The following is a 68,857-nucleotide window of genomic DNA, read 5'->3' on the forward strand; positions in this document are numbered from 1 at the left end:
TGGCTTGTATCGACAGTATTTATAAAAGTGTAAATCTGAATGTGTTTAGGTGAGGCAAGTACAGTAACCTGTATTCCCATTGCCTTCCCCCAGGCCAACACTGCACATTTAGATTACTTCCTTGACCCTGAAAGCATTTGAATTTCTGACTCCTGGATTACTGGGTCAAAGGCGTAAGTATCTTTATGACTTTCAATAACAATGATCATTTAACTCTTCTAAACCAGTTATACATGTATTTCAATGTCACCAACTTTCATTTATTTGAGTACTTTCCAAACGTTAGGTGCTGTATAGGCATTGGGGACACAATAAGCAAGTAAGACAATGAACAGGGAGTTACAATGCAGTGTGAATTAATAGAACTTAGAATCAGGTATTAAGGGAACCCACAAGAGGGGCAGAAACAAGTCTTCTCCAAATCGGGTCATTACATGGGGAAGTGGTGGCAAGTAGAAGAACGGAGGAAGGAGAGAACTCCAGGCAAAGAGAGCACCACATGCAATGGCCTGGAAAACAAAAGCAAGCATATTTTAAGTATTATGAGAATGGAGAGGCTGAGGTTAGTGTTGAAAGACATGAATATATATGAAAAGGCATATATATATATATGATTTTATAATGTAGTCATCATCATTTAATAATTTTTTGTCAAATTTATTAACTATATAAGCATGTTATACATGTAGATTTAATAAGCATCGCATCTAAGAAAATCCAATTCCTGACATAATCAGCAGAATGATAAGTGACACAGAGATTAGAAAACTCCCCAGCACTTGAGAGAGGTTTGTGCAGTTTGATGGCAGCACAGGCCCATGTGTAGGAGAAGGGGAGGTGATGGAGCAGCAGGGATAGGTTAGAACAGTTGGAGTGCCTGGAGGGCCAGGCCAAGGAGTTCACTTTGTATTAACTCAATGGTCAATGAAATTACGTAGCAATTTTAGAGGAAACAAAATTATAATTAAAACTGTAGAGGAAACACTAATTCCTTTCACTAAAGCAAATTCAGAACATCCTGGTGTCAGCACTGGAAAACAATCTCCAGGTAATTGAAGCAGGAAAACCACATCCATTTAGGGGTTCTCTCATTTTCATTATGACTGCTACCACCATAGCAGCCTCTAGGCTTCCATTCTAACACTTTTGTCCAGGTATGGAGCAATCAAAAACATCTTGCTTTGTTTCACTTTAGTACAAATGATATAGAAAAGACATCAAAAGAATTTATTAAGTGATAAGAGAGAATAACTGGGAAACAGAGTGTGTATGAAATATATAAACAGTCTAGTTTACAAAGAACTACTTTATTCTTTATAGAACATTGTTAGCCCATAGTCCATGTTACTCTACATTGGACACAAAGTATCTGTTAACCCTATGAAATAATATGTAAGACATTATGTGCATTTATATAGTCTTTGTATAAAGGATGTGATGGAAGAGGACCTCTACCAATAGATAGAAAAGAAATTCTTGCAATTGTCTGTTATGCAAGCCAAAAGCGGATGGGGTAATTTGCCAGAAATAATACTATAAGGGATATAAGTAATTTGGTCCAAGTACACCACTCTCTGGGTTGCATTATTCAAGAGTAAATTTTAGAATGTCTGGAAGCAGAGGTCTTACCCAGTGTTCGAGACATATGAGGTCTCTGAGAATTTCTCTGAAGTCACACTGAACATCTTGTGTACATGTATGTGTGTGTGTATATCTCCTGGGAAGTCTTTAAAAGGCTCATAAGCTCTTTTATGGCACTTCTTCATTTCACTTCTGTGCTGGGCCTCCCCATTTATGAAAGCAGAAGTTTCAGCCTCTGAGACTTTGGGCACAAGTCAGCAGGTGGTGACAGCTTTCTCTTCCAACACTGCATCTTTTAAGCATTCTTAAGAAAGCAAGCAGCCATCAGTTATGAACATCATTCAGGTGACATTCTGTATGTATGAACTGCATTTGAGATTAAAAGACGGGGAAGAGATGGGAAGTGAGTAGACATGAGACTATTATAGGGCTCAGGAGAAAAGTGGCAGAATCTAATTACGATGGAATGAGTGGGAATACAGAAATGAGGATGGGCAGAGGATGCACATCTTGGTATTTGGTATATACCACAGGGTTTTTTTCACCAAGTTGTCATTCTGTGTTTGGAAAACAAAATGGGGGGAAAAATGAAATCAAAGAGTAAGTCAGTGCTTGGCATATAATAGGAATGTAATAAATTTTGGAAAGACTCACACTACCATGGTGAAACTTTTAGTATTAAACATATATTTAGTATTAAACATATATTCATTTGTAGAACAGACAGTAGTTGGACTTTTATATTACTAATGCTTACAATACTTCAACTTCTGGTCATCTTATACAAGTTCATTAGACCACTGATCGTTGTTGCAATAGAGTTCTGAAAGTTTAATTTTGACATGTGAATGAGAAATGAGGTCATGGCATAGATGAAGACAGGCAATGAAACTATAAAATTGGTAATCTTGGTCTATGAGAACCTATATGAGCAAAGAATGTGAAAAAGAATAGATATATGTATATGTATAACTGAATCACTTTGCTGTACACCTAAAACTAACACACTGTAAATCAACTATACTTCAATAAAATTAATTTTTTTAATTAATTAATTAAAATTAAAAAATGGGAAGCTTGGTGAAGTGTAGTTGACCTTGTTCAGGAAAGTAGAAGTGGGCACTGGTTCTGGAGGATACAGGAGTGGTTTGAATAGAGAGAGGGCCAACTTTACTTCCTGACAGTAAGTTAAAATTAGGGGAATACAGAGATTATAGAATAATAATCAGAAAGTGGCATAAATGTAAGAAGCAGGCTGGCTCTTCTTATACTAGAGAAAGAGAAAGCTAAATTTGTGGTGTAGATGGTAGGGGAATCATTTGAAACAATCCAGATTTCAATTGAAGTGAAGAGGTCAGAAAATATTAAGGATAAATAAAGCTTAGTTTATTCATTACGAATATGGAAATTAGGAACATGGAAGTTAGAGTTAGTAAAAACCAGTCTCAAAACAATAATTCTCTAATTTGATAATTCTGAACTAATCAGAAAAAAATATGAACTATAGTGCACATTAAGTCAATGTTGAGGAAAATGATGTATTTATTTGAGTACAATTCAGTTGTTATTTTACAATGCTTTAACAAAAGTACACATTAAATACATAGAGGGGCTTCCCTGGTGGCGCAGTGGTTGAGAGTCCGCCTGCCGATGCAGGGGACACCGGTTCGTGCCCCGGTCCGGGAAGATCCCACATGCCGCGGAGCGGCTGGGCCTGTGAGCCATGGCCGCTGAGCCTGCGCGTCCGGAGCCTGTGCTCCGCAACGGGAGAGGCCACAACAGTGGAAGGCCCGTGTACTGCAAAAGGGAAAAAAAAATTAAATAAATAAATACATAGAATTTTATATATACTATACGATAAGTATACTTTTTAGCATAGAAAATTACAAAATTATCTAATCACTTAAAAGAAAATAGCATTTATCCTTCTCACAAAGTTCTGAAATTAAAGAAAAAAATTATGAAGATATAAACTATTCACTGAAGTTTCTGAAATAATCAGAAAGCTTGAATCAAAGAGAGATTACATTTAAGGAGGATGTGTTATTGTTTAATTCAATGGTTAAAGAAATAGAAAAATTAAATGGGAACACTTTTCTGTTAAACCTTCCCCTCTGGCGGCTGGTATAAATAAGGGAGCTAGTATGGACCCTCCATTTCCCTTGATCAGGTGTTAACTTCTTCCTGTTTAGAGGGTTTAACTTCATGGTTAAGAGCATGGCCTCTGGGCTCAAATCTTTTGTGCCTGAACCCTAGACATGTCACTTGTTAAGTGTGCAACTTTTGGCAAGTTTCTTAATTTCTCTAAGCCTCAATATTTAACTGTGTAATGTGCATAATATTTGTGAGGGTTAAATGCCACTGACAAACGGTAATTGGTATACATTTGAGCACTCAATAAATTTGTCTATCAGGAGGAGTTTGGACATAGAGGGAGACGGTAGATAGATTCAGAAGGGAAATGTGAGAATTCGTTTAGAATGAACAGTTTCGAGGAAGATAACAACTGAAAGGGGGGTCCTCCTTCCCATTCAGCTGCTAGAAAAAGAGGTGTGTTTAACAGGACAGAGAAAACAGGTTGAAAACTGGTGGCCCTGTGGGCATTGGAGTAGGGGAAGCATGTTAGAAGTGTTTCACACACAGACCGAAGAAGCTAAATACTACACATCCAACAGAGCTGCGGGTATCTATTTAAGTATGTCTGTGGGTCTATCTGTACAATGTTTCTCTTGAAAAGTCAGCAAGCGCTGTGAAGACAGAGCTCCAATCCTCTCTGACACTTGTTTAGGGGAGGGGCAGCAGCAGAGAAATCTCAGAGTGGAAGACAATCTACAAATACCTGCAGGGACATACATGACTACTTTCCACTTTCCTCCTGGTATCAGAGCTCTCAAAGTAGTTTATCCCCTTTCATTGCCTTATTCATTCCCTTCATGCATCTTCCACAATCAGGCTTCTGTTTCACATTTTTTACTTCATTTTCCTCTGTAATGTTGTCATTGCAAAAATGAAGTGAACTTGCCTCAATCCTCTTCCTTCTTGTCCTCAATAAACTATGAACTGGTAAATACGTATCTTCTCTTTCTCTTATCTAGAAATCCACGCTTTAGGGTGTGAAATCCTACAAAGTGTAAGACAAATAAACCTTCGCATTCATTATATACATTTATTATATTCAGTTGTTATTCATAATATATTTATTATATTCATATATATATATAATGAATGTGAATATCAACTTTATCCCCTTAAATTTAAGCCCTCCAGGTAATAAATATTTTTGTCTTTATGAGCTACATAGGTCTGTAACACATATTCTTTTTTTCCTTTTTTCTTTTTCTTTTCTTACAACCTTTTCAAAATGTAATAACCATTCTTAGCTCAAGAATAGATTTCACCTGTAGGCCATAGTTTGCTTACTGATGCTTTAAAATAAGTAACTCTGAATTTGAGAAAAATACAATATAACTCAATAATCAGTTATTGATGTTGGCTATGGTCCACTTTAATGCAAGTGAGCGACAACAAGTACTATGGTGAGAATATGCTTATCAGTTCCCAACACATCTGAGGAGTGAAGGTAAGTTGTGTGAAAGGAAAACAGAAATGGAGTCATTACTGGTGGGGAGAGCTCTCTCACATGGAGCCTCTGAGGAAGCCACTGAGGAAGTGTGACTTAGGCACATCTCAGCCGAGATGGAATCTGAACTTTGACTACCTATTGTTTTGACACAGGCATCCAGAGCATCTGCCCACGTTCCAGAAACTCAAGATACTTATCGGACACTTAACCTAAAATAACTTGTGATGGAGAATCCCTTAAGGACAAATATTTCCTTTCCTGCGTCAGAGTCAATCATAATTCCTGACAGACAGCTTTAACAACCTTGTACCTTTTATCTTTATAAGTCCCTGGCTCTTTCTCTTCCACAGAGTATCTTTGGGTTTTACCTGAATCTGTGTCTCCAGGACTGCAATTATTAAGACCTCAAATAAAACTCTGTTCTCTGCAGCCTCGATACTGATTATTGTTTGACAGTTGGGCCCCATAGTCTATGAATAAGTGAGACAAGGTCTTATCTCTTGGTTCATGCCTCTGATCTCCTTTTTCTTGTTCAATTTAAATGTTATTTCCTAAGAATGACTGCCTCCTTATGTTGAGATAAAGTTCTAATTTTCACCTTAGATCTAGTCATGTGACAAAGGAATTATTTTATTCCTTTGTCACATGACAAAGGAATGAGAAAATATACTCATTTTCTCAATCTCTTATGGATTGCTTTCACTTTGATACAGCAAAAATGTTACTGTTGAGAAAATTGTTTCTTTTGCCTGTTAATTTGATCCCCTCAACCTTTTCTTGTACATTTTCTATGCTACATTTAATCAATTTAAATTACTGACAGTTGATTTCCAGGCCTACCAATATACCACTTCTGCCTTTCAATACTCACTCATCTTGTTTCTTTGCACTTCTCTTTTCTGTCATTTTTGCTCCAAATTGCTCATATTTAAAAAGTCCTCTTGCAATATCATGCATAATTCACAGATGTGAGGAGGAACAGCCTTCTGCCAAGGCATACACTCATTCACAATGCCCAGTTGTTTCTCAGTTGTGTGTAGGATTTTTCTGCTGGGATGGGTCTTTTATCATCTTCAAACATGCATGACTCAGCCACACATACTAGCTTCACAGAGTCTTCCCAGCTATAAAGTTTAGAACAAGCTTCGACTCCCAAGTATCTGCTATGGTCTGAATGTTTTATACATTGAATTCCTATGTTGTAATTCCTATGTTGAAACCCTAATGCCCAATGTGATAGTATTAGTAGGTGGACCTTTGGGAAGTGCTTGAGTCGTAACAGTGGAACCATCATGAATGAAATTAATGCCTTATAAGAGGCTTCAGAGAGATCCCCTGCCCTTTCTACCATGTGAGGACACAGGGAGTTGGTGTCAGCTTATGAACCAGGAAGAAGGTCCTCACCAGAAGGCAAACATGCTAGCAACTCAGTCTTGGACTTCCCAGCCTCCAAAACTGTGAGCAATAATTGCTGTTGTTATAATCTTCCCAGTTGGTGGTGTTTTGTTATAGCAACACGATTGGAGTAAGATAGCATCTTTCTACCCTAGAGGAATAATTCCTAGACTAATTACCTAGTAAAATTTGTGCATTATCTCAACATACACCAAGTGATGCTGGATGAGGTAAAATCCAGAAACAAGGTTGCTGAAGAGTTTTGTCATGATCTACTCTCACATACTATCACATACCTCAGAGATACTACATATTTACTCGTGTTAGGAGCTTCACATGGCAGTGGTTTTCTTCATGGCAATGTGAACACCAGCATCACTGCTACTTGCTACTCCTAAAGGAACTTGAATGCCTCACTCCTCTTCCTTGTTTGAGAGCTATTCCAGTTTTCACTTGGCTGATCTTCAAGCTACTTATCATAAGTGTCCATTCTCTTGATTTTCAGGAACACTCATTACTATTATATCCCTCAGGGCAATTTTAGAAGTTTAAAGCAATGAAGAGTAGCTTCTTATGATAAGAAGAAAGAATAAGGTGGACTGTTGTTGATTTATTGATCATTTATGAGTAGCTGTCATATGCCAGGCATTGGGGCTTGTGCTTTTGATGTCAGAAGCAGTCCCTGCTTTCAAGTGGTCTCTGGTAAAGCTGGGAGGAGTTTCAACTGGACAGAATAGTATAACATAATGAGTAGATAAGTGCCAGGACAGGGTGCCAGCGTGGGAAGGAAGACACAGAGAAAGAACAAGTTTATCATGAAATATTTTTGAAGAACAGGATACCTGATTTGTGTTTTGAAGGAAATGTAGAAGTGTGAAAGACAACAAAAAAGTTTCAGAAATGAACATCCTAGGCAGAGGCTACAGCAAGATTTAAAACGCAAGAGGGCACAAACCACAGAGCTGATCTCCCTGTGCTATGTGGCTGCTTCCCACTAGCTATCTATTTCACATTTGGTAGTGAGTGTATATATGTCCTGTGACCACCTAGAGGGGTGGGATAGGGAGGGTGGGAGGGAGACGCAAGAGGGACGAGATATGGGGATATATGTATAGCTGATTCACTTTGTTATAAAGCAGAAACTAACGCACCACTGTAAAGCAATTATACTCCAATAAAAATGTTAAAAAAAATAAAATTAAATTTTAAAAAAGACACGAGGGCATAAAGAGCAATGGTGGCTCTAAAGAACTGCCAATAGGTACGTATGACTGGAGTGTAAGATCATTTGAGCAAGTAATGTAAAGGATACCAAAATGTGCAGTGGATAATCTAAGGTAAGGATATATCACCTTTCTTTTTTTCACTCTAGAAATATTTACTGAGTGACTCTTATGTGCCAATGATTGTTGTAGGTTCTGCAGTGAAAAAACCATGACTCTACCTGCACGGAATTTGCATTCTACCTAGGGAAGAGACAGAAAATAAACCAATACCAAAATATTGATATATTGTTTGGCAGATGGGAACAAACATACGGAGAAAAATATATCAGAGATGGAATAGAACATGTGTAGGTTAATGTGTGCACCTGCATGGGGATGCACAACAGCTGTTTTTTATAGGATGATCAAGGTGTCCCTGATGTGGTGACATTTGACCAGAGACTTGAAGGTAGTCATATCCTATCTATTATCATAACCTCTATTATCATATTCTATTTATATGTGTATGGATTACTTTTGTAGAACATTTCCAGAAGATGAAATCGTAAGCCCAAGGGCCTTTGGATGGGAGAACGTTGAGTGTTGAAAGTATAAGCTAAGAGGCTGGTGTTCCTGGTGTGGAAAGAGTGAGAAGAGCAGTGGATAAACTGGAGAGCTGGTGGTGGCGAAGGGGGTGCAGAAAAGATAGGGCTTTTTAGAGTCTCTTTAAGTACTTGTTCCCTTGTGGCTCCCCACCTCTTAGACAGAATCAAGGAAATGTCTAGCCCCAGGCAGTGGAGAATAGGCATTTGGTAGTTTTTGCTAAAGAGTTAAGCTTAAAAGCCTAAAATCTTTATCGACAGAGAGAAATTTTTCTAAATTTCTTCTTTACTACATCAGAGTAATAGATGGATAAATCCAAATAACTTTCCACAAAGGGGAAGCACCATCAGGATTTGTGTATTTTTTGTTTTGTCTTGTTTTTTAACAAGAGGGAAGGGAAATTACCGTTACTATTTTGAATCTGAGAAAGACTGGGGTAAAGAGAGGTTAAATGGCTCATTCACTGCATATCTGGGCTTAAGAGTAGGACAGTCAAGACTGTTCTACATGATGCCCTCAGCCAATCACTTACTCAGAGGAGGGCCAATTACATTTTTTTAAAAATTAAATTAAATTAATTAATTAATTTATACAGCAAGTTCTTATTAGTTATCTATTTTATACATATTAGTATATACATGTCAATGCCAATCTCCCAATTCATCCCACCACCACCACCCTTGCCCCGCTTTCCCCCCATGGTGTCCATACATTTCTTTACATCTATGTCTCTACTTCTGCCTTGCAAACCGGTTCATCTGTACCATTTTTCTAGGTTCTACATATATGTGTTAATATACAATATTTGTTTTTCTCTTTCTGACTTATTCACTCTGTATGACAGTCTCTAGGTCCATCCACGTCTCTACAAATGACCCAAGTTCATTCCATTTTATGTATGTACTACGTCTTTTTTATCCATCCGTCAATGGGCATTTAGGTTGCTTCCATGACCTGGCTATTGTAAATAGTGCTGCAATGAACATTGGAGTGCATGTGTCTTTTTGAATTATGGTTTTCTCTGGGTATGTGCCAGTAGTGGGATTGCTGGGTCATCTGGTAATTCTATTTTTAGTTTTCTAAGGAACATCCATACTGTTCTCCATAGTGGTTCTATCAATTTACATTCCCACCAACAGTGAAAGAGGGTTCTCTTTTCTCCACACCCTCTCCAGCATTTGTTGCTTGTAGATTTTCTGATGATGCCCATTCTAATTGGTGTGACTTTCAATACGCTTCCCTGGGGCAGTAGTGATTATCTTCCCAATAGCTTGGGCAGCTTGGTGAAGAAGATCAGAAGCTGACTTCAGCTTTTCATAGCTCTAGATCTTTCTACTTCCTAAATTCCCATTCCTTTTACTTGAGCAGTGGTTCATCAAATATGTAACAGCGGCAGAAGTTTCTCCTAGAAACTTGTTAGAAATGCAAATTCCCAGCTGAGGCTCCGGAAATCATTGTTTTGACAAGCCTTCTGATTCTCGCTAAAGCTTGAGACCCATTGCTCTCCTTCTGATCTGAGAGAGAGGGAGAGGGGAAAGAGAGAGAAAGCCCAGGAAAGAATGCTGGAAAGTAAATTCAGATAGCTTTTTATATGGGGTTTTTACTGTGGTAACTTACAAATGGTTGGAAAAAACCCACAAATTGAAACATGTAGCTACTTTAAGCACTCTTTAGCAGAAATCAATCTTATTCCCGATCTGTTACTTAATAGGTCATTTCTTCATAGGGATGACTAACAGCAATTCAACAGACCATGCTTTTTATATTTAAATAACACTTTCTGTTCCAAGATGTCAAAATGTTTGACAAGTGGTCAAAATGTAGCTCACTAATATTCTCAACCCCATGGTAGTAAATAACCCACATCTACCATCACTGCTGTTTACTGGTGATTTCTTGTCCAGGCAAGTTGAAGCGCCTTCCCTATCTCTGTAGAAAGTCAATGACTAAAGGAGAAAACGTGCTTCATCTTGGTTTCCATAGGAAACCAAATTGATAAATTACTCACTGACTTCTATTATTGCATCTCAAGGATAGTTAACAATGCTCATCAAGGAAAAATCCCAAAGAACACTCTTGCCCTATCTCTGATTAAACCTGATTTTGGAAAATCATCTGGCTCAATCTACATTTAATTACAATATGAATGCTACTTAATTCCCTATTACTTCTGATTACACAGGATCAATGCCACTTGAAGAGTAAGAAGCAAAGGTTCACTACATTGGGGTCTCCTTGACAGCCAAGCCTGTGCCTTAGTCATTTTGACTCCCTACTGACCAGCCTGGTATCTGGAACAGTATATGCGATCAGTAATTATTTCTTGAATGTATGATGTATGAATGAGTCAAGATATTTTTAGAGTTGGAGTCATGGGTCAAGAGGAGAAAACGTGGTTTAAAAAAAACTACTACAGGGTTTCCCTGGTGGTGCAGTGGTTGAGAGTCCGCCTGTCGATACAGGGGACGCAGGTTCGTGCCCCAGTATGGGAGGATCCCACGTGCCCCGGAGCGGCTGGGCCCGTGAGCCATGGCCGCTGGGCCCGAGCATCCGGAGCCTGTGCTCCGCAACGGGAGGGGCCACAACAGTGAGAGGCTCGCGTACAGCAAAAAAAAAAAAAAATACCTAATACATTCTCAGAAGCCGGTGCTGCAATGAATGCTAATAACAACTTGACAATGTCCTCTGCCATTGCAAATAATGTGATACCAACATCTACTAATCAATCAAAATAAGACTTTCAGAATTCAAGTTTGGATAGGATTTTGAGCTGGGGATTCCTCTCATCCACCTTTTCTTATGATAAAACTTGGAACTGTAGTGTCAACATATAATATGACAGTTTTTCACTTAAAATTGGAAAATTTAATGTAATTTCGGAGGCATGAAATAAAAGTGATGGGCAAATATTAGAATTTCCATCAATGAAAAAGCTTAATTTCTAAAATGCTGAAGGTTAGTTTATCAAAAGACTGAAATTGCCTCATATCATAAGTCAAAGCACCCTCTCTTTACTAAATAAGGAGCTATAAAGTTGCACAATTACTGTCAATAATTTTTTTACTTGGTTTGAAAAAAAGTTGCTTGTTTTAAATAAAACAAAGTTCAACTGAAGTGCCTATAATATCATCAGTCTTGTAAAACTCCTTGTGTTAGATTTCTTCTATCCCCAAGATGCCAACTATGCATATTAAACTGACTCTTGTTTTTTGCGTATGATTTCTGTACATCTTTCCTATTTCAATTTTCATGTTAAGTACCCTTTCTTAGAGTGTGGATTGTAACCACTTTGTTTAACACTATCACCAGTACCTAGAACAGTGCCTGCCACATAAGAAACACTTAATAAAATTTCTAAATTATCTTGATTAAAATCCATACTCATCCTAGCTTTAAGCACATGAAGACAGAAATAGGTTCCAACTGCATAAGAACACGTGAATAATCCAGAGTAAATGTTAACTATAAGTACAAATTATCTGTTGATTAAAATACAGAACATGTCTGAGATTTGGAATTACTTCCTAATAACCCTGAGTCAGAGCTGTGGTAAAGGCTTACTGGGGGCATGTTACCATTTTCTGAGTACATACTCAGAAAAGGAAGAAGTTGATGAGACAGCATGCAAGATTTTCCAGGCTCAAAATGGAACTTGACTCATCTGCATGGAAACATCCAGCCAGACACAGAAGAGCTCACTCTTCTGCTGGATTAAGCTCACCCTGGTGAATGGAATGGAACAGAAACAAGAGACTGAGGTCTAGGTTTTGAGGATCTTCACTCCACTTACCTGCTTTCACAGGACCAGGCAACGGGCAAGAAGAAATGTGGGACTGTTGCTGTGTACCTCTAAACAAATACAGTCACCCTATGTAATAGAATGTGTCATAAATCTGACCAATCAGAATAATTCCTCCTTTCTTGGTGGAGTAGCTCTGATAGAAATGGACAGAGCTGGGCTCGGGGTGGGAAGGGGGTGGTTTCCTTCTGTTACAAGCTCTAAACTTTCTTCAATTTTCCTATGATTTAAGCCTAACTAAAATTTATGGACTTTTGAAAAAGAGTAGGTACTAAAATTAAATAAGCTGAGAGTGTTGAGGGTGAAAAAAATGATAACAAATTTAAGAAAAGGTAGAATTATTACTATGAGAATTATCAGAACTGTGTTTGTTCCAAATATGAGCCTGCTATAGCATTTTAATTATGAATAGAATTAAACAGAAATTCACTTGCTGTCTCCCATCTGATAATATTACCAGAGACTTCCCTTAAAGAAATTTAAAATTATTTATTCTGTGTAAATCTCTACAAGTCCTTAATTTCAACCTTATTATAAGAAATAACACACAGTATCAACAAGCTGGCAGAATTTTGACAATTCTCCTGCCTCCCTCCATTCCGCCTTCTTTTCCTCTTTCCCTCCCTCCCTTTCCCTCCTCTTCCCTCACTCCCTTTCTTTCCACAAAGCAAGTAAATGGGTATATAGCAAATAGTAGGGATCACACGCTTTCATTACAGGGGTTGGGAATGTGGACTCTCACAAAAACAGACTTGATTTTAAGTACTGTATCTGTGCTTTACTAGCTGTGTGACCATGAATAATTTAATCATTCTGTGCCTCAGTTTGTCAGGCTGTAAAATAGGTGCAAAGAGTACCTACCTCTTAGGATTGTTGTGAGGGGGGATTCCAATTGGTTTTAAAACAGTATTTAGCACAGAGGAAGCATAATAATTATTATTTTTCACTTCTCTGAATATATAAAACATTTAGTATTGGGATTCATAGTCTCAAAATCTAACACTCACTGATGTGAATATCTGAATAGCTAAATGGAGAAAAACATTGTTATAGTAATTATTTCTTTAGTTTCTCATTTTGTTTTTTTAACTGAAAACCAGAATCACAATTTCTTGGTATTATCTGTTATCAATGAACAGTATAAGACTATAATATTATTTTTGACAAGGCACTGAATATTTGAACTGAAGAAAACTAAGAAATAGTAGTAAATAAAACTTTTACTAATCCCAAGTGAAAGATGAAATTAATGATGATATATATGTGAAAACTCTGGAGAAGTCATACAGAAAGAACCTCAAGTACTTGAGGCACACTTGAAATTCAAATGACACTAAATAACTAATTCTTAAATCAAGAACCCTTCACTAAAATTAAAAACACAAATGCTTTCTTTTTCTTGATTTCTTGTAGGAAGTGAAAGAGTACTCGGTAGGTGTCAGACTATTTTAAATAGCAGGTTATAGAGATGATATTTCAGGAGCGTAAAAATACTAAGGCGGATCTCATAAATGATTGGTATATTATTTAATTCAGGTTAGCATCAGAATTGTCAATGTTTGTTTATTAAGCAATGCAGTCCTTTAGGTAGGAAGCATGGTTCTTTGGAGAAGTTGATAGACACAACATACACAAACTGGAATATGGTGAAAAAACAGTCAGTATAGGTTTTTAAAAATTTAACCTAGGAATTATTTAACATGGCCATTTCTTTGGGTTGAAGAAAGAAATTCATATAGATTTTCCTGGTTCAGGCTCCAGTGAGGTCTATAGGCAAATTTGTAACTAGAGCAAGATTCAGACCTATTTCCATTTTTGTGCTTACCTCTTAAATATGTCCAGTTCCTAGAGCATAGAGGAAAGCACTAGATTGGCCATGGCATGAAACAGGTTAGAATTCTGGCCCTGCCACTTAATAACTGTGTATGGCTTAAATGGGCAATTTGCTAAACTTCATGAATTTCAGTTCCCACCCTTCAACCCCCACCCTGGGCAAAATGAGTATAATCCTTTTTCTACCAACTCTAGAGAGTTAGGATAGTCTGAGGAGAAAATGTATATAAAAATGCTTTGAAAATTATTTAATGCTTTAAAAATATTATTTATCATCATTATTTCAAGATGAGGGAAAACTCCCCCTCCTCTAATATATTCAGTTTTTTATGGCCAGCTAGATCTTCCAGAAAGCTACATAAAAACTGAACATTTTAACAACACTCGGCAATGTTTAGATGTTAAAAAAAAATTATCCAAACTGGCACATTTCTTCTTAAACAGTTCTAAAAGTAATACATACATAGTGCAATGAATTTGGAAATACAGAATGAGAACGGGAGGAAGTAAAGGTCACCCTGACTCTCTTATTTCTTGAGTTAACCATTGATAAATAATTTTTAAATTTTCTTTGGGTCTTTTTTCTCTATGTGTGTGATATTCAAAACCAAGTTGTGAATATGCTGTATTTATTATTTAACATTCTTCTCTTCTCACTTGACATTTTACAAAAAACAAATTTAATTTGTTAGTTTCTGTATTGTTTCTGATTCTAAGCATCATAAAATACTTAATAGTGAAGGTTACCTATGAGCTATTATGTAAAAAAAGTTCAGCATATATAACCTAAATAAATATATTAGAAATTCATATGCTTTAAAGCAGTGATCCCCAACTGTTTTGGAGCTAGGGACCGGTTTCGTGGAAGGCAATTTTTCCACCAACAGGGTGGGCGGGGGAGGATAGTTGGTTCAGGCTCTAATGTGAGCGATGGCGAGCCATGGGGAGCAGCAGATGAAACTTCGCTTGCCCGCCTGCCGCCCACCTCCTGCTGTGCGGCCCAGTTCCTAACACAGCCAAGGGGTTGGGGACCCCTGCTTTAAAGGATATCCCTATGTTTTTATGTGTTTGACCATTTCAAAAGTTTCATAGACAATTCCAATATTTATATTTAATTAAAGACCATGAAACTTTTTTTAGTATTTTTAAATAAAAGATAGTTAAAGATTACTTCATTTAAAAGCTGATAACAAACCTCTAGAACACTTCCTTCTACTTAAGTGAGGTGTTCGATAAAATAAGCACTATAGAAATATAGATTATACTTGAGTTTAAATAAAAATCTGAATAAATACTATAGAATTGTTGTCTCCCCTTTATTCTATTAATAATTGCTAATAGGAATATTATGGAGAATGATTGAAGCTTAATAGTCATATGTCAATTACCAAGATCACATTTTTGTGGTACAATGAATTTGCAAAGGTAGACTATCAAATATATTTTATCGTCAAAGGTGGTCTGCCAACCGGCAAGTCATTTCATAAGTTATGCTCTAAAATATATCATTTATTGTTATCCAAGAGACACCTCGATATGTCATTAATAGTGCAGAAACTCGAAGCCAGGGATATTTTTGTCTTTATAATTAATGTGAGACAGCAGCTAATAAAAACCAGAATAATAACCTTCAAATTAATTTTGACCCTAAGCTATAGCAATTTCAACAGAAGTTAGTATATTTACATACCAAATTAAAATTCCTAAACTAGTATTACAATAGATGCAGTGTTTTTATGAAATACTACCTGTATAATATTTCATTAAAATAATAAAATGAGAACAATATAGAAATGTCATAAATATTTGTGTCCTAGAAAGGATTTAGAGGGAATTTCTGGTAGTATAAATTAATACATGATTAATCATATTATTTTTATTTATAAAGCATCCAAACATACACATCTGTAATCTTATATGTCTTTACCATCAAGAGAAATATATTCCAGAAGTAATTTTAAAAACACTGCTTTTGGGCTTCCCTGGTGGCGCAGTGGTTGAGAGTCTGCCTGCCGATGCAGGGGACATGGGTTCATGCCCCAGTCCAGGAAGATCCCACATGCCGCGGAGTGGCTGGGCCCGTGAGCCATGGCCGCTGAGCCTGTGCGTCCGGAGCCTGTTCTCCGCAACGGGAGAGGCCACAACAGTGAGAGGCTCACATACCGCAAAAACAAAACAAAACAAAACAAAACAAAAACCACTGCTTTTACTGTGCTCATGTTTTCTAGTTGAGAAGTCTGGACTTTAAGCATTTTTATATTATAGAACTCATCAGAAAGCAGGAGGAAACCAACAATACAACGGATGGCATTTGTTAATATAAACCTTTGTGTAAAAATGTTATGAAACTAACAATGGAAAAAGAATAGAATTATTAAGCAACAAATGGCTATTTTAAAAAATCTAGTTAATAGTATACTACCTGGGTTATTCTCTTACTTGAAAAAATTACAGTATATTAGGTTGTCCTAATTTGGAACTATGTAACTGCCACTCTCATGTTTCTAGTTTTACTAGAAGAGTGCATTTTTTTGGTATAAGCGTAAGAAAAAAAAAAAAACTGGAAAGTTCCATAGTGCGGTTTCCTTCCTCCCTTTCCCCAACAGAAAAAATAAGAAATACTGTACCTAACCAACAGATCTGATGATTCCAAAAGGGACAAGTCTCTATTCTGAAACACTATTCAAGTCAGAACATTCCAAATTAGGATTTTGTGAGACACCAGAAAATTATGGCATGAAAAATAGAAGAATATTTCTAATGCACTATAAAATGTATTCCTCAAAGCAAAAGAGCTAATGGAAGGCCAGAGCACTTAATGGATAAAATATAATCAAATGAAACAGAAGCATGTTCCAAGCTGAAAGGCAACAATATCACTATTCTCACATAATTGGATAGTAGTCATAACCCAGTAAGATCAGGTTTAAAAACATTTAAATATATATAAATACACATATGTATAAATAACATATATAGCACCTGAAGTAAATACATATTCATATTCATATATTAAAGAATCACTGTGAAATTTTAAAAATATTTTTTAACTATTGAAAAATAAACAGCCAGTGAAAAAATAAGTTTTCTTTGCAAAACTTGACTCTGGAAACAAAGATTCTTCAAATGCTTCTCCAAGAATTTGTCTGTTTATTTTAAATATAATCAAATAAAAAAATAAAAATAAATAAATATAATCAAATATTTGAAATAGAAGGCAAATGTTCATGAAAACAGACATATATACATGCATATATATGCATATATATTTTTATACACATAATTGGCTAAATACAATTAACATATATAATACACATAAAATACAGATCTTCCTTAACTTACTATGGCATTGCATCCTGATAAACCCATCATCAATTGAAAATATCATAAATTGTAAATGCTTATACTACACCCAATCTACCAACTGTCATAGTTTAGCCTAGTCTACCTTAAATGTGCTCAGAACACTCACATTAGCCTAAAGTTGGGCAAAATCATCTAACACAAAGCCTATTTTATAATAATCTGTTGAATATCTCATTTGTTTTATTGAATACTGTACTGAAGGTGAAAACCAGAACGGTTGTAAGTGTGTCAGTTGTGATCGAGTCGCTGAGTGGGAGGAGTGGCTTGCTGCTGCTGCCCAGCATCACAAGAGATCATCATGCTGCATATCAGTAGTCTGGGAAAAGTATAGTTTCTACTCTAAATTCAAAGTATACTTTGAAAAAATTCAAACTATAGTTTCTACTAAACGAGTATCAATTTCGCACCATGGTAAAGTTGAAAAATCACTAAGTCGAACCATTGTAATTCGGGGAATGTCTGTATATAAATTTTTGTATAATATATGTGTATATGTGTATGCCCATGTATATTCCAAACAGGAATTTAGACTGCTACATCTCATCTTAGAAGCAGACTATGCCCAAAATCTATGCCTCAAGCCTTTGGTGAATAGCTAATGAATTCAGTATTCAAATAGGGATTAAAAATATTGATTTGGAAATTCAGGACAAACTTACTACTAAAAATGTTTCACACTTTTTACTTAAAAGAACATAGTTAGGTACACATGATTAGACTCTACCAACTGAAATAAATTATTGCCGATTTGGCTAGAGTTGTTGATCACCACAAAATTCTCTCTTGTGGACAACCATGGCTTACATATTAAATGGAAGGCTTTAGGCAGTTTTTGTACTTGTTTCCTTAGACCTAAATGGTCCACATAATGATAAAAAGTCAAATAAGAAAAAAATGTAAAATTATGTGCTTTTTAAGCCCAACAAAATTGTTATCATACTAAAGCTCACCTGTGTACTAACAGTGCAGTTTTTATAGGCAGGTGTTTCTGGTACTAAAGTTTTCACGTTAATTGAGGCTCTATTTTTGATTTCAGTTTAAAGGTGTTGCTAGTGATTGAATCTACTCAGTAGTGCACTTTTATGAATAAGACTCTGAATATTAAAATTCTTCCATGTACTCTCTAAATTCATTGAGATTCAGTCAAATAGAAAGATATCATATACCAAGAAGATTCCTTTGTATATGATGTACAATGGAGTAACAGATTAATTTTCCTTTTTGGACAACTTAATGATATTGATTAACATTAAAAAACTTCAACAGTTACATATTAAAAAAAAAGATTGGGGTACAAGGCAGACAATTAGTAGTATTACCTTTAACGGCTTTTGTTAGAGGAAGTGAATGTTAACAACTCTTTATAAATTAAAGTTGCCCTCTCCCAGGAACTTCAATACTGTATCAGAAAAAAATAAAATAAAATTGTCAACTATTGCTTTTAAGAAAGGGAACAATTGCCATTTTCTATAACATTACTTCTGAAATCAACACCCTTATTCAACAACCTTGATATCATTTCTGATAATGAGTCAGTGAAAAGAGTGATTAGACAAATGGTACAATTCAGAAAGAAAATAAGATGCAGAAAGAAATTCAGAAAGAAAATAAGATGCCAACTGAGTTTTCCCAGGTCATCCAATCAACTCCTTGCAGAGTTAAAAATAGAAGCTAAGACTAATTCCCACAGCTACTGCCAGATCAGAGCCTGACAACTTTGCATTGTGGTAGCTTCAACCTCTCCTGCTACTGGGATTACCTGCATTGAGGCAATTTCCTATGAGGTTCAGTCATTTCAAGGTTTGCTTTAAAATGGAGAGGGGTAGGAAAAGGTTCATAATTTTAGGGAAAATCTCATAAAGTGTAAATGTGGTAATGAGATCTCATTGTAAACTGCTCACGAGAATTTGAAAGCTAAAAACTGGAAATATTTACTAACCCTTACTATGTCTCAAACACTGCAATAAGTTCCCTTTTATGTTATCTTCTTTAATCTTCGCAACAACCCTGTGATTTTCCTGTTTTAAATATCCAGAAACAATTCACAGTGGTTAAGTAACTTACCCTAAGTCATAGAGATAGAAAACAATAGAGGTAGGATTCAAACTAGGTGAGGTTCAAAGTTCAAATTCACTTCCTGAAAAACATGATTAGAACATAAATGGTAGCCAAAACTCCCCAAAATAAAATAAAGATTAAAAGAAAGAGAGAAAGGAGGGGAGGAGGGCCTAGTGATCTGCATACCTTAAAAATAATGTTTAGAACTTTTTGATTCATCTTAAAAATGACCAAAAGCTAGCTGCCTGAGAGCTCTAAGAATAAAATTATTAACAAACTAAACAAAAAACATTGATTTTTATACTCACTTTGAGATCAACCCAATTGCTTTCCTTTCATAACACTGTACTTTCATTTTATTTCATTTTCTATTGTATTTATTAAGGGATATTTTAAAGACAAGTATTTTGCCTAACAGGTTAATGATTTTTTTTTTCTTCTAAACAATAACCAAGATGCCAATCCTCGTCCCCTTATTCAATAGACTAATTTGTGTCAGATCATTTTAGTGTCATATTTAATTTTTGTGGTGAAATAGTGATCTCACAAACCCTGTGAAGATGTTACACATCCACTATAACATGCATGCAGGTGGAAAAAATTTTCAACTGATGTAGATTTTGCTTTCTCTATGATTGTATTCTTCACAATCAATGAGATAGAAAAAGACATAGAGATAAGAGAATTGTTGACTAATATTTTCTTATTAAAATCTGTATCTTGGACTTCCCTGGTGACGCAGTGGTTAAGAATCTACCTGCCAATGCAGGAGACACGGGTTCGAACCCTGGTCTGGGAAGATCCCACATGACGCAAAGCAACTAAGCCCATGCGCCACAACTACTGACCCTGTGCTCTAGAGCCCGCAAGCCACAACTACTGAGCCCGTGCGTCGCAACTACTGAAGCTGGTGTGCCCTAGAGCCCGTGCTCTGCGACAAGAGTAGCCACTGCAATGTGAAGCCCGCGTGCCACAACGAAGAGTAGCACCCACTCCCCGCAACTAGACAAAGCCCATGAAGAGCAACGAAGAACCAACACCACCAGAAATAAATAAATAAATAAATTACTTAAAAAAAAAATAAAATCTGTATGTTGCATTTTCAATTTTCTAAAAGTTCAAATCCATTGTGGTTGAAAAAAGAAGAGTAATGTCATATGTTTTTTTGTCCTGGGAAAATGGACTGTGCTTGGTTGAGTGTGTTTATTTATTTATTTTTTTATTGCCAAAATTTATTTTTTATTATTTTTATATCTACTAGTACTTATTTGAATTCTACTCACTGTTTTTTTTTTTTTTATCTTTGCTGGAATACAATTGCTTTACAATGGTGTGTCAGTTTCTGCTTTATAACAAAATGAATCAGTTATACATATGTTCCCATATCTCTTCCCTCTTGCATCTCCCTCCTTCCCACCCTCGTTTTCCCACCCCTCTAGGTGGTCACAAAGCACTGAGCTGATCTCCCTGTGCTATGCGGCTGCTTCCCACTAGCTATCTACTTTAAGTTTGGTAGTGTATATATGTCCATGCCACTCTCTCACTTTGTCACAGCTTACCCTTCTCCCTCTCCATATCCTCAAGGCCATTCTCTAGTAGGTCTGTGTCTTTTTTCCCGTCTTACCCCTAAGTTCTTCATGACATTTTTTTTTCTTAGATTCCATATATATGTGTTAGCATACGGTATTTGTCTTTCTCTTTCTGACTTACTGGTTGAGTGTCTTGAACTGCTCAAACTTTAAGGTCCATCACCTCTAAATTGCACCTTACCAAAACCTCAGACAAGAAACAGGAGAAAGGGTAGTGCCATCCATAATTCATTCCCACCACACCTACAAAAATAATCACAAGTAACTTGTGTAGAATACCAATTCTTTTGTATTAAGAAGGCAGTTTTCAAAATTAACTGGTATTGGTTCATTTGGTTGTTTAATAAATATCTTGAAAACGCTTATAATAAAGCCAAATACCAAATTGACCATTTAAGTTGCAGAAATTTTTACGTTCTTGATATTTTACTATTTTTCCCCCTTTTTTTTATTAGTTTCTGATTTATAACAAAGTGAATCAGTCATACATATACATCTGTTCCCACATCCCTTCATTCATGCATCTCCCTCCCTCCCACCCTCCCCAATATTTTACTATTTTAAAGTCACAGTTTACATTTGAGTGCTTACCATAATATATAATACCAGTGAGCTCCCTAGAAATCTAAACATTTATAAAATACACCAAATGCTACTGTCTCATGCCTTGCTTTGCAATCCTGGATTGCTTTCTCCTATGGAGATGATGCAAGAAATATAATCTAGATATCTCTTCTACAGGATCACCAGCCATGTCGCAACTAACTTTTATCAGTGGAGACTCTCAGTACATACATATTTATTTATTATAAAACTCTTCGTTACTGATCATTAGGTAATTCTGGTAAATGTGGGCACGTCATAATAGTTAAGAATGTCAGCCCCATTTCATTTCAGCTTGATCCACTGCAGGAAAGCACAAATTAGATGAAAGCAATTTCCCCAAGAACAACTCACTTCCTTGAGATGAGACATAAACTTGGGTGAACAATGATTTGTCACAATTTATTTTTGAGGGTAGTGGTTTAAAAAAAGTGCTAATGTAATCTTTTCAGAATGAATCCTTTTAAAAATGCATTAATTCTCCAGTGAATATAGCTTATAATTAAAAAGCTAAACATATAATTTTACATTTCTAAATTTTTACATATGACCATATATAACAAATATTGAAATCTTAAAATCTTCATTATATTTAAAATTTGATGGCCTTTAAATCTGAATTTGGATTTGGTGAGTCTGACGGATTATTCTTAGTGACTCTATTGGGTACCACCAATTCAGATTCAACATTATTTCTGCAAGTCTCAGAAGCATTAAGTTTTGTGAATGGATAGAGGGTATTAGCATCCTGGTTGTTTTTCACTACATTGAGATTACCAGAGAACCTGAGTGTGAAAGATCATGGAGAGGAGTGTAAGAAATGGCACTAAAGGTATCACTGACTTCTCTATATATACTCAGATTCTGCAGTATACAACAGAAGGAACAAAGCAGGTTGTGTTGCTGCTACTGTTGCAATGACCAAGCATCCTCAGTCTCATAGCAATTGCAGTCCATTGTTTAAGATGTCAGTTTGTTGGTGCTTATTCAGGCAAAAGTCAGAATGCTTATTTGTTTTATGTCTGTTTTTTAATGAGGGTTTGATTAGACAGCAATCAAGACAAAAGTAAATAGGAGAAATGTTTATTAATAGGTCCCTCCATCCCTATCAACCAAAGAAAAGGCATACCTTAAAATATTGTTGTGAAATGTCGAGGGTGTGTCTGTCTGTGTTCTTGCAACCCTTCACCTTTAAGTAGCTTTTCAAAAATATGTTATAAACATGTTGCTTCATCCTTGCCCTTTTAGCCTGTTAATGTCTAATTTAAGTAAAGCAGGATGCAATCCCCAGCAAGTTATCTGTTTCTCCTTTCTTGGACCATGTAAATCAAAACAGTCTTCTTCTAAGGAGGGTAGTGAAAAGTTTTGCCAATTGTGTTCATACTTCAGCTATTCCAACATTCTTTAGTTTAGCTTAAATGAGACATTCTCATCTTTGGGCTTTAATTATTCTGTTTAAAAATAAATTTTAAAAGATACTCTAAAGAGAAACTAAGAAAAAAAAACAACAAGATAAAAGATTTACCATAATGCAGGTACATAAATATGAACTAAAAATAGTTTTAGATTAAAAATTAATCTCTTTTTATTTTAAAGATTAATCTAATTAAAATTTCAGATTAGGCTGGATAGAAATGATCCATTGCTGAAGCTTAAAAAAAAACTAGCTATAAATGTTACTAGTTTTCTACACTGTTGTTACAAGACTTGACTGACATCCGTGATGTACTCTGTAATATTTTTGAAATGATGAAATGTGTGATCCAGAGACTTGAAATATTTCAATACTTGTGTATAGGAATTTTCTTCCATGAACTAGAAATGAAAAAAGTGAGAATGTTTCCTTGCTCAAATCACATTAAGTGCATTCCCTTATATTACTTGCATTCATTTTTAAGATAGTCATAAATGGTTACATAAAATACAGGAATATTATCTGTTGAAGAAGTTGATGGTTTTTATAGTCAATGTATGTATTCAAATGATAAATGTTTCTGCATAATCTCTGACCTAACAATACCATTCCATGCCACTCCAAGAATTCTTCCATCAAAAGTAAAAGCTCCAGCACATAAAGACATGAACCTCTATGTCCATTACCACATTTCTTGAAATCATAAAACTGTTTGGAACTTAATAAATGTTTATCAATGGGTTTTGACTGAATGAAATTATGGCTCACTCATAGTACACATTACTGGGCATCTACTAAAGGTAATATGGTAGTGATATATGCTAGATATCATTAATATAATAGAAACACAATGTACTAAAAGTGTTTTGCAACTAAAAATCACTATACATTGTATGGCTTTAAAAAGGAATGAAATGCTGCTACATGCTGTAACATGGATACACTTTGAAAACACTATGTTAAGTGAAAGAAGCCAGACACAAAAGTACAACTATTGTATGATTCCACTTATATGAGGTAGTTAGAATAGGCAAATTATAAACCCAGAAAACAGAATAGAGTTAACCAGAGGCTAAGGGGAGGGGAGAAATAAGGGGTTATTGTTTAGTGAGTACAGTTTCTGTTGGGGATAATAAGAAAGGTCTTAAAATGGATAATGGTAATGGTTGCTCAACATTGTGAATGTACTTAATACCAATAAATGATACACTTAAAAATGGTTAAAATGGTAAATTTTACATTATGGGACATTTTACCAAAATAAAAAATAAAAATATACTATAAAATAAAGTAAAAATTTACCTCATACTAGGCATACTAGGAAGTTTGCATAAAATTGCACTTATTTTGGGAGCTTATATGGTTATTATCATATTTGGGGACATGTAAAGAAAGCAACAGCTTAAGTAGTCCTCTTGAGTTCTTTCTCTCCATCTTTCCAACCCAGTTTCTTCCAGATTAATGGTTTTGTCACGCCTCTCTTTGAATACTAGCATCAGTAGGAATGCTAGCTAGTACTGGTTTCCTTAAGTATCAGCGAAAATTTTTAATGTATTTTTATGCTGGTAATTGTTTTAGAACCTGGGAGGGATGTCATTGTTTTCTTAACTTGGCAAAAGCAAATATATTACTGTAGACAGCATTACTAGAAAGAAATAGTAACTTTGAAGTAGACATATGTCCATCCTAAGAAAACTGAATATATTTCAAAGCAGACCACACCACTCAACTGCTGGCAATGTTCTTCCACATACTTGGCAGTATACTACTCTAAGTCTGAGAACTGTTTCTTTTTTGTAAAAATGATTTCGATTGGAAAACCCTGAATAAATCCTTTGGAATGTGTAACGTTTGGAGCTCCTTCTGGGATTCCTTTTCCATGAATCAAGGTTCTTTGATTCACTATCCTCCTTGGCACTTGCTTCCTAGTCATCTCAGCAGCCTTTGTGCCAGTGCTAAGGAAGAGCTCCCATTTTAGGTCCTAAAGCAGGGAGAACAATAAAAGGAGAACCTCATTTCAAGTACCAGAAATGTCTGGGCTATAAAGGACACACATATTGTCAAAGTAAGCCCAGAGTGGGGTGACATCACCAAGGTCATTCCTGGCTCCGCGTCCCCGCCCCCCCCCCCCCAGGAGGAACAACTAACAATTATTTGGAAACAGGACACTATTTGAGAGAATCCTAGAACATGGAGGTGAGGCTGAAGCACCCCCGTGCACCACAGAGACCAAGACAGACTGCATTAGAAGGGTGAGAGAAGGAGCTACACGTTGACCACACTGCCCCTCCCCCAGGCCAGTGGAGCACCATGGGTGAGGTCTCCCCTGAACCTCTGGTTCCTCCAGTAGGAGAAGAGAACTGGGGGACAGCAAGTACCACCACTAGCATTGGGGTTGCTTTGTGGGAGCCACTGCTCTAATCTGCTCCACTGGGATCGCAGGGGAATCTGCATGGTTTGACCACTAAAAGTTGGACTGTGATGAAGGGGGAAGGGGCATGCAACAGCCAGCACATGGATTGTGACAGATGGAATTCATACCTGCAGTGCCCAAGTAGTGATCACAACTGGCATCTTTGCTTATCTACAGAGCCAGGTTGGCGGGGCACTACAACCAGGGAACTCAGGGTACAGATCCACCTGATACGCATCTGGCCATTGAACCTGGTTTGCCCATACCCAGGGAAAGAGCAGAGTCACAGCCCACCCACTGTGGACAGTGTCTTCTGGCCATCTGACCAAAAGGGCTGGCAATAAATCCTGGAAGCTATTTGGCCCAGTCGTGCTCCAGCCAAGAGGCAGGCAGCCAGAGCTCATCACTGGCTCTGGTACAAAGCAGAGCCAGTATCAGGTGTGGAGGGATCCGGTACCATGCACAGGCAGGGAGATTAACTCATATCCAAGGCTGAGAGGAGCTCCCAGCTCCTCCTAACTGGGGAGCCTGTTTGAGAAATTAAGAGTAGCCTGGAGTGGCCCCTCCTCATCCCAGCCAGGCAAAGGAACTGGGACTAGCCCCATCCCATCTGCTGTGGAGAGTGTCTTCCTGGCCCATCTGACTAGAAGGATTGGTGACAACTCCTAGAAACTGTGTGGCCCAGCAGTGCTCAAGCCTAGAGAAGGGTAGGCAGAGCTGATAGTCTGCAAAGCCAAGCCAGTGGCCTTGGTCAGCCACAGAACGTGGAGTGTGGATCAGCTTGAGTTAAGACAACAAAGAGCTTTACTGGCTTTAGAGCTGCTTCTCCTGCTGCACCCAGGCAGGAAATCTAATTCATAGCCCTACTCATCACTGAATACAGCCTTCAGCATGTCCAACTGGGGAGCCTAACCAGAGAACATGGGAAGCTGTACAGCCCATTAAACAGCCCTAGATACAGTGGCACTTGAACAGACAGCACAGCCTGTGGCCTCCACCATCTGCAGGGCAAAACCAGTGCCCTCACCTGACCAGGGAATTAAGTGCACACTCTGGCCTGATTTGGGTTCCCAAACAATGAACTATACAGGCTCTGGGTCCTGTCCAGAGCTAGGTCCTATACAAGCTCTGATTCTCTGCCAGGAAACTAATTCATAGCCCCATCTACTACTACTACTGAATATAATACCCAGTAAAGTCTGGAGGAAGAGCCCAATTACTCAGATATGCAGATACCAATGTAAGGAATCAAGGATCACAAAAATTAGGCAAATATGACACCACCAAAGGAAACTAATAAAACTCCAATAACTGACCTTAAAAACATAAAGATCTGGGCTTCCCTGGTGGCGCAGTGGTTGAGAGTCTGCCTGCCGATGCAGGGGATGAGGGTTCGTGCCCCGGTCCGGGAGGATCCCACATGCCACAGAGCGGGCTGGGCCCGTGAGCCATGGCCGCTGAGCCTGCACGTCCGGAGCCTGTGCTCCGCAACAGGAGAGGCCACAACAGTGAGAGGCCCACACACTGCAAAAAAAAAAAAAAAAAAAAAAGAATATCTATGAACTGTCAAAGAATTCAGAATAATCCTCCTAAGGAAGTTTAGTGAACTACAAGAAAGCACAGACAGCTAAGTGAAATTAGGAAAACAATGCATGAACAAGACAAGAAGTTTGACAAGGAAATAGCAACATCAAAAAAACAGGAGCACTAGATTTTAAAAATACAATAACTGAACTGAAGAATTCAATAGAAAGTTTCAAAGGTAGATTCGACCATGCAGAAGAAAGAATCAGCTGGAGGATAGGACTGGAGGATAGGACTTTAGAAATTACCCGGTGGAAGGAACAAAAAGGAAAAGAATAAAAAGAGTGAAGAAGGCCTATGGAAATTATGGGACACAATAAAGTAAACAATGTTCATGTTATGGGAATTCCAGAAGAAGAAAAGAGAGAGAGAAAGGGAAAAAAAGTATATTTAAAGCAATAATGGATGAAATCTCCCCAAACCTAGGATGAGAAATGGACATCCAGATCCATGAAGCCCAAACAAGCCCAAATAGGTTGAACTCAAATAGGGCTACTCTGAGACACACTGCAATTAAATCATCAAAAGTCAAAAACAAAGAAAGAATTTTAAGACCAGCAAGAGAAAAGAGAGAAGTTACATACAAGGGAACCCTGGGATAATTGGATATTCACATGTAAAAGAATGAAATTGGACCAATATCTTATACCACTCACAAAACTAACTTGAATTGGATTAAAGACTCAAATATAAGACCTGAAACTATGCAACTGCCAGAAGAAAACATAGGAATAAAGCTCATTACATGGGTTTGGTAATGACTTTTTGGATATGACACTGAAAACACAAACGACAAAATAAAAAATAAACAAATGGAACTACATCAAACTAAAAAGCTTCTGCACAGCAAACAAAAACAAAAACAAAAACAAATCAACAAAGTGATTGAAAAGACAACATATAGAATGGGAAAAAAATATTTGTAAACCATATATCTGATAAGGGTTAATATCCAAAATAAATTAAAAATTCATACAAATCAATAGCAAAAAAAAATTACCCAATTAAAACATGAGCAAAGGAACTGAACAGACATTCCTCCAAAGAAGACACACGAAAAGCCAACAGGTACATGAAAAGATGCTCAATACCACTAGTCATTAGGGAAATGCACATTAAAACCACACTGAGATATTACCTCACACCTGTTAGAACAGTCATCCTCAAAAAGTCAAGAGATAACAAATGCTCGTGAGGATGTGGAGAAAAGGGAACCCTTGTGCTGTTGGTGGGATTGTACATTGGTAAAGCCAGTATGGAAAACAGTAGGGAGGATCCTCAAAAATTAAGACTAGAACTACATATATCTAGCAACTCCACTTCTGGGAATATATCCAAAGAAAATGAAAACACTAACTCAAAAAGATATCTGCACCCCCATGTTCATAGCAGCATTATTTATAATAGGCAAGACATGGAAACAACATAAGTGCCCACTGATGGACAAATGGGTAAAGAGGTTGTTTCATATATTTATAGATATATACATATTATATGTATATACACACACACACACACACACTGAAATATTATTCATCTATAAGAAAACAAAGAAATGCTACCATTTGAGACAACAGAAATGGACCTTGAAGGCTTTATGCTAAGTTAAATAAGTCAGAGAAAGAAAGGCAAACACTATATGATCTCACTTATAAGTGGAACCTAAAAAAAAAGAAAACAATCATAGAAAAAGAGATCAGACCTGTGGTTACAGGAGACAGAGGGTCAGGGGAGGGGAAATTGGAGGAAGATGGCCAAAGGTACAAGCTTCCAATTGTAAGATAAATACATACTATGGACATAATGTACAACATGATGACTATAGCTAACACTGACGTGTGATATATAGAAAAATCGCTAAGAATAAATTCTAAGCATTCTCTTCACAGAAAAGTATTATTTGATCTCATTTATATAAATGTGTGTGTTTGTGTGAGAGAGAAGGACAGAATACAAAAATGCAAAAAGAAAAGTTGTAAAGTACGAAGCTGCTTAGGTTTATATCTCAATCTATAACAGATAACAATTTGTTTAATTTTAATAGGTACAAAAATAAATATTAAGCATAGAACAAGCAAAAAGAAAAACTGAGCCCAGCGTAGATGTCCTTAAAGCATTTGCAAAGGAGGGCTTTATTAGGTCGCAAACACCTGCAATTACAGGCACATTTCTATGTGTGTGTGTTGTGTATGTACTTGGGGAGTGGATGCATAGCTTTTATTGAATTATTAAAGGAGATGTTAAGACCCAAAAGTTTAAAAAGCACTGGAAAGCCTGATCACAAAACCATTTTAAACTACTCTGATTATGTTTTTATAGTTTTCCTTCACTCGTTAACACTTCAAAGAACAGCACATTAATGTGGAAAGAATCTCTGCCATTTAGGTAAGATCTCTGAGTCTCAGTGTAAAATTAGCATATAGTAGAAGGATGAAATTATACACCATAGATGAAAGTACCTAGCAGAGCGCTTTAAGACTAGTACTTATTTATGCAAGACATCTTCCCCTGCTTACTTGTTTTCAGTAGAATGAAAGCATACTGAAAGCTGGTACAATGTCTTCTTTAAAGTTTTCTTTTGTAATGCTTACTATGCTTTTTGATACGGATGAGCCAATATCCACTTAAGGGCATGTAAGCTCACAATAACTTTTGTTGAATATAACTGTTTGAATGTACTTTCACTATATTATTATATAGGGATTTTAAACTAAAATTTACTTGCACACATTATTTAGAGCCTAACTTGGATATTAGAGTAGGTGGATATACACCCCTGGAAAATAATAGCTAATTTCTTCACTAAAATCAAATTGCTGAACATCTACTTTGCCCTAGCTAGGCACTGTATCACGAGTTGCAGGTAGTAAAAAGTTGTTAGTCAAAGACTTTGCTCTCTAGGGTTATTTTAGAACAGCAAATCATGTTCAAACTAAAGGATAGACCAAAATAGAAAGTGCCATAGGAATTTAGACAAGGGAGAAACACATCTGAAATGAGAAGGAAGGTGGGTACGGGGAAAGGTTCATGGAAGAGGCAGTGTATGCTGTGAGCAAGGTTTCAACGTGTAGCAGGGTGAGTGAAAGGAACAAATGAAGACATATAGTCGTGATATCATGAGGCACAAACTAGAAATAAACAGCACTTGTTCTAGGCTGGTCATGAGGTAATTTAAGGGGATTAGTGAGAAACTAGATAAAGAGATATCTCTTTATATATTACTTATTAATAATACTTTTGAACACAAGTATTTAATTTAGAAAAAAGAACAATATAGGGATAGGAGATTAGGAGGTACAAACTATTATTATAAAATGAGCTATAAGGATATATTGCATAGCACAGAAAATATAGCCAATATTTTATAATAACTATAAATGGAGTATAACCTTTAAAAATTGTGAGTCACTATATTTTACACCTGTAACTTATATAATATTACACATCAACTATACTTCAATTAAAAATGCTATTTTAGTGAACAAAACACTAAGCAGTAAAATTTTAAAAAAAGAACTTAGAAGAGAACTCAAAAATAAAGACGTAAAGAACAGGTTGAAACAGCACAGAAATCTGGCAATTAAGAGGCCATTGATAACTTTCAAAATAGCACTTTTTCTACCCATTCTCAGTGGAGGCAAAGCCTTATTAATCCTACTATTTCTTTTTCTGTTTTTCAAAATCTCAGGATAAGTCTATTTCAATTGTAGCTAATGGCAGTAATGCAGCACCAGAAAATGCCTTTTGTAAGGAGAGGTAACTTTGAATCCTAAATCGGTACTCAAGTCTTAAATTACTGATAACACTGACCACCCACCAGACTAAATTTTTTTTTACGTGATTGGGAAGCAACAGATTGATTTCAATTCTATCTTGTCAAATCTACAAAAAAGTTCCTACAGTTCATTTAGCAACTAATAGGTACATCCTTCTATTTGGTATTACTCCTCCTTAACACCGGGCAATTAATTTTTCCTTTCTCTGGGAAACGTTTTTAACAAAGGAAATAGAGTCATAAATCAGTTTCGGTTAGGAAATCATACAACTATTTCTACCTAGGGCTTTGAATTTAGAAACTTTCCTCAGAAATTGTTTAAATATAACGAAGTCCAAATTCAGAAATACCTTAAATTTAATTATCTTAGTTGCACTAAAATAACAAATTCTATTTTCTATGTTGTTTCCTTTCTTCCCCAGAAGGTTTCTCCAACCCTAATCCATAACTTAGTGCATTCATCTCACCTATAAAATCACTGGCAGGTATGATGCCGGCTTTGGCCGCTCCAGTCCCCTAATCCTGACCCATTTCTTGCCAAAGAATTCAGTTTCTTCAGAAACCAAGTAACAGACATTTCAATTTCTAACCATCATTAGCATATTTTCATGTACTAATAGTCAACATAAAAACACCTTTTAAAATTACAGAAATTTTTACTGTACTTAAGATCAATTGCACTAACCTGTATTTCATAAACCTTGGGCTACTTTCTTAAAAATGAATTATTATTTTAATATGTCTTTCACTTATTATTCAGAATAATTATTCATATAATTAAATATTTTACAATTAGGTAAGAAAGGTGGAAAATAGTTTTGCTATTCTTGTTCTTTGTTCTCTCTTCTACTTGGTGTGCCTGAGTCAAAATTTTAGAATATTGAAAATTTAATTTTTCAAACCCAAACCACATTTAAAGATAATAATAACAACCAGCCAAAACAATTTCGGTCCAGAGTTTTGCATGGTCCAGGGAACAGTTCTTTGAGTGGGCCATTTGGAATGGGATTTGCCCACCCCCTTCCACTCCTTCTGCCTCATATACTGAAGATAGAAAGACAAAGAAACCAACTCAAATCTTTCCAAAGTGTATTTATAAATAGAGAATTTGTAATCAGAAAAACAATAACGATATATAATAGAAGTAACATGATTTTTCAGAACCAGTATCTTGTTCTAAAGCAATATTTAAAAAAGAAGGTAAGAAGGTTAGCTATAAACCCTGGCCCTCTTTTTCATTGATCTCCTATTTTAATTTGTTAAAATAAAATCCATGGCCTTTTGAGTCAAACTGTCTCTTTAATTTCAGATTTAAAGATAACAAATCTCTTTTTAAATGGAATATTGGCACACAGACACCACACAGTCTGGCTTATTGCAACTGTTCTCTGTTAGTGAAGTGGCACATTTGCAATCCCCACCATAGCAATCTTCACCATTTCACAGAATATCGTTCAGTTGTACATCCCCAGGTGGGCAACAAGAATGGGCACTTGAGCTCAGCAGCAAAGCGTTTGTGGGGAAATCCTAGGTCAGAACCCCTAAAAGGGGAGACTAACTTGAGGATGCCCAAATAACCTGAGGTTTACCTTGGCCACCTCCCCTGGCTTTCTGACTGCCTGTGGGAAAAGCCTCTCTGGAAACTCTTTTGAGGTTATTGGGGGAATCCTAGGACAAACACACTGCTTGCTTTTGCAGGAGGACTTGCCCCATACCCTACCCAGCTAGGTGTCTCACAACCTAGCTGGACTAAAAAACCTTCAAGAAAAACGGGATAGACTGACATTTGCATTTCTACTTCCACCTATTCTTATGCACATGGAGCAAAATATGTAGGTACTGCCCTCTTTCTCACACCCCAACAGATTCTGCTGTCCTCGAAACCCATCTGGTAGCTGCAGTGACTACAATGAAGGGAGTTATCGGAAACCATGTTGGTACTGGGCTTAAAGGATTTTTCATGCCATGCATTTTGAGGAAGGACACAGATAATAGTCCAAACGTGGTATAAGGCAATGCCCTTTCTGGGTCCTTGAAAAATCAGTCACGGAACAGAGGTGGTGGACAGGAGCTGACAAGAGCTGGCTTGTTAATGGGCACAGCATACCCGGGGTGTGGGGGGGAAATCAATGAAATGAATGACAAGAGAAGATGGTAAATGAAGGGAGAAGTGGGGACAAGTGCTGCTCAACCCAAGCTGAACTCCAGGAGGTAAGTTTCTCCTCTAATTTGAGATTCTTTCTAAAGGTTCAGTATTGAAGTGCGTGTTTGACGTTGAAATGTGCAGACCCATTATGATAACTGGAAAGGGAGAAGACTGAGGAAGGCAAAAGGAAAGGGAAGATTTCCGATTACTTCTCTAGGCTGCTGACAAGAACCTGCTGCTCGCAAACCAGAAATTAACCAAGCGAAGGTTGAAGGTAGCAACGTAAAAGTGCAACTCAAATTATTTTACATTCTGAATCCTCTTCAATATCTAAGCGAGTGTGGCACAGCAATGGTTCATTATCTTAAGATTACAGAGGCTGGCCGCCTTCTTTGTTTGCCCAGTAACACCGCTCCTCCAATAACCTCAAGCACTTGGCTGATTAACATTTCAATTTCAGTTGTTGCTCCTTTTCCCATTGCAGAAGGCGGCAGGGATATTCCCCTTCTTCCCTCTGTATTACAAACCCCATTACTAACCAAGCAGAAAGCACCGCGCAGTGTGGCCGAGGCTAATAATAGCCGGGCTGCTTACCTTCTCCGGAGGGATCGAATCAGCGCATGTCCCCGGGGCCGGCTGCCCCGGGGCCGCAGTGCCGCCGCGTCGGGTCTGTGCTCGTTCAGCTCGGCCGGCCCCCACCCGACCTGCCAGCTGCAGCAGCTGCTCCCGCCGCCGAGCTCCGGCCGCAGGAAGTCATCCCCCGCGCCGGGCCGGATCGCCACATTCCGCGCCAGCCGCGGGGGGAGAGGGGCCTCTCCGGGCTGCGGGGACCGGCTCCTGGAAACTGCGCTCAACGATCGCTACCCTTCCCGGTTGTAGGGTTATTTTCTAGGAATGCTTTTATAGAAGAAGCGTCGCCGGCTGGTGGACCGAGAGAGAAGAGCCAGAGTGACTTTCCCTGCAGAGCGCCTTTCCTCTGAGCGCTCCCCTGTCACTCCCGCGGCATGGACAGCTCCATTCCGCTGTGTGGGTTTTCCACCCTCTTCATCTTCCTTATCTGTATTGTTCATTTCGCTGAATTTGAGAGTGGGATTAGCACTTAAGATATCCTTCAAACACTCCGAAAATATTTTAAATTGGCGACTAGTTTTTCTAAGCCCCTTGTAGCAAGCTCCACTCCCCCCCCCCCACACACACACAGTTACTCGCACGTACACACCCAGCCAATCCACTCACAATTATGAAAGCTGGGACCTCTCGCCCTCTTGCCTACGTAATGGAACAGGAAACTCCCAAAGGAGTGGGGAAGTAGGACCGGCTAGCGAAAGCACTCGAGGAAAGAGAGAGGGGTTGCCCCAAGATTTTGTTGCTGTTTAGTGGTGTCCTTAGTGGACAGATGTTCCCCCTCTACCCCCTGGCCTCGCCCCAAGCGGAATGGCTGGTCTGGTGACAGCTGTAACATTTGGAAACAAAGAAGCTGAAGCCACATTAACAGGTGGCTGCATCTCTTTCTTTCCCGAAGGATTTATCAGAATTGGCTTTAAGAATAATATTAGCATATACGTATATAATAAGCCCTTTCCTTCTCTCTTTAAATTGGCACCGGCTATTAACAGGTTTCTCTCTGTCTCTCATCTTCCTCCCTCCCTCCCTCTCCTAAGCTGACCAGATCATCAGTTTCCGGACTTAAGGGGGAAAAAAGGCCAAGGATGTGCTCTCTTTACAACTGAACCAGGGTTTATTTTCCCAGTTGAGCCATTCCCAAGTAGAGAGGCTCTTTGACACTAGGGTTCTCTGTGAGTGAACTTCTCACATTCAGCTTGCTTTTGGAATTGCCCATCACTAGATCCAGGCCAGTTTTATCCTTGGATTTGTCCAACAAACTAAACAGTATAATTGCACAAGGCCAAGGCAGTACTTTTAATCTAGGAAGAGTTCCCAAGTCTCTGTTTAGCAGTTCCAAAATTAGCAGGTAGTGTAGCAAACAGTTTCAACAAGGCTCAGTAAGAATTCTTGACCCTAGAATGCGGGCTTTTTAAAAGCTGGAACAACCTAATTCATCTCTCTGAGTTTCACTTTCATAAAATTAGACCTCACCAAAGAGCAGGGGATTCTTAATATGTATCAAAGTGTATGTGGAATCTGGATGGGAATATTACATCTTTAATTTCACTAACCTCTAACTGCAATTTACTATTTAGCATGTCCTTTAAATCGAAATGCAGACAACAAACCACAATAACATTAGGAGTACCTGTGACTATATCCCCAGCAGATATCACAGACAATTTCCTAAGGCAGTTTTTATAGATATCTCAAAGTATCACTACTCTGATGTTACAATCAAATCATCATTACCTTTTTTGTTTTATCTAATAGACTATATCTATTTTAGAATGGTTTTAGATATACAGAAAAATTAAGGGGATAATACAGAGTTCTTATATATCTCATTCCCAATTTCCTCTATTATTGACACCGTACACTAGTGTGGTACCTTTTTTACAATTAATGAGCCAATATTAATAAAATAATATTAACCAGAGTCTGTACTTTATTCAGATTTCCTTGGCTTTTGCCTAGTGTCCTTAATTCCATTTCAGGCTTCCATCCAGGACACCACATTACATTTAGTTATCAAACCCCCTTAGGCTCTTCTGGGCTGTGGTAGTTTCTCAGGCTTTTCTTGTTTTTGATAACCTTGACAGGTTTTTTTTAAATTTATTTATTTAATTTATTTATTTTTGGCTGTGTTGGGTGTTCGTTGCTGCGCGCGGGCTTTCTCTAGTTGCGGAGAGCGGGGGTTACTCTTCGTTGCAGTGCGCCAGCCTCTCATTGCAGTGGCCTCTCTCGTTTTGGAGCACAGGCTGTAGGCGCGTGGGCCTCCGTAGTTGCAGCACATGGGCTCAGTAGTTGTGGCTCACGGGCTTAGTTGCTCCCTGGCATGTGGGATCTTCCCAGGCCAGGGCTCGAACCCGTGTCCCCTGCATTGGCAGGCGGACTCTCAACCACTGCGCCACCAGGGAAGCCCCAATGTTGACAGTTTTGAGGAGCAGTGATCAAGTGTTTTGTAGCATACCTCACTAATGTAAACTGTCCAATGCTTTTCTCATGGTAAGACTGGGATTATGGTTTATTGGGAGGACAACCAGATAAAGTGCCTTTTTAATAACATCTTATCAAGGGTACATTCTATCAACGTGATTTGACTGTTGATGTTGACCTTGATAACCTGGCTGAGGTCGTGTCTCAGATTTCTCCACTGTAAAGTTACTCCTCCACCCCTTCCACACTACACTTTTTGGAAGGAAGTCACTGTGTGAAGTACAAACCCAAAGAGTGGAGAGTTATGATCCACCTCCTTGAGGACAGAGTATGTACATAAAGTATTTGGAATTCTTCCACACAGAGTTGTCTATTTTCCCCTAAATATTAATTTATTCAATTATTGATATTTATTTATATCAGTATAGACTCATGGATATCTATTTTATCCTTTGGGTTATAATCCAATACTACTTTATTTTGTTGTTTGAATTGTTCCAGCTTTGGCCATTGGGAGCTTTTGCTTTTGGCACCTGTGCTCCTTTGACATACTCCCTTTGGGGTGTGTGAGTTTGTGTGTGTCTGTGTATCTGTGTCTATATGTGTTTAGCATGCATGTTTGTGTGTGTGTTTAACACTTCCTGACTTTCTGGTACCACAAGGTGCTCCGGGCTCATTTTGTGTATTTCCTGCCCCAGTCCTAGAATCAGTCATTTCTCTGAGGAGCCCTGATTCCTTGTATTGGAGAGTAGTAATAGAAACCAAGATCTGGGCTCTAGATGTGCTGTTGCTAATGGGGTATTATTTGATTAGGCTCTCTTAACTGAGAGAACAAAGAAATATATATGTATACTAACCCATGTATATACACATATCAGTAAATATTTCTATATATAACTATCTATATCTATATTGAGCTGAGTGTATACTGATGTCTGCAACTATAATCCATTAATGCTGAGATCAGTTTAGCTTTCTCCTCTTGTGTATCTGTAAATTCATACTTCAATATTGAGAAATGTGGCTACCACCATCCACCATCTATTTATTTAATTGTTCAATTTCAGTACACATGTATCAGAATTGTTAACCCATCACCCCAACATTACTATTTTTTTTTTTTTTTGCATTACGTGGGCTTCTCACTGCTGTGGCCTCTCCTGTTGCGGAGCACAGGCTCTGGACGCACAGGCCCAGCAGCCATGGCTCACGGGCCTAGCCGCTCCGCGGCATGTGGGATCTTCCCAGACCGGGGCACGAACCCGTATCCCCTGCATCGGCAGGCGGTCTCTCAACCACTGCGCCACCAGGGAAGCCCGACATTACTATTTTTAAGTATAGTAGTTAATAGAGTCTCTGTTATACCTTGTTATTTAATGAGTTTAAATACTCATTCGTTTCTATATCACAAATTTGGTTTTTAAAATATTCTAATGACTGCATTTAAAACATAGTAACTAGTTTCTTTTGAGATTCTATGTATTATATTTTATGAATTTAAAAGTGTTATTTTAAGACTATTTAAATGGGCTACTCCATATTGTCAAAGGATCCACAGTAAAAAGAAGGTTAGGATCTCAACCTCACAAAGATTATTGTCAGTTTATAATGAGATGATGTGAAATTGTCTGGTGCAAATGTTGGGAGCTCATGCTTGATAAGTGTTAGCTTTGTCCACTTGGGCAGGCTTCTTTCTCCTCTAAAGTTCTAAATACCTTGGAAGAAAGAACATGCTAAACCTTATGGTTAATAATTTATAATGTAGTGGAAGGATTTGCTAGGTATCAGTGTTGGAGGTAAAGGTCCATATAAGGTTGACGGAGGATGAGAAGAAGACAAGGATGATCCTGAAGGTCAGGGGATTTGTAGTTGAACAGACTGGGGATTGGATCCTGCCATTCACAGCCTGACTTTGTCTCATTTTTGAAATAAGGAGAACAATGGCTATTACATAGGCTTGTCCTTAAGAGTGAAAGTAGATGTTTAATCTTTTCTTTCAATTTGTTTGAGACAGTGGGGATTAAGTGTGGCAATTTGGGACAGTTACATAACATATTGGATTGTTCTTCCTTGTATAGTTTTCACTCTGTGAAGCCAGACTCACTGGAGGTATAGATAGTTTCTCATGATAATTCAGGCTCCTTCATCCATGAAAGTACTCTTGCCAGGTGCTTTTTACTCAAAGAAGACAATCAGTGTTGATGGTGCTTGGGAAAAAACAAAAATTAAAGATATTAAATGGCAGGAATTAACTGCTTCAGATGCTATACCATGGCGAGAGACATAGGGGAAAGAGAAAGAAAAAAAATGAAATGAGAAATGTCTTATGTCAACATGTACGGTTTGAATCTATCTGCTTGGAACTTGAATACACCAGTATGCCAGATAATTTAATTTAATGAATAGTGGCTAGGGTGAGGTGAAATAGATCAGTTTTTTAATCTATGACTTTTCATTGAACAACCCTCTTTTAAAAAACAATCTTCGGATCATGACTTTGAGATCTGCAGTAATTCCTTTCTGATATTCTGGAATTAGAGATCAAATGGCCTCATGATATCATGGGTCTCCGCAAAGGACAATATGAAAACCTGAGCCGGAGGCCCTGGGTGCCTGAAGCTGTCAGCATTAGAACCACTCCTTTAGGTTAAGGAGTCCTTCCAGAAAGGGCTCATTTAAATGCAAATATACTATCAAGAGGGGTAACCATGCATCCAGTATCTGATTAGCAGCCATTAACAATTTAGCAGAGATTAGCTTCTCAGATTTATTATGGAGAGGAGTTGTCAGGGTGATTTGGCCCAGGCATCTGTCATCCACTGACTGCCAGGTCTCCTGCCCTCTTCTCTACATAGGGGTCTGCCTAAAGCTGGGAACTTAGTTTACTAGGAAAGAATTGGGCACTCACTGCATGACAATCAATATTGTTTTACATAATTTTGACTTATGAGAAAGGGTAGGATGAGAATTTCTATAATAATAATACCTTTGTGTGTGTGTGTGTGTGTGTGTGTGTGTGGTAGCTGCTCAGCTTAGGTTGATTAATCATACTCTACAGAAATCTTAAAATTTTATGATAAACATCTACCCTTTCAATGAGGCCAGAAATTATATCATGTAAAATATGCACAAATGTAGTCTAGGGATGGCAAAGCTATAGTAATAGAAATAGAATTGCGTTCAAGTAATTATAGCTGGACTAAAAATTTCCTGCATTAATATGAAAGCACGGATACAAGAGTACAAGAAAATGATCATTCATATGAAGATTGATATTTCACATTGAATATCTGTAACAGAAATAGGAAAATGGAAGAAGGGAAATGACTACAAACAGAACAGTAACTGTTTCTTTAGATATCGCTAAGAATTCACCTTGTTTTTACTGGCAAGGAGTTCACATATAATACCAGATCTATATAATACAGGTAGTATTCTATAATTGGAAGCCTAGATTTAATTGCAAAATGTATGTGTACTTAAGTGAGATGCTTGGTAAATGGCATATGATACATTCAATAGTGTGGTGTAAGTAATTCTCAAATAAACCCTTTTTAAAATAAATCATCATGTAGAAGTCATGAAATAAAACAATGTACTTAGGCATTGCTCTTTAAATTTTTTAACCTTAAGTTTTTAAAGAATCTAAGAAAACCAAAAAATCCCTTCTGGAGAAAGGTATACTTTGAATAAAACTTCTGCATTGTAATGAATACATTATTAAATAGTATTTATAAAGAATTATGTCTCTATAATTATTCATTTTTTTATAAAAATGAATATTCAACTTTTGAAATCAAATTTAAGCTAATAAGAAGAGGAAATTGAAATTTGATTAAAAAGTAAGTTTCAATGAACTGTGTTTGGTCATCAGGCAAGTTGATGTTCATCCATTCAGCAGATATTGATGGAGTGTCTAATATGTGCTGCTGTTCTAGGCACTAGAGCACTAGGCTCTAGGAGTGAACAAATAAATCTCTTCTTTATGGATCTTATGTTCCAGTGGAAGGAGACCACCATAAATACATAAATATAGCATGTTAGTTAGTGGAAGGACCATGAAGGAGCAGCGTAATGATGCAAGGTTTAGGGCAAGTATATAGGGTGGTCAGGGAACATCTGAGCAGAGATTTGAAAGAAGTATGGGAGCAAACCGTATGAATACACTGAGAAAGAGGCTTGGTGTATGCAGGTGGGTGGACTTATACTTTATGTGTTCCAGAGACTAGGAGGTTTGTCGGTTTGTAGTGAAATGATCAAAGGGGAAGTTGTTAGAAGATAAGGTTAGAAAGCTAGGTTAGCGAAAAATCACTTAGGGTCTTTTAGGCGATGGTCAAGAGAGAACTTTAGAGGATTAAGAATTTGTTTTTGGGGCTTCCCTGCTGGCGTAGTGGTTGAGAGTCCGCCTGCCGATGCAGGGGACACGGGTTCATGCCCCGGTCCGGGAAGATCCCACATGCTGCGGAGCAGCTGAGCCCGTGAGCCATGGCCGCTGAGCCTGCACGTCCGGAGCCTGTGCTCCACAACGGGAGAGGCCACAACAATGAGAGGCCCGCATACCGCCAAAAAAAAAAAAAAAGAATTTGTTTTTGGACATACTAAATTTGTGATGGCATGTGTGGACATGTGAAGTAGACAACTGGATATACTAGTCTGAATTTCAGCAGCAAGAGATTATCATGGCTGTAGATGAAAATCGGTAAATCATCATGGTATTTAAAGTCTTTAGATTTAAAGATGAAATCACTTTATAAGTAGGTGTAGGCAGAGAATACATGACGTTGAAGGACTGAGCCAGGAGACACTCCATCATCTAGAGGATTCGGCAAAGGATATAAGAAGTGAGCAGGGAGATAAGAGGAATTGTCTCATGAGCCAAGTGGTAGGTGTTAGAAGGAAGAGGGAGTTATTATTAATCCTACTGGTAGATTAAGATGAGAACTGATCATTTAATATAGGACTTGGCAACATATAATAGATATCACTAATTACCTTAAGAAGAATAGTTTCTATGTAGTGGAGAGGACAAAAATAGGTAAGTGGGAGATAAGGAAATGAAACATTAAGTAGAGCTATATGTTTCGAGTAGTTTTGTTCTAAAGAGGAGCAGAGCAATGGGGCAATGATTCGAATTGGATATGGGAAGAAAGAAAGAATTTTTCCCTTTAAGATGGGAGGTATTAGATCTTTGCATGCTAATGAAAGCATCTGGTAGAGAGCAAATAATGGAAGATACAGGGAAGAGGAGACACAGTAGAAGAGAAATCTCTGATTCGGCCAGAAGGGAGGTATCCAGTGCAGAGTAGAGGGTTCGGCCTTAGAACAGAGGACAAACCTTCCTTCTGCCAAAGGAAGAAGGAAGGCAGAACATGTGGTTTCAGATAGATCCAGGTAGGATGGTAGACTTGGTGTTTGGAGTCCACGGATATTCGATTTTGATCCCTCCTGTATTCTCAGTGAATTAGGAAGCAGCTCAGAATTTAGAGGAAGACATGTTATAGACGTAAAGAAAGGGGAGTTGTGAAATTGTTCTCTAGGACAGAAGAAAAGAGAATTGATTAAGCAATCAGTTTTCTAGTAAGTACTAAGAGTTCACATGGGGTAAAATGATTATGAATTTAAATGAGCAAATTAGAAAGGTTGCTCGTTTTTTTCTCCAGCCATGTTTAGTTGTTTGGCCCAGATGCTGAATTGGCATAAGTTCTATTTCACTAGGGCTGGCATTTTGCACTGCCAATATGACTGAGAGTGAGGGCCAAGGGACCTCACAGTGTCTCTGCAAAAGAGTGATTCTAATGACAGACCATGGGCTCTAATCAGGGTAAGCAGAGAACTGAGGAATTACGCCTTGAGCGCTACACTTGATTTTAACTGCATGTTGGAACACAAAACTGAAAATCTTGACTGATAATGGTATGGTAAGAGCAAACACAGCTAGAACCTCCACATTTCACTCTGTTACACAGGAATTCTCCATGTTTCTTTCAGCTGAATTCCTGTCCCTAATTTCTTGATCCTTAATTCAGTGACATTATCTGAGGTGAGGTATGCATTTTTGATAAAGTCTTTCAGAAATGCATTTTACAAGACTACTTTTAATTTTAAAGTTGTTAGACTAGAAATAAGTTTAACAGAGCTTGCAATGTTTTCAAGTGCTTTTCTTTTCTCTAAAGAGACATTTGTTTGACTATTACAGCGAGCTACATCCTTCAGGTGTTCTTCTTCTGGCATTGAAAATAGGAGTAAAATGTAAAAATTAAACAAACATATTATCTTCAAACAGATATGTATCACTGTTTTCTTTCTAATATGGGCCAAATCTTGCTATTGACACCATGTCCATTTTTTCCCAGTGTAACTAGTTTATTACTAGTTTTCCCTTCATTGTGTGTATGAGACATGTTTGCCCCCTCATGGATGGATCTGGAACTGTCACCATGAATTTTTTCTTGTTTTTATTAGGGAAAAATAGACTGAAAGTATAGATATTGTGGTCAATGGGAATTGTTTTTGAAGGAAATGTTGAGGCTGACCAAAAGAGGTTGAAATCACTAGATGTTTAACCTTCTTCAATTAGTTTCAGAACTTGGGATTATGTTAAGAACCACACTTTAAGTGAATCTGGAAGAAGATGATAGACAAAAAGTTTAAATTTTGACATCCTTTTAAACTATGAGAACACAGAATTGTGAAGAAAGCTAGTCTCACTCTTATTTAAATATTAAAATGCTTAATGTTTGAAACTTAACTCAAAAGGATGAGATGGCTTTTCTTAAATTAGTTTAAGATTATATAAATATAAATGAAGGAAAACCTGCCATTGATTAATCTTCACTTGCTACATATAGAATTATACAAGTTATGAGAAAGTCCATTCTTAGGACTGTGTGAACAACAATGAATCTGACTTTCCCTTAAGTGTTTTCCCTAACATTCTAGAAAAATTAACTTTAATGTGCTGAATTAGACATTTATGACTTATTTGCTTGTCACTGTTTTCGTTTCTAGGAATAAGACCCAGTTTCTTTCCTCAAGAAGTTGAGGAAGTTGATATAGAGACAAAAATTGCAATAAAGCGTAATCAATTCCACTGCAGAAGTTTGCACTTGATATAAATTAATATAAGTGCAAGCAATGTATTTTAAGTTCATTCTAGAGGAGTAGTTCAGAATAGCTTCATAGAGGAGAAGACCTGAGCTATCTTGGGAGATGCTTAAACAGATGAGGAGTGGAGCCGGAGTTGGGAAGGCAAAGGCAGTGTAGCCTTAGAATGCAAATGTTCACAGACATGATCTTGTGGCTTATTCACCATTCTTACCGACCGAATAAGGACACCTGCTGGTAGCTTCATCATCATCATCATCATCACCATCCACATCATCATCACCATCATGTTAATAAAGAATGGATATTTTTGCCAGGTAGTCAAACAAGCTCTTTACGTGTAGCACCTAGATGTTTTCTACGATCCGCCTTATGAGTTCAATCATTGTAATTATTCTCATTTTTCACATACAAAAATGAAGACTTAGAGAGATTAAGTAATTTGTTCAAATCTTGGTGTGTGCCCTTTCAACTCCATGCTCTGTACCTCTGTGCTTAACAGGCTAGGATGATTTGCCCATATTAAGGGCTCAAATATTGGTTGATAAGTATAATAATCTCATAAAAGGTAAAATGAAGTAATCTGCTTTGATGTTTATGATGCAGTTTGGTGAATGCACTTAAGTGCCAATAGATGAATAATAAAAGTTAGAAACACACAAAAAATAGAGAAGAAAAATTCATATATGTATGCCTGTTGGGAACAAAAAATCCTGTTGAATGTCTAACTTCTTAGTAAATATCAGGATATCACATACACATCATTAGGCAGCATCAATGGAGTATCCTCTGTACCCTGCAAGAGGGCACTGTTATAGATGCACAGAAAGAAAATTCATATTTCCTGCACATTATAAATAAGGACATACTATGATCACTCTTTAAGAATGAAGTAATTTGAATTTTTAAATTTTCCTTATCAATTGGTGTATATGAATCATGTTAGGTGAAGAATTATTGGTTGATTGGACATTTTATGTTTTAATTCTTTACAGAAAACAGTAAACAAAGCCTTTTAGGCTTAAAATATCACACTCAGCAAATGAGCTATTATACTGAAGAAAGTGATGAATTCAGTAAAGTGTCTGGAATCTAAAATAAGAAGTAATTGAAGGAACTGGGAACAGATGACATGAAGCAAGACCAGGAGAGAAGTAGGTGGTCACTCTAAACTATTTTAGGAGTTGTCCTATGAAAAAGGGTTTAGACTGTCCCACACTGAAGATTTTAGACCAAGTAGACAGGTTTAGGTTGATAAAAGGATGAATATTTTGACAAGTAGAACCTTTCAACTATAAAATGCACCGACTGCATTTTAAACTCAAGAACTCCCTGTTACTGAAGTGCTTTAACAGAGGTTGAAGTTAAGCAGTTGGAAAAGTAAGAGCCTTTACAGTGAGAAAATTCTATGATTCTATGCTTTTCAACTCATAAATTTGTGTAGTTCATCCATTTTACTCATTGTATACACTTAAGTATATTGTTCCTTGAAATGGCCATTCAAAGTTGTTTCCTGTGCCACACACTATGAATGTTAGAGTTGGTCCTGTGTAAATCTTACCCTCATTGAATTAGTATTAACTCTAAACAAGCAGCTTTCTTCCATAAGGAAACAAAAAAAGAGGTTCAGAAATGTCCAAACTAAGTTTTTATAAAACTGTGTTATCAAATCTAATTTATCAAAAAACTTCAAACAGGGGCTTCCCTGGTGGCGCAGTGGTTGAGAGTCCACCTGCCGATGCAGGGGACACAGGTTCGTGCCCCGGTCCGGGAAGATCCCACATGCTGCGGAGCGGCTGGGCCCGTGAGCCATGGCCGCTGAGCCTGCGCGTCCGGAGCCTGTGCTCCACAACGGGAGAGGCCACAACAGTGAGAGGCCCGCGTACTGCAAAAAAAAAAAAAAAAAAAAAAAAAAAAATAGGAAGATGCAGACCTGTATGCTTCAGGATTTTCTCACCAAAACCCCACACAATTTCTTTACTATTCCAGCCAAGTATGGCCTAGCCCTACCCTCATCCTTGTTTTTCTTGGTTTAGTAATAAAGAAAGAGATGGAAATAAAGAAGAGATATCAGGTAGAAAGTTATAAAATAGTGGGGAAAATAATATCAGTGAAGTCAAGTACCACCACCATTTACTAGTAGTGAACTTTCAGCACCAACATTAATATTTTTTCCTGTTATATCTGTAAATGATAATAACTAATATACACATAACAATTTTCGATTTAATCAAGTCTCATTTTTATAACTAACTACTTCACAAAAAGTAACATGCTAAGGCAACATCAATAGATGAAAAAAGGTAGTCCCTGGCCCCAAGGAATGTTGCTCAGGAGAAGACAGAGATATGTAAACAATACAATCAGAATACAGTGTAACGAGTGCAGCAATCAGGCATGAAGAAGTGCAAGGGTAGCAAAAAGGAGCGTGTGATCACAACACTAAAAAGAAGACTGCACAAAAGACATAATATGTAAACTGAGGTTTGAAAAATGAAGTGGGTTGCCCAGGGGAAAAGGAATTCTTGGAGGAGGGAAAAGCATAAATGAAGACAGTGAATTGTTCATATAATCCAGTAGTGAAGTAGGCAATGGCAGGAGAAATGATTGGACACAGGCGTCATGAAGACTTGCATGTCTGCATTTTAGCAAGTCCATTCTAAAGGAAACTTTGAGGATCAACTCGGGGGTGGAGGGCCGTGGGGGGAACAGAACTAGTCATTCCTGCAAGAAACACTGGAACCAGTTTCTACCAACCCACCAAAATAACGACTTCAAAGGCAACATGGTATCACAGAAAGGGCTTGTTTTTTTGTTTGTTTGTTTTTAGTTCATTAGGCCTCACTTAAAATTCTGATTCCACAATGCACTTGCTTTGGGATCTTGAACAACACTCATAACCTCTGCAAGTCTCAGTGTAGTAAGTTTATGTGATTACCTTCATCTGTAATATCCCTGCGATGCAATTTTAATGGAAACTCAAGTTCAGGTCAAAGACAAGTTTCTCTGTGACTTCTCCTCTGAATTGATTCAAAAGCCGTCTCTCCCGTCCTCATTTGGCTTCTCTTATGGAATCTCATAAAAACTTCTATGACCTCTTTCGTTTGTTTTCTGTTGTTGTTGTCAGTTTGTTTGTTTTTTTATTTAAGTACAGTTGATTTACAATGTTGTGTTACTTTCAGGTGTACAGCACAGTGATTCCTTTTTCACATTCTTTTCCCTTATAAGTTATTACAAAATATTGAGTAGAGTTCCCTGTGCCATAGAGGAGATCCTTGTTGTATCTATTCTATGCCTTATTTGAATGACCGTAGCACTTGTTGTCTGTATCATTTTTATGTCTCTGGTTGCTTTGTGACTGAAAATGAAAAATTTCTATTTGTTCATGTCTTGGCCCTTTCTTAAAAATGTGTTCATTTATGTATTTCATATTTATTGACTACATCTTAGACACCGTGTTAACTGCTGGTTCTAGATGTTAGTAAAATATAGACCTTCCTGCTCAAAAAGTCACAGTATTTGTGGGAAAACAAAAAAATGAACAACCTATGTCTCAAAGAGCTTTGTCATTCCCAAAGAGAACACACCTAGTAGGTACAATAAATACATGTATCATACATAAATGTATAAACAGTTAATGGGATTAAAAACTAGAGATGACTGCTTTCGATTCTGAGGAAATGATGATTATATTTCACCAGGAGCTCAATACCACTCTTAGAATGAGGGCTCAACCCCCGTCCTGACTCACTGCATCGCTTTTCTGTATAAAAATACACAAGTCTGTATATACGCTCTAGAAAAAGGCTTATCTGGCATGAATTTCAGATAGCAAGAAGAAAACTTCAAGAGGTTCAGACAAGCATCCAGAAGCTCAGATGATTGGCACTAATACAACTTGCTTGACAGGAAAATAGAGCTGTAAATCTCACAAAATTAGATGATCTTTGAAGAATTTCAAAACCTCCTGCTATTAATTGGAAATCCTAGAAGAACCGCTTCTTTTAAAGCATACTGATAATATGCTTTACAGCTTAATATTCAGAAGCCTATGTTTTGGCTAAGTGAGCTTCAGGAAAGAAGGAAACTTGTGGTTCAGTTCCATCTACTCTGCAACCTCTGGTCAAGACACCTACTTCTGTGCTCAGCCATCTTATCATCTGTAAAATGGAGGCAACTCTAAGAAAACTTAGTTACAGAGATGTTGCACAGTTTCATGTGTCATTGTCTTCATTTGTTTCAGAAAACCAATAACATCTAAGCTACTACTGCAAAGAGTGCAATGTTACCTGGGGTCATCTAGTGCAGCTCTGTCAAAGTAAAGAAAAGGAAAAGGGCCTAGAATAACTATAATTTTCCCAAGAGGGCACTATTATTTTATGGTAAATCTGAGTCAAGAACCCTGATCTCTTTGATACCATTCCATTGTTCTTTCGTTGGGTTCTGAACAACCCAGAGAAAGAAAGGGAAATAAAACTCCTATGTGCTGTGTCACTGGTACAGGACATGGCAAGATTGGAATTGGAGAACTACATATTAACAGGTATTTGGGAAATCCTTCAAACTAATTAAGATATATACCAGGTACATAAAAAACAGCATGTTTTCTCAAGATGATTCTGTGGAATGAACAGAACTGGTAACTGAAGGTGTCTGTGTGCTGCAGTTCCAAACAGGATGGGTGAATGCTTGTTTTCTGGCACCTTGAAGACTCCACCCCAACATACACTTTAAAATAAAATTAACATTTCAACTGGGTCATATTTAATTCTGCATGCTCTTGTAAGTCAGCAAAGTATTCCATATATCATTTAAGTTGTCACTCACTTTTTTTTTTTTTTTTTTTGCGGTACGCAGGCGTCTCACTGTTGTGGCCTCTCCCGTTGCAGAGCACAGGCTCCGTACGCGCAGGCTCAGCGGCCATGGCTCACAGGCCTAGCCACTCCGCGGCATGTGGGATCTTCCCGGGCCGGGGCACAAACCCGTGTCGCCTGCATCGGCAGGTGGACTCTCAACCACTGCGCCACCAGGGAAGCCCCATATCTGATTTTTGTATTAGGGCTCTTCTAATTTTTTATATACATTGGGAAGTAACTCGTGTCTTTCTAAGGTGTATATCTTTGATTATATTTTCTATTTTCATAAAGCTTCTTGTATTCTCTACTCAAAACAGGTGTAAATAATGGCTGCATATAACTAATCAATAATCAGCCACTTTGTCCAGATTTTCAGATGTGTTGGTATAAATCTACCATAGTATTCTTCTGTAATTAAAAAAAAAACAATTCTCTCTGTTTTATAGCTAGTCCCATCTCTATCATATTTGGGAAATATTGCTTATTTTATTGGTCTTTGTAAAGAACAAGCTTTTGGTTTTATTTGTCAGGTTTACTGCTTTTCTTCTCTATTTTTGACTTTTCTCTTGATTAATTTTGTCCTTCTACTCTTTGGGATTTACCTTGTTCTTTTTCTATGTCTACTGTCCATTTCCTGTAGCTTCAAGAGCCATTTTCAACAACTCAATGAGCCCTGCCAGCTGTGTCATGCCCACTTCATCATATGCCATTAAAACTTAATCTCATACACTGGGTGAAGACTCAGCAGTATTATTTTGCTTTCAAAATTGTTCTATGCCGGGCTTCCCTGGTGGGAATTACAATTACTTAGCATGTTTTCAAGGCTCATCCATGTTGTAGCATGCATCAGTACTTGATTCCTTTTTATGGCTGAATAATATTCCATGGTGTGGATATTACTATGTTTCATTTATCCATTTACAGTAAATGGCCATTTGGATTATTTCCACTTTGGGACTCTTATGAATAATGCTGCTGTGGTTGGATTTACGTGCAAGTTTTGTATGCAGGTCTAGATTTGTTTTTTAAATTAACAGACTATTTTGGAGCAGTTTCTGGTTTAAAGAAAAATTCAGCAGAAAGGACAGAGTTCTCATACCTCCTTACCTCTCTACCCAGTTTCCCCTATTATTAACATCTTACATTAGCGTAATACATTTGTTATAGTTAATGAACCAATATTGACACATTATTACTAACTAATGTCCATGGTTTACTTTAGACTTCACTCTTTGTTTTGTACATTATATGATTTTTGACAAATGTGCAATAACCTGTATCCACCATTACAGAAACATACGCCGGAGTTTCTTTGCCTTCAAAATTCCGCGCTTCACCCATCCTTTTCTCCCTCACTACAACCTCTGGCAACCACTGATCTTTGAATGTCTCCACACTTTTGCCTTTTCCTATATTTCAGATAGCTTCAATCATATAATATGCATGTAGCCTTTGCAGATTGGCTTTTTTTCACTTAGCAATATACATTTAAGCTTCTTCCATGTCTTTTCATGGCTTCATAACTTTTCTCTTCATTGCTCAAAGCTATTCCTTTGTACTGATATACCGTAGTTTGTTTATCCATTCACCTATTGAAAAACAGGTGATTTGATTGATTGATTGGTTGGTTGATTTCAAGTTTTGGCAATTATGAAAGAAACTGTTATAAACATCCATGTGCAGGTTTTCATGCGGACATAACTTTTCAGTTCCTATGGGTAAAGACCAAAGAGCATGATTACTAGATCACTATATGTTAAAGTATGTTTCGTTTTGTTAAGAAACTGCCAAGTATCCTGCTAGCAACAAATGAGAATTTCAGTTGTTCTGCATCTTCAACAACTTTGGTATTTCAGTGTTTGGATTTTAGCCATTTGAATAGGTGTGTAGTGGTATCTCGTTATTGTTCTAATTTAAAATTCCCTGATGACATGGAATGTGTAGCGTCTTTTCATATGCTTATTTGCCATGTGTCTATTTTCTTTGTTTAATCATAGTTGTTTTGTTCTGTTTTTTAACCAACGCCTACTAACTCTTGTCCTCCTGTGTCTATTTATATTGTCTTTCTTCTTTCTTTCTTTTATTTTTTTTTTTGAGCTTTTGATCATTTAGTATGGTATGTCCAATTATTTTTTATATTAAAATTGGGCTTAACTTATTTTAGGAAACTATAAAGATACCTCCACATTCTGGATGTTGTTATTGTTCTCTTGAAAAGATTTCCTTTTGCCCATGGCAGACAGTTACTATAGGGACTGGAAACCTTAGTCCATTCTCAGTTTGAGCTCATTCAAAGCCGTTTTTCAGTCTGTGTGAAGGGTGCTCTATTTCTGTCTTGTCCTTCCTCTGACCTTTGGGATTACCATGTGAAAGTTTGGATTCTCCCTATTCCCAACTACCCTTGTATTTGTTAGGCTTTAAATGTAATGGTTTCCCCAGCCCTGTGAGACTAAGGATACGTGTAGCTTGTCATTCCATTAGTTGTTGCTTTTATCTTGAGCTCTTGCCGTTTGGCTTCTGTGGTTACAGTCTTTTGAACTCCTTGGCTTTTCAGCTCCTAGGCTGTATGAGTTGAATCAGCAAATGCCCCAAGGAGAAAAGCTGCACCAAATGTCAACCTTGCGTCTCTGTTTCCCTTCTCTCCACAACTTGGCCCACATGTCTTGGTGTCTCTCTAACATTCGGATGCTGGCGAACAGATGTTTTCTTACTTTATCCAGGTTTCTAAAATTTCTTTAGACTTCCCTGATCTTATGTTATTATTGAAGTATCATCTCAATTATCCCTAGGAAGAAAATTTACAATTTTATGTTTTATTTTTTTATTTTCTATATTACCTCAGTTTCTGTAGAGACCTTTTACCTGATAGTTCAGTCTAGTTCCTGTGTTACCAGTAAGATGGAGATAGGTGGAGGCTAACAATATTGGGGGGAAAATCACTGATGAATGATATGTCTCATTCTTTTTGTTTTTCCTCTCCTTATTTACTCTTGCAGCCTACATTTGCCCTTCTTGATTTGACCCAGTTGCCCAAATAAGCAACCCATTCTGGCAAAGACCTGACTTTACTCTCATAAATGTCTGCATGTTAGGATAAGCTAGATGATGAACACCATGCCAAAGTTCTTTGTGTGACCAGTCAGAAGGGCCATCATCAAAAAATCTACAAACAATAAATGCTGGAGAGGCTGTGGAGAAAAGGGAACCCTCTTGCACTGTTGGTGGGAATGTACATTGATACAGCCACTATGGAGTACAGTATGGAAGTTCCCTAAAAAACTAAAAATAGAACTACTGTATGACCCAGCAATCCTACTACTGGGCATATACCCTAAAAAAAACGTAATTAGAGGAGACATGTACCACCATGTTCATTGCGACATTATTTACAATTGCCAGGACATGGAAACAACCTAAGTGTCCATCGATAGATTAATGATAAAGATGTGGCACATATATACAATGGAATATTACTCAGCCATAAAAAGAAATGAAATTGAGCTATTTATAGTGAGGTGGATGGACCTAGAGATTGTCATACAGAGTGAAGTAAGTCAGAAAGAGAAAAACAAATATCGTATGCTAACACAGATATATGGAATCTAAAAAAAAAAAAATTTCTGAAGAACCTAGGGGCAGGACCGGAATAAAGACGCAGATGTAGAGAATGGACTTGAGGACACGGGGAGGGGGAAGGGTAAGCTGGGATGAAGTAACAGAGTGGCTTGGACATATATACACTCCCAAATGTAAAATAGATACTAGTGGGAGGCAGCCACATAGCACAGGGAGATCAGCTCGGTGCTTTGTGACCACCTAGAGGGGTGGGGTAGGGAGGGTGGGAGGGAGACACAAGAGGGAGGAGATATGGGGATATATGAATATGTATAGCTGATTCACTTTGTTATAAAGCAGAAACTAACACAGCATTGTAAAGCAATTATACTCCAATAAAGATGTTAAAAAAACAAAAAGTTAGAGAGTAAAAAATTTCAAAAGAATTGGCCACACTCTTCCAACATATTCTCCAACCTTTATTTATTTATTTTTTATTTTTTTTTTTCCTGCGGCATTCCTTCCTTTATTTATTTATTTATTTTTTTGCTTTATAACAAATTTAATCAGTTATACATATACATATGTTCCCAGATCCCCTCCCTTTTGCGTCTCCCTCCCACCCACCCTATCCCACCCCTCCAGGCAGTCACAAAGCACCGAGCTGATCTCCCTGTGCTATGCGGCTGCTTCCCACTAGCTATCTACCTTACGTTTGGTAGTGTATATATGTCCATGCCACTCTTTCACTGTCACAGCTTACCCGTCCCCCTCCCCATATCCTCAAGTCCATTCTCTAGTAGGTCTGTGTCTTTATTCCTGTCTTACCCCTATGTTCTTCATGACATTTTTTTTTCTTAAATTCCATATATATGTGTCAGCATACGGTATTTGTCTTTCTCTTTCTGACTTACTTCACTCTGTATGACAGACTCTAGGTCTATCCACCTCATTACAAATAGCTCAGTTTCATTTCTTTTTATGGCTGAGTAATATTCCATTGTATATATGTGCCACATCTTCTTTATCCATTCATCCGATGATGGACACTTAGGTTGTTTCCATCTCCGGGCTATTGTGAATAGAGCTGCAATGAACATTTTGGTACATGTCTCTTTTTGAATTATGGTTTTCTCAGGGTATATGCCCAGTAGTGGGATTGCTGGGTCATATGGTAGTTCTATTTGTAGTTTCTTAAGGAACCTCCATACCGTTCTCCACAGTGGCTGTACCAATTCACATTCCCACCAGCAGTGCAAGAGTGTTCCCTTTTTTCCACACCCTCTCCAGCATTTATTGTTTCTAGATTTTTTGATGATGGCCATTCTGACTGGTGTGAGATGATATCTCATTGTAGTTTTGATTTGCATTTCTCTAATGAGTAAAGATGTTGAGCATCCTTTCATGTGTTTGTTGGCAGTCTGTATATCTTCTGTGGAGAAATGTCTATTTAGGTCTTCTGCCCATTTTTGGATTGGGCTGTTTGTTTTTTTGTTATTGAGCTGCATGAGCTGCTTATAAATTTTGGAGATTAATCCTTTGTCAGTTGCTTCATTTGCAAATATTTTCTCCCATTCTGAGGGTTGCCTTTTGGTCTTGTTTATGGTTTCCTTTGCTGTGCAAAAGCTTTTAAGTTTCATTAGGTCCCATGTGTTTATTTTTGTCTTTATTTCCATTTCTCTAGGAGGTGGGTCAAAAAGGATCTTGCTGTGATTTATGTCATAGAGTGTTCTGCCTATGTTTTCCTCTAAGAGTTTGATAGTGTCTGGCCTTACATTTAGGTCTTTAATCCATTTGGAGCTTATTTTTGTGTATGATGTTAGGGAGTGATCTAATCTCATACTTTTACATGTCCCTGTCCAGTTTTCCCAGCACCACTTATTGAAGAGACTGTCCTTTCTCCACTGTACATTCCTGCCTCCTTTATCAAAGATAAGGTGACCATATGTGCGTGGGTTTATCTCTGGGCTTTCTATCCTGTTCCATTGATCTATCTTTCTCTTTTTGTGCCAGTACCATACTGTCTTGATTACTGTAGCTTTGTAGTATAGTCTGAAGTCAGGGAGCCTGATTCCTCCAGCTCCATTTTTCGTTCTCAAGATTGCTTTGGCTATTCGGGGTCTTTTGTGTTTCCATACAAATTGTGAAATTTTTTGTTCTAGTTCTGTGAAAAATGCCAGTGGTAGTTTGATAGGGATTGCATTGAATCTGTAGATTGCTTTGGGTAGTAGACTCATTTTCACAATGTTGATTCTTCCAATCCAAGAACATGGTACATCTCTCCATCTATTTGTATCATCTTTAATTTCTTTCATCAGTGTCTTATAATTTTCTGCATACAGGTCTTTTGTCTCCTTAGGTAGGTTTATTCCTAGATATTTTATTCTTTTTGTTGCAATGGTAAATGGGAATGTTTCCTTGATTTCACTTTCAGATTTTTCATCATTAGTATATAGGAATGCCAGAGATTTCTGTGCATTAATTTTGTATCCTGCAACTTTACCATATTCATTGATTAGCTCTAGTAGTTTTCTGGTAACATCTTTAGGATTCTCTCTGTATAGTACCATGTCATCTGCAAACAGTGACAGCTTTACTTCTTCTTTTCCGATTTGGATTCCTTTTATTTCCTTTTCTTCTCTGATTGCTGTGGCTAAAACTTCCAAAACTATGTTGAATAAGAGTGGTGAGAGTGGGCAACCTTGTCTTGTTCCTGATCTTAGTGGAAATGGTTTCAGTTTTTCACCATTGAGGACGATGCTGGCTGTGGGTTTGTCATATATGGCCTTTATTATGTTGAGGAAAGTTCCCTCTATGCCTACTTTCTGCAGGGTTTTTATCATAAATGGGTGTTGAATTTTGTCGAAAGCTTTCTCTGCATCTATTGAGATGATCATATGGTTTTTCTCCTTCAATTTATTAATATGGTGTATCACGTTGATTGATTTGCGTATATTGAAGAATCCTTGCATTCCTGGAATAAACCCCACTTGATCATGGTGTATGATCCTTTTAATGTGCTGTTGGATTCTGTTTGCTAGTATTTTGTTGAGGATTTTTGCATCTATGTTCATCAGTGATATTGGCCTGTAGTTTTCTTTCTTTGTGACATCCTTGCCTGGTTTTGGTATCAAGGTGATGGTGGCCTCGTAGCATGAGTTTGGGAGTGTTCCTCCCTCTGCTCTATTTTGGAAGAGTTTGAGAAGGCTAGGTGTTAGCTCTTCTCTAAATGCTTGATAGAATTCGCCTGTGAAGCCATCTGGTCCTGGGCTTTTGTTTGTTGGAAGATTTTTAATCACAGTTTCAATTTCAGTGCTTGTGATTGGTGTGTTCATATTTTCTATTTCTTCCTGATTCAGTCTTGGCAGGTTGTGCATTTCTAAGAATTTGTCCATTTCTTCCAGGTTGTCCATTTTATTGGCATAGAGTTGCTTATAGTAATCTCTCATGATCTTTTGTATTTCTGCAGTGTCAGTTGTTACTTCTCCTTTTTCATTTCTAATTCTATTGATTTGAGCCTTCTCCCTTTTTTTCTTGATGAGTCTGGCTAATGGTTTATCAATTTTGTTTATCTTCTCAAAGAACCAGCTTTTAGTTTTATTGATCTTTGCTATCGTTTCCTTGATTTCTTTTTCATTTATTTCTGATCTGATTTTTATGATTTCTTTCCTTCTGCTAACTTTGGGATGTTTTTGTTCTTCTCTCTCTAATTGCTTTAGGTGCAAGGTTATGTTGTTTATTCGAGATGTTTCCTGTTTCTTAAGGTGGGATTGTATTGCTATAAACTTCCCTCTTAGAACTGCTTTTGCTGCATCCCATAGGTTTTGGGTCGTCGTGTCTCCATTGTCATTTGTTTCTAGGTATTTTTTAATTTCCTCTTTGATTTCTTCAGTGATCACTTCGTTATTAAGTAGTGTATTGTTTAGCCTCCATGTGTTTGTATTTTTTACAGCTCTTCTCCTGTAATTGATATCCAGTCTCATAGCATTGTGGTCGGAAAAGATACTTGATACAATTTCAATTTTCTTAAATTTACCAAGGCTTGATTTGTGAGCCAAGATATGATCTATCCTGGAGAATGTTCCATGAGCACTTGAGAAAAATGTGTATTCTGTTGTTTTTGGATGGAATGTCCTATAAATATCAATTAAGTCCATCTTGTTTAATGTATCATTTAAAGCTTGTGTTTCCTTACTTATTTTCATTTTGGATGGTCTGTCCATTGGTGAAAGTGGGGTGTTAAAGTCCCCTACTATGATTGTGTTCCTGTCGATTTCTCCTTTTATGGCTGTTAGTATTTGCCTTATGTATTGAGGTGCTCCTATGTTTGGTGCATAAATATTTACAATTGTTATATCTTCTTCTTGGATCGACCCCTTGATCATTATGTAGTGTCCTTCTTTGTCTTTTCTAGTAGTCTTTATTTTAAAGTCTATTTTGTCTGATATGAGAATTGCTACTCCAGCTTTCTTTTGGTTTCCATTTGCATGGAATATCTTTTTCCATCCCCTTACTTTCAGTCTGTATGTGTCTCTAGGTCTGAAGTGGGTCTCTTGTAGACAGCATATATATGGGTCTTGTTTTTGTATCCATTCAGCCACTCTGTGTCTTTTGGTGGGAGCATTTAGTCCATTTACATTTAAGGTAATTATCGATATGTATGTTCCTATTCCCATTTTCTTAATTGTTTTGGGTTCGTTATTGTAGGTCTTTTCCTTCTGTTGTGTTTCTTGCCTAGAGAAGTTCCTTTAGCATTTGTTGTAAAGCTGGTTTGGTGGTGCTGAACTCTCTCAGCTTTTGCTTGTCTGTAAACGTTTTAATTTCTCCATCCAATCTGAATGAGATCCTTGCTGGGTAGAGTAGTCTTGGTTGCAGGTTTTTCTCCTTCATCACTTTAATTATGTCCTGCCACTGCCTTCTGGCTTGTAGAGTTTCTGCTGAGAGATCAGCTGTTATCCTGATGGGGATTCCCTTGTGTGTTACTTGTTGTTTTTGCCTTGCTGCTTTTAATATGATTTCTTTGTGTTTAATTTTTGACAGTTTGATTAATATGTGTCTTGGCGTATTTCTCCTTGGATTTATTCTGTATGGGACTCTCTGTGCCTCCTGGACTTGATTAACTATTTCCTTTCCCATATTAGGGAAGTTTTCAACTATAATCTCTTCAAATATTTTCTCAGTCCCTTTCTTTTTCTCTTCTTCTTCTGGAACCCCTATAATTCGAATGTTGGTGCGTTTAATGTTGTCCCAGAGGTCTCTGAGACTGTCCTCTGTTCTTTTCATTCTTTTTTCTTTATTTTGCTCTGCAGCAGTTATTTCCACTAGTTTATCTTCCACCTCACTTATCCGTTCTTCTGCCTCACTTATTCTGCTATTGATCCCATCTAGAGTATTTTTTATTTCATTTATTGTGTTTTTAATCGATGCTTGATTCATCTTTAGTTCTTCTAGGTCCTTGTTAACTGTTTCTTGCATTTTGTCTATTCTATTTCCAAGATTTTGGATCTTGGAAATAGAATCTTGGATCATCTTTACCATCATTATTCTGAATTCTTTTTCAGGTAGACTGCCTATTACCTCTTCATTTGTTAGGTCTGGTGGGTTTTTATCTTGCTCCTTCTCCTGCTGTGTGTTTTTTTGTCTTCTCATTTTGCTTATGTTACTGTGTTTGGGGTCTCCTTTTTGCAGGCTGCAGGTTCGTAGTTCCCGTTGTTTTTGGTGTCTGTCCCCAGTGGCTAAGGTTGGTTTAGTGGGTTGTGTAGGCTTCCTGGTGGAGGGGACTAGTGCCTGTGTTCTGGTGGATGAGGCTGGATCTTGTCTTTCTGGTGGGCAGGTCCACGTCTGGTGGTGTGTTTTGGGGTGTCTGCGGACTTTTTATGATTTTAGGCCACCTCTCTGCTAATGGGTGGCGTTGTGTTCCTGTCTTGCTAGTTGTTTGGCATAGGGTGTCCAGCACTGTAGCTTGCTGGTCGTTGAGTGAAGCTGGGTGCTGGTGTTGAGATGGAGATCTCTGGAAGATTTTCGCTGTTTGATATTATGTGGAGCTGGGAGGTCTCTTGTGGACCAGTGTCCTGAGGTTGGCTCTCCCACCTCAGAGGCACAGCACTGACTCCTGGCTCCTCAATTTGGGATGATTTGTTGTCTATTCATGTATTCCACAGATGCAGGGTACATCAAGTTGATTATGGAGCTTTAATCCGCTGCTTCTGAGGCTGCTGGGAGAGGTTTCCGTTTCTCTTCTTTGTTCTCACAGCTCCTGGGTCTCAGCTTTGGATTTGGCCCTGCCTCTGCGTGTAGGTCGCCGGAGGGCGTCTGTTCTTCGCTCAGACAGGAAAGGGTCAAAGGAGCAGCCTCTTCGGGGACTCTGGCTCACTCAGGCCGGGCGGGAGGGAGGGGCACGGAGTGCGGGGCGAGCCTGCAGCGGCAGAGGTCGGCGTGACGTTGCACCAGCCCGAGGCGCGCCGTGCGTTCTCCCAGGGAAGCCGCCCCTGGATCCCGGGACCCCGGCAGTGGCGGGCTGCACAGGCTCCCGGAAGGGCGGTGTGGACAGTGACCTGCGCTCGCACACAGGCTTCTTGGCGGCGGCAGCAGCAACCCCAGCGTCCCACGCCCGTCACTGGGCTCCGCGCTTTCAGTCGCGACTCGCGCCCGTCTGTGGAGCCCCTTTAAGCAGCGCTCTTAATCCCCTCTCCTCGCGCACCAGGAAACCAAGAGGGAAGAAAAAGTCTCTTGCCTCTTCGGCAGCTCCAGAGTTTTCCCGGACTCCCTTCCGGCTAGCTGTGGCACACTAGCCCCCCTCAGGCTGAGTTCTCGCCGCCAGCCCCAGTCCTCTCCCTGCGCTCTGACCAAAGCCCGAGCCTCAGCTTCCACCGCCGCCCGCCCCGGCGGGCGAGCAGACAAGCCTCTCGGGCTGGTGAGTGCCGCTCGGCACCGATCCTCTGTGCGGGAATCTCTCCGCTTTGCCCTACCCAGGTATGTGGGGAGTTTCTTGCCTTTTGGGAGGTCTGGGGTCTTCTGCCAGCGTTCGGTAGGTGTTCTGTAGGAGTTGTTCCACGTGTAGCTGTATTTCTGGTGTATCCGTGGGGAGGAAGGTAATCTCCGCGTCTTACTCTTCCGCCATCTTACCCGGAAGTCTCTCCAACCTTTAGCAGAACAGAATTCACACTGAATCTGGTTTATGAGTAAAAGACAAGTCAACTTTAAAGTGGATCAGAGATGACAACATTTCTTTTCCATGTGCCTGATTTGGAGCCATATTTCTGCTGACCACTCAATACCTTCCTCTTGAGTATTCTGTGATATATTAGAACCAGGAATAAGGGATGTTAGTGCTGGAAGGGTCAGCCAGTGGTCTGTGATTTAATTCACATATCCTTTCTGCACCAGACTCTTTAAGATCATTGAGTTAGCCTAAGAATTTTGAAGCTGTAGAATTCAAGACAGTACAGTACAATATGCCAATATTACTATTCTCCTGCTCTGACATTCTCCACTGATGGACAGATGAAGGAGAAGGAAGGGCAGTCAGCAGTAACTGAGAGTAAATGAAACTGGAATATTATAATTCAGTATCATTTGAGTGACTGAATTGGCTGGCAGATTGTTCTCCGTTTAAGGGTGAGGGAAGATTAATTCTGCACATGACACCACTACTGTGTTTATACAAGTCTACTGGGACAGTTGTTTGCCTTGAATTGTTTTCTTCATTCATTTCAGTCAGAGAGTTGTGTTGACTGATTTTCCTTTTTGATGTATGAAATGACTGTTTGACTGAATTTACCATTTAATTTCCACTAATGCACTGTAAAAATGATACATTAGTCAAATTGGATTAGCAGGTATGAAAATGTTTACCCCAGAACTAGACAGAAATATAATATTGCCTTCTACAGAAATGTAAGTCATATGCCCTGGATTTTGGAGAAATGTTCCAAATTTAATGATTTTGCCACGTTTCAAAAATGTAGGGTCACTGATCCCATAGTAAAAATAAGAAGATCTGTGAAGTCCAGATAAAAATAGTTTTGTGTGACTCTGACAATCACATAACACAAAAAACAAAACTATGATGAGATAAATTTTACGGAGTTTCATACTTATCAATAGGTGTTTCTATGTTAAACTTTTGAGTCTTATTCTAAAAGTTCTTTAGGAACAAACACTTCAAATATATTCATAGAAAACCCTCTTTATTTATAATTCCATTCTTCCAATATTTATAGTTACTATGACAGGCCATTTCTCCACGACCCATCCCATGATTCTCTGCTCCTATTGAACATTTGGAAATTGGTGGCATGAGCAGGAAAGTGAAGCAGTTTTTGAGATTATTGAATAATGCTGATTTTATAAAGACTGCTTTCTTCGAAAGTTGACAAACTTATTATGGTACCGATGGTTGGATACTACTCTTAGAGATGAAAAAGGTCTTAAGGAATCTTCCGTATTCCATTCACCAATCTGTGTTCTTCGAAGCAAAATTAATTCCTTTCAAAATTAACATATTAGCTTAATAATAATTTTTAATCTTAAAGTAATCTATCTGTGAGAATGGGAATTTTTGGTAGGAAAAAGTGACAGAAGATGGGACAAAAAGAATTCATAGAAAGACAAAACAGAATTTTTTAAATGGTGGGTACGAACTTCTGTTTCCAACTATATCAGTTTACCTTAGGCCAGATAAATCATAAGCAACATTTGACTGTGAGCGTTAGAAAGCTACTGAGATAGCCATGACCTAGAAAAGTAAAATAGAGAAAGAAACTCACTGAAGTGAGAACAATATTCTGCACATGCTTTTCTAGCCCAGTCATTTAGAAACTACTGATGAAGAGCAAAATTCTGAGAAACCAAATGTGGCTCCTAAGAGGTAGAAAAGCCAGTAGATCTTAGGACAATGTCATAGGACTAAGGAAACCAGAGTTGGAATTGAGAAATAAAAAGGCAGCTAGAATTTTAAGGACCAAAATCACAGAGAGAGTAAAGATTCAGAAAACGGAGCTGGATTCAGCAACAGTGTTCCCTTGCAGTATTTTCCATTTATAATAGGTAGACAAGGCAAGATGCTAAGAAGTCAAACAAAAGCTAACTGAAGTCAAAGCAAAGACTTAGTTGGCTCATAATGCTGTAGAGACAAAATTGGGGTTCAGAACCTATGAAAGATTTGTGGCCCAATGGAAAACTAATGATATGAATTAGGACATTGAAAGTCTCTGTGTGTGTGTGTGTGTGTGTTTTTGTGTGTGTGTGTCTGTGTGTTAGGAAGGTTGAGGCAACATCTACACTGAACCTTATAAAGAAGGAAAATGAGTATGAAGTTGGTCCAGTGACTGAGGTGATCTTCCCCTCTGCTCCCTACTTAAGAATAGCAAATTCTCTCCTCAAGAAAATACAGTTAACCATTGAACAAGGTAGGGGTTAGAGATGCTGACTCCTTGTACAGTCAAAAATCCACATATAACTAACTTTATGGTCGGTCCTTCTTATCTGTGGTTCTGAATCTGAGGATTCAACCAACCACAGATCATGTAGTACTGTATTACTTATTGAAAAAAAATCCATGTATAAGTGGATCTGTGCAGTTCAAACCCAGGTTGTTCAAAGGGCAACTGTAACATCATTCAGGTTCCCTACAACTTGTCATATCCCAAGTCTGGTATTCACTGAAGAACCACCAAGACTACCAAGAAAAGGAGAATTAGAATAAAAAACAAAACAGAATCAGAGTCATAGATGACCTAAACATTAAAGTTCATACATATTTTGGTAAATATTATCAAGTTCAAGAAAATAGATGACAAGGTGGAGAACTTGACAACTAGAAACTATAAACTGATCGAAGTTGAACTGATAGAATTAAAAATTATATGAAATTTAAAACTCGGTAGTGGATTGGACACAGGTAAAGAGAGGTAAGTGAACTGGAAGATAGAGTAGTAACAATATTAAGACTAAAGCATGGGAAACGAAAAGAATAAAAAGTACACAAAAGCGCATTTGAGACATATGGGCCACAGTAAATATTTTTATCATATGTGTAAACTGGAGTCCAAAGAAAAAAGGAGAGAGAGATTGGGATGAAAACAATATTTCAGAAATATTAACAGCTGAGAGTTCTCTAAAACTAAAAAGAATATATGGAGCCATAATTCAATAAGCACTAAAGAAAGCAACAAGAACAAATACAAAGAAAACCACACCTAAGATCACCACAGTACAATTCATGAATAGTAAAGAAAAACATGACATCTTAAAAGCAGCCCAAGGAAAAAGAGACAGATTACTTTCAAAGGAACAATAGGATTAAGATTACAGCTTTCTTCTCAACGAAACTGACTGGATACTAGAAAATAATGGAATAACATTTTTAAGTGCTAAAGAAAAGAACTGCCCATTGGGAATTCTAGAGGCAGAGAAAATGTTGTTTGGAAGGAAAGATGAAATAAGGAAATTTGCAGACAAACAAAATTTAGAAAATATGTTCTCATCAGAACTGACTGAATTAAATTATAAAGGGAGACCCCAGGCAGAAGGAAGATTATCACAGATGAAAATAAGGAACTTATAAAGAATTATGTATAACAGAAAGGATAAATAAGTGGATAAACCTAAATAAAATCTAACTGCACAAAAGAGTAATAATAAAATATATCAAAAATTAGAATGCATTAAAACAAATGGAAGAGGAAAAAGTAGTAAAAGAAATTTAAGATCTCAGCATTGCTTGAGAAGCAGTAAAAGAGCTAATAAGTCATGGTACATGTGGAACTGCTACTTACGTAAAAATAACAAGCTAATACAAGGGAAAATGGAATTTGAAGAAATCTAAAAGGAAGAAAGAAGAGCAAGAGGCAAATAACAAGGTGGGACAAATAGTAAACGAGGAGTAAACGGTCTATAAGAAAATACATTAACTGTAAATACTCGAATGAAAGGACAAGGATTATTGAAACAAACAAAAAACCTAATTCTATGCCACCTACAAGAGACAAGAGTCAGATTGAAAATTAAAGGATTCAAATATTATGTCCTGGGCTTCCCTGGTGGCGCAGTGGTTGGGAGTCCGCCTGCGGATGCGGGGGGCGCGGGTTCGTGCCCCGGTCTGGGAGGGTCCCGCGTGCCGCAGGGCGACTGGGCCCGTGGGCCATGGCCGTTGAGCCTGCGCGTCCGGAGCCTGTGCTCCGCGGCGGGAGAGGCCACAGCGGTGAGAGGCCCACATAACGCAAAAAAAAAAAAAAAAAAAAAAAAAAAAAAAAATTATGTGCTAACAACAATAAGTAAAATTGAAGAAGATTTTTTAATGTTAACATAGATTTGAAAGCAAAAAGTATCACTGGCGATAAGGCAGGATAATAAAACCCACTGTTACTTTACAAGGAATATATTATAAATCTACACTTCAATGCAATAGATGAAGGGAAATTCCAAAATCTAAGTAGAAATAGAAAAATCTAAGTTACCTAGATCAGTAACATAGAACCAGAAGAACAAATCAGCAGATTAGAGAAGATCTGAATACCATCATTAATAACTTTGGCCTACATTTACATAAAACACTGCACCAACAATGATGGAATATATATATTACGCAGAAATTTTTAGGTGCATATGGCACATTTATAAAATTGACTATATTCCAGTTATAAAACAAGACTCCGAATAAGCAAGAAATTTAAAAATATATAACCAATATTTTACCAAATAGTTGGATATTAAAAACATACTTCTGATCATTATGTAGGTCAAAGATAAAGTCGCAATGGGAATTAGAATTTTATTAATTGAATGATAATGAAAATATGCCATAACAAAACCTGTGGGTTGCAAATAAAGCTGTGGTCACAGAGAAGTTTATGTATTCAAATTATATTCTCTAAATGTAAAAGGGAAAGGAATAAAGCAAGTAGAAGATAACCTATCACCCTGAGGTAGGCAGCTCCTGAACTGTACCTGGTGGGGAAGGCAGGGCAGAACTTCAGGAGGCCAGCTGAGAGCACGGTGAACGCCATGTCAGGAGCAGTCTCCAAGAAAGAGCATTTAATGTACAAAGGGATGACTAAAATATTTTTAAGAGCTAGCATCCGGACTCCTCTTAAGGATGACTTAACGTTGCTGGGGAAAAAATAAGAAGTGCTCGAGGTAGAAGGTGAATAGCTTTACAATTCCCAGGAGAATCTTGGTACCAGGACCACACAATGAAGAACTTGGAGTCCCCGTGGCTAATCCAGCAGAGAGAAAAGGAGAAACAGAGATGCGAGAGAAAATAAAGGGAACTCTTGGTGCAATTTGGTGCTGCTGCAGGCCCAAGTCCAGGTATGTGCTCTCTAGCTCCCCATCTTAAATAAAAGCCACCATGTTCCTCAGTCTTTCAGGTACTTAGAATTTCTCTTTACAACCTGAAAATGGGGTCAGGTTTCCTGTCTGCATTGCTACAGTACAAAATAGAGGCAGGATGTTTGAAATAGTTCTCCATCTGGCAGAGGAGGCCTTGAAGCTGTGAGCCACTCACTGCAAACCAGCAGGACATGAAGGATTCTTGAGCAGATCTGAAGCTACTGGGAGGCCTTTCAGGAGTTAAATCCCTTAGTAAATACTGTACCTTCAATTCTCCCTCTCTGTCCAGTCTTCCTCCACTCACATGGGGGCCCAAAGGGGCTAAATGAGCACTCTTTGACTTGTACTTGGTGGTCCCAGAACTTGACTTGGGCTTGGAGACTTCCATGAAAAGCCTGCCTTCCACCTACTGGCTTGGGTTTCTTGGTCTCTCTGCTCCAGGCTAATCCCTTCAACCTGCTTTTTCCATTTCTGCCAATAATCCCCCTCTTCAGACCTTCCTAATTCTCTTCTGGGGCGGGAGGAGACTTACTGAGGGCAATGTTTATTTCTAGAGGGAGAGGTGACCACATGACTTCACAGTGGTCGTCCCCTTGATTACTCAGTTTCTGTCTAGATTAGTCGTGGGTGTCTGTGCACCCCAGCCTCACCCCCAGGAAGCTGTAGAACACTGTCCTTATCTCAGCCCTGAGCCGCTCTCTACCCTCCTTCCCTCTCTCTCCTTACCCTTCTTTACCCACAGACTCGCAGGCTTTCTGGACCTCTGAGGAAGATAAGCATGTCACAGAACCTCTGCTACAGAACCAAACATACTGAAACAAAGCTACTGAAACAACAGAAAAAGAATACATGAGGATTGTTTCTCCTGAGCGTTCAATTACCTAGGGGGCCTTTAGCAAACTTTGATTGATAAATCTAACCTTTCTTTCCTTGGCAATAGTTGATCACACTGTGAGGAAAACAAGTTAGAGAATGGAAAAATAATATTTGGATTTCAATGAAATAATAAAGATGCAGGGACTATCTTTGACTTTTTCAAGGTGAGAAGAGAGTTTACATTTTGATTATTGATGGTAGGAATCCCTTTTAAAACAGGGCCAGTCTGCATGATGCATTTAAAAATCAACCTTTTCAAATATAGCCATAGCCCCCACAAGATTTCTTGATTTCTCTGGGGTCAGATAAACCATCACATTTCACAGTGGTGCCCTGTATATGAAAGTGGTAAACAAAATCTGGAAGCATGGCAGTGGCTAAAAATATGGAGCTGGCAGCCACACGTTGAAATGATTTTTTGCTTTTAATTCATTGCATAAAATGCTAATGTCCAAATTCAGGCAGGTAGATCTTACCAACCATCAAGAGCTTCAACCCTGCTAACAGCTATGTATGCACTTTTAAACCCTACTTTGACTCCTCCAGAAAATTACTGGGTTTCTTTAATGCCTCTGTTACTATTTCCTTGGTGTCATTTTGTTTTTCTTTAAAAACATAGCTATGTGACCTTGGGGAAGTTATATTATTTCCTTGAGACTTGGTTGCCTCTCTGTGGAGAGAACACGAGGCCTTGATGCACTCTCCTGGGGTTAGAAAACTTTGGTTGCATCCCTCGGCGGGCACCTCGGCTCAGGACTGCCCTGCTCCAAATGCTCAAGGTGTGGAGCCCGATTGCTGGAGCACAGCCCCATGTGGACCTTTCACAGAGGTAGCCGGCTCGCCATGGAACCGTTCACACGCTGCAGACCGTGGTGCCTGTTAGTAGTCGACCCACCGAGAGCACTCTGAGGGAGAGGAGCTGCTGATGTTTGGTAGCAAAATCTCCTATTACGAATTGAAACCTTTCCCTGTAAGTGGGTTCCTAAAGACTTGCCGCAGTTTCTCAGTTAGCTATAATGGAGGCCAGTCACTTGGCAGACTCCCCTAACGCCCTGCCCCCAGGCTGCGATACAGACAGGCCGACTGCTTCAGCCAACAGGGACAGCGCACAGTAAAGATAAGAACCCTATGTATCAAAGCACTTGCATGATGCTCGCCAGAAGCACAAACACTGAGGGCAGGGCACCAAGGCTCTTCCCCTCACGCTGAGCAAATTTGTTCTCATGGAGCTCCTGCCCTGAGTTTATCCAGCTAGGAAGCAAACTTCAGGAGAGGTCCTCACGGTGCTGCTGATACAAACTTATTTCACGAGGCAGCCCAAATAGAGTATGCCACTTTGTATGTTCCACGGGCAGAACAAATGGTGTCAAGCGGCACACCTCCAGCTGGGGGGCGACGTACACTTTCTCCATGGGAAAGAAGCCCATGCCTTCGGTGTGAAAAACCTCTATGCCTCTTTGCTTTCTCAGCCCAGGGCTAGCCTCAGCTCTGAAAAGCTTCCAAAGGAGGAGAGTCAGAGAACCTTTGAACCACAGAGCAGGTGCAGCAGTGAACAAGGACTTCTCTATTGGCCTGAGAACACCCACTGCCCTGCGCTCCTTGGGTGTACACACGTGGTGGAGGAAGGGGGTTGAATTCTGGTCCGTGAGAACTTCTCCGGGCCATGTAGTGTGAGCACAAGTAAATTAGCCCTACATCTCATCCCAGTTTCCTGTGTAAGTTGTACAGGGCAAACTCCCTGCTTGAATCCCTGGGTGGGTTAAGTAACCTCGAGGGAAGCATCGTTGCTTGGGACATGGGGCTGGTATCTCGGTTAATGTTCTGTGCATCCACCTGGCAGCTGGTCTCTCTAAGCGGGCTCCGAAGGTTCTTCTGAAGAGTTTCCTGAGAGTGTCGGAAACAGGGAAGCAGCCGACAGGCCCACGAGGATACCAATTCTCTCAAGCAAAAGGCTACCAGCCTCAGACACTTGGGTTCTCTTTTGTATATGAAACAACACTGTGCTTTGAAGGTTCCTTCCACCCAGCTTGTGAATCGCACTTCCACTGTGTCTTAGGATTCCAAGTGTTTCCGTGCCTTCACCATGCCCACTTCTCAGGCCTATGACGGCAGCGTGTCTGGCAGCTCTAAAGGAGACCTTCAGAAGGTGGGCTTTTTGTCTCCTTCCACTGAGAAACCAGATCCCCCGGGTCCTCTGTCGTTAGTTATTTCATTTCAGACTAGCTGTGGGCACCCTCATTCCTCCTCGACGTAAGAAACAAACAGAATTGCCATAAAGGGAAGAAGCCTTGTGAGTCCAGCACAGAGGCAGTCTCTCGCACTCAGCATTCCCACACAGCTGAGCCCAGTGTATGGGACCGAGAGAGGGAGAAAGACAGCTGTAACCCCGAGCTTTCTAGTTTTTCCTCATTACAAGGACAAGGCCTCTTCAGACAGACCAGTTAGTTTTTCCGAAGGGGAGACATACTGATTTCAAAACTTTGGACCCAGCTGGAACATGTTCTCTTCCCTACTTTTGTTTCTTCTGAGGGTTTGTGGAAACCCAGCTATCTTCAAGCCTCAGGTGGGAGGAATCTTGAAAGATGGGCGGGGGTGGGCCTAGGGGCAGAGCCTCAGCCTGAATTTGAATCTAATTTGGAAAAGGTCGAAGTGCATATCTTTCCGGCCCCTCCCGTCCCTCACTCACTGAAATTATGCACTGTAGGACCGGTACGCACATACAGTAAGTAAGAAGTGGATGGAAACAGCTCTTCCCACCTCCATGGAGCCTAAGTTCTAGTGGGGAAGACCCGCAATAATCAAGACACGTTGCGCAACGAACGCGTTCACGGGCGTCGTGGAAATCTAGCTTGTGGATGACGCCCAGCTGCGGCCCAAACCCAGTGACTCAGCCCAGCGCGTTGGTAGGGACGCGCTCCCGCCGTTTCCAGGCCCTGACCCCTCGGGCGGACTCTCGCGAGGGTCCTCGAGACTTCGCGCGGAACCTAGCTTCGGTTGCCTGGAGACCTCGCAGCCTGGGCTGGGCTGGTGCGTTGGTCTGCCGGTCGCGGCCGGCGGGGCTCCGGAGCCATGGTGAGGAGGGGTGGAGGTCCGGTAGGGTCTGTGCCGGGTGCCTGGGGCTCGGGGGCCGGCCCTGCGCGCAGGGAGACCCCGGGACGGGAGGCCTGGAGCTCTGGGGTCCCGGAACTGAGGGCTTGGCGCTCTCGTGGAGTCCTTGCGGGGAGGGCCCAGGGTTCTGCGGACCCTGGACCCCGGACCCCGCACGCACCTGGAGCTGAGAGACCTGGGCTCTCCAGGATCCTGTGCTCACAGGGGTGGGTGGTCAGAGAGCACCCGCCTCCCCCGCCCCCCAGACCCAGGGCCCGGTGTGCACGGCGTCCAGAACAGAGAACTTGGGTCGAGGGGCTTTCCTGCCTGGAATGGAAGGCTCATTGATGAGATCCTTGGGACCTAGGGTCTCACCTGGCAGAGGCCTGGGTCACACAGGTCCTCCAGTCTCTGGAGTCGAGAGCCCGGGGGCATACCAGGGTGGTCAGAGGACCCTCTACACTGGAGCGTCCTGACAGTGGGTCCAGTGCCTGTGGAGTCCTTCAGGGCAGAGCTTCAGGGTAGAGGAACTGCTGTTTCCTTGGAGAGCCCGCGAGGAGTGAGGCCGGTACTGAGCAGAGCAAGGAGGGAGCTTGCTGCCTCTGGGGCTCTCCATCCCGGCCCCTCTCTGTGGTAGGGCTCACAGCTGCGCCACCCCACCCCCCGCCATGATGTAGGGGTTGTCGGTAACTCAGTTTCCAGGCAGGTGTGGCCATCAGCTGTGGGAGGCAGGGAGGATGCCTCTGTGTGCGGGAGCCCCAGGGGCTCTACCAGGCGGCGGCCGCTGGCTGACTGTCCCTGATGCTGGGTGGTGACAAACATTCAGGCTCTTCTGATGGGGTGGACTTATTGGAGTAGAGGGATTGCAAAGAGGGCATTGTATCAGGAGTGAAGATTTCCGTGGATGGGTCTTTTGAAAGTCAACTGGAAAAAGACCACCAAAACACATCTACTTTTACTAGCTTGTGGGAGTATTAGGGTGATTTTCCTTGTTTTCTTTACGTTTTGTAAGATTTCCACAAAAACCTTTTTTGTAGTAAAAATGTTATAGAGT

At 38.9% G+C, this 68,857-nt stretch overlaps 1 long non-coding RNA gene across 1 annotated transcript; it reads right to left on the reverse strand.

The window, feature by feature from the left end:
- Positions 1–3,105: 3,105 nt before the first annotated feature.
- Positions 3,106–33,700, reverse strand: LOC307065905. Its single transcript, XR_013811352.1, has 3 exons — positions 33,542–33,700; positions 26,759–26,966; positions 3,106–3,378 (listed from the first exon to the last, which is right to left on the reverse strand). It is a non-coding gene; the product is annotated as an uncharacterized lncRNA (long non-coding RNA).
- Between the last annotated feature and the right edge of the window lie 35,157 nt (positions 33,701–68,857).

The sequence above is a fragment of the Hyperoodon ampullatus genome (assembly GCF_949752795.1).
Source record: "Hyperoodon ampullatus genome assembly, chromosome: 18".
In the NCBI taxonomy this organism is placed as follows: Eukaryota; Metazoa; Chordata; class Mammalia; order Artiodactyla; family Ziphiidae; genus Hyperoodon; species Hyperoodon ampullatus.